Source organism: Porites lutea, chromosome 10, assembly GCF_958299795.1.
Source record: "Porites lutea chromosome 10, jaPorLute2.1, whole genome shotgun sequence".
Lineage (NCBI taxonomy): Eukaryota > Metazoa > Cnidaria > Anthozoa > Scleractinia > Poritidae > Porites > Porites lutea.
The window spans coordinates 32,606,657-32,677,906 of record NC_133210.1 but is presented as its reverse complement, the minus strand read 5'-3'; the positions used below and the strand labels follow the sequence as shown (position 1 = coordinate 32,677,906).

Genomic DNA, 71,250 nt, shown 5'->3' with positions numbered 1-71,250 from the left:
CTTAGTGGTCTTTAATACAGCTTCTCGAGCCCTGAAATATAGAAGTATTTTTGATGCATTTAATTGTTATGCTTACAAAAATGGTCAGACATTTCTCATCCATTATAAATCCGTATCTTATCCACTGATAAATCATAGATTTACCATAAACTAGCTGATCCGTGTTGCATTGAAATTCATCTGAAAAAATTACTTTTCCTAATTGTGAAAGATTCACTGGGGAATTCTATTGTGCCAAGTACATTTGGTGCTGACAAAATTGTGTTCTGGGCGGGTTAATGACGAAAGAAACACACTTAGTAGATCTACTTTTACTTTGATGTAGTTGATTTTCAGCAGAAACAAAGCTTTGTAGAAGGTAGTGCTGGATCCTGACAGGGCTTTGGATAAGGCGGGCGTCCACGGTAAATTGTTCCAGTCGTTCAAGTATGTACACTGAATTAAAACAATTCACTTAACTACTTTAGAGAAACAAGTTTTTCGCAGCCCTGCTATGTAAAGAGACTCCACCAAAAGTGTTATGGAGCTTCCATTCTAATATTTCTAGGTAAAATTAACTTGTCTCAGTACACTGATGTAGCAAACGCACAAAAGACTAACGAAGCAAACGGTCATAATCTCTGTACAAAGCTACACAGGATATGGCTAGGATGACATCGTGCATAATCATCATTTCTAGCTGTATTCTCCAGGTGCTCATGTGGTATCCGAGCAATCGAAGCAAGTTTTTATCCCAGTCATGTATCTAATATTATGGGGTTTGAATTTCCTACGAACCCATATGTCAGTGCTATTGTGACTTCAATACTCTGTGTATTGTTCGTGTTGATGTTGTGTAGTCTTTGTTTAGGCAAGTGCGTCGATCGTTTTATAACCGCCAGTACCTAGATTGGCTTCCTTTTTATCTTACAAGACATAAAACTGTACAATTTATAGTATATTTATATGTACAATTTGCTCAATGCCATTTGCTTTAGTGAGATATTTACTTTGTTTGCCAGTACACGCCGCTGACAATGTCAGATTTGTCACCAGCCGATAGGGGAGAGGCTTCTTTAGGTCACTTGAATCTTGGACAAGACACTTGTGACGATGTAGGGTTGGAACTTCCAGTAATTGAAATAAACAAAGATCACCCGGATTCAGGACATGGAAATGAAGAGCAAAATGCCGATGATTGGTGGAATCATGTTCAGACAGTCGTTATCAATGAAGAGAACGCAAATTGTCTAGATGATATAAATAGAAAAAATTCAACTGGGTATGCTATTTACTTAATATACTCTGGAAAACGACTTGTATGCCAACAGCAGATTGAATGTCTTAGAATTAAAATTAGGAAGGAAATTTGCGGTGCCAATTTCATTCCCTGCAATTTCAACAGTGGCCGATTCATGGAAGAAGCTGCAGATAGGGAGGGTGGGTGTGATCGAGCGTCGGCAAAGAAATACACACTTGACTGTCTGTCGGTTAATTGGTGACTAGTTCCTAGGCTTAATTATTCCGCACGGCTGATACGAGAAATGCATTGACCGAGAAGGCCTGGGACGACACCGTACGGTTCAATCCATGCATGATGAAACCGTCCCCCACCCAACCCCCACCCATCCAAAATAATGACACTGACGTAAGCGTTCATCAGAAGGATGCCTTAAATGTGTGCAATTCCACAGTTTGTTTCGTCTCTATAAAATCCTTTGCAATTAAAGAACCGTTTCACCCACAACATGAGCACAGTTACTGACAGGGTATATTACTGAGGAAAATAACGCAAAATAATGACATCCGTTATATAGGTTAATATATCGGTGAAGGCACGACATAAACTAAAAACACAAATAATAATAGTGGTGATAGTGGTGGTGATTATGATGATAATGATTATCGTTTTATCATTATTAACACTGACTGGGTGAGACTGCTTCTGTTATTAAGACTTATGCACATGGTGGGTGTTATCTGCCTAAGTCGAAGGCTGCATGGATAACATCATTCAAAATATAGGATTCATTCCTAAACCTGAGGAAGCGCACATGCTTTTTTTGTACACAATCTTGAAAACCCAGTCGACATCGCTCGAGCGGCCCTTTTTACATTCTTTTCATCTTTCTAGGATATTTACTCGGATATTTCGTCCTCGCTTAAGACTCAAAACAAAACAGAGCATAGTTACCTTACAGTAATAAATGAGGCACATTTATATAGTCAGTTTTTACTTCTTAAGAAAAACTAACCTAGGGATTAAAGGCAGTATGCGATTTCTAGTTCACAGTTTTTCTTTACTCCATTAGTTGACTGTAGTTAACTGCTTTTTGTGAAAGTTTTAGCATACAAGGATTGCCTAGAAAAAGGAAGGAGTCACCTTACAACAGATTGAAACCAGAAGTAGCCATTAAAAAGGTAAGGTACTTTTTGCAGTGTACGACTTTGCCCGGTTTTTTTTTTCACGGCTTGCTGTCTTTCTGTATTATCCAAGACAGTGCTGTGCGATATTTCAACAACCTCCCCAAATCAGACATCAAAACCGCGTGCATAGAAAGAGCCACCTTTTTACGCAAATGGGAAGAACAATTTCGTAGCTCTTAGCTATCCTTCCCTGTCTTAACTATTATACATTTCATCAATTATTATTTTTTCAATTAGATCTTTTTTCTTTTTATGAGTTTTAGTCATGGTTAATTTTTATACTTAGAGTTTTCCTTAGTTATGTAGAGCCAATTTTAAGGAATGCAAATAAATCGTTATTATCACTCTATATTTTATTCTCACCAGATTCCATGTCCAGCGGAAAAAGCCAATTTTCTTTCTAAGCTTACTTTTTGGTGGTTTACGAGGTATGCCTTTACTTTCCATTATGCTCATTGTTTCATATTTCCAAAATTGTCAAGGACTCTTCGTTAATTGTAGCTCAGGCGCAAAATATACACTCCCTTCAAACTCAAGAGTATTTCTTAAACGAAAAGTGGTCGGCTGGTTTCCGATCCAATTCCTTATCTCGCAGGGCTTAACTTACGTGGCTGTGTTTTCCCGAGATTCGCAAGGTTTTCCAGTGAGACACGTATTTCTAGTCGTAGGCTTGTATTCAAAGACAGTTTTCACTTGGTCCTTTAAAACGATGACGTTAAAACAGACTGGCAAAATCCCAACTAATTCAAGTTACAATAAGTTTCCTATAATTTCGGAACTGAATATTTGCGGAACCCAACCTCTATTTTCCGTTTTGTTTCAGCGATGAATAAAATTCAAGGAAGACAGAGTGTATCAGAGTTGGTAAAATTCTGCTTGTTCCCGAGTTATTCTAACATAAATTACTTTACGATTACTTCTCATTCCTTTAGATTTGTTCTTACTGGCTCCAAGAGGACTCTCTCTGACGCTGATTTATGGGATCTGGGCGATTCATTTCAGGCCTCCAACGTGATCACTCGTGCTAAAGGATCATGGAAGCAAGAACAAACGAAATGCTTCAAGTACGAAAGCCATTGTTTTGGCATATTATCCAAGCTATTTAAGTACTACTACTACCACTACTCGGCATTTTCTATAGCACTTATAACGGTGGGGCCGAAACTGAAACAAATAATTCAAATCATGGCAGGAGGCAAGCCGCCAGCTGGCTATTCAGTGCAAGCGTGGGTGAGGATTTCAACTCGGGATTGTGACCGTGAACAAATCTAGGTGGAGATTAGGACGGAACTTGAACTCGGCGCCTCAGAATAGGTCTGTGCCGATTGTCTGACCAATTTTTGAGCTAAAAGCGAACGATTTCACAGAAAACTTTAAGTTATGCGCATTTCTTGAGCGGTTATCAACCTAAAGATATTTAGCTTGAAAGGAAAAATTTAATGCATACTTCGATCAATTATAGAAAAAAAGAATAATTCTCAGACAGCGTCCTAGATTTTATAATCGTCGCAATATGAATAATTACTTAGCTAAGAAGTATCATAGTGTTCAGGGTGCTCATACGCCACTTCCACATTTCCCATAATGCCCCTTATTTGCCCCCCAAAATTTTGCATAACCTGTTTATTTTTCAGTTCTCCTGGGTGTTACAGCCGTCCCAAGAGGAATTGAAAACAATGCTGCTATGCAAACTTTAGGGGCAAATAAGGTACATTATGGGAAATGTGGAAGTGGCGTATAGTGAACTTGGGCTACCTGTGGCTTCGCCCATATTTGCGAACACGGTAAGGTGCAAGCTATTTTTCTTGCACTATGTTAACAGTTATCGCGAAAAACTGAAAATAGCCCTTTTAATTAAAGTTTATATTTAAAATATCAAGAAATTTATGTAGCAACTTTTTGGTATTCCAATAAGCAACTTTCGGACATTTTAGGAGCACAATCTGGACAGGACTACCTCCGAATTACAAGTGCAGTGCTCTAATCGCTCAGCAACGCTGCCTCCTGTTTAAGTGTAGATTGGATCCAATAATTAGAAAATATTATCCATTTTTCACATGTAGAACAAGTTGCCATTGTACATACTTTGCATCTATTTTAATAAATTTTATTCACAGTACTCTTTGTAACTTGAAATGGGGAAAAACACTTTCTGTTGTGGATAACGAGCTATCTTTTTCTTCTAGGCAAGATGATATATTATCGTCAGGATATCCCACTTTTACACCCGAAGTTATGACGAAAGAGGGCGATCTAACCAAAGTCGAATTTTCCGGAACGCAGAGAAAACCCAATAAGAAAACACCAAGCCTTGTGAGAGCGCTCACCAAAGTATTTTGGCTCAACATTGTCCTTGCAGCCTTGTTCAAAATTGCTAATGACATTGTACAATTTGTACAGCCTCTACTGCTTGAGTAAGTAGGGTTTAACATTAGGTCGAGCCACAGTCTTTTATAGGGAATACATTTCTGGCAGTTTACTTGTTTCATTTTAACAATAAGGCAACATGGCCTCTAAAAGAATCCTCTGGTCAGTTAAAAAAAAACGTTCTAACGGTTCAGCGATGTACGTTTAGTTTCTTAGTGCTGACTGTTTTGTAAACCACAAAAGGGCTTTCTCCCTCATAAGACTTCTCTTCATTTTATTTTTTAGTGTTGTCGAGAGGGCGGTAGATCAGTTGAGAGTCATTGTGCTCATTCTTTCAGTCTGCTAATTGATTACTTTTTTTTTTCTGTTTGCAGTTTGGTAATAGAATACGTTGGAGACAAAAACAACAAAGTTGAAAGCTGGAAGGGTTTCATTTTCGCGGTAGCCATGTTTGTTACAGCTATTGTTCAGTCATTTATGCTGCAGTATTACTTTCATTATTGCTATTTGCTGGGAATGAAAGTCAAGACGGCTTTATTGGGTCTTATATATGAGAAGGTAACACAAAAACACTGCATACATACAGGTATTTCAATCTTTCTGAAATAAACCCCTCAAAGCCTAAACCTAAACCTAAAACTCGCCTTTTGCGCCATCTTAAAATACGTAGAATTAGATGTGATGCTTCTTTTACAAAGTTTAGCCTCTTTTTGTAGCCGGATAAAGAGCTATACTTCAATTTCCTGGAAAGTGAAAAAAGAAACTTCTTCGATGAGTAAATGACATCTAATTTGTACACCGTATCAGAATACAACAACTTCAACGTGCATCGACAAAGTCGCAAAAGGAACACACTATATTGTATCGGATTTAATCTCAGTTCATTATTTTATAGGCTCTTCTTCTTAACAATGCATCTCGACGCCAGTCCAGCGCGGGTGAGATGGTGAACTTAATGTCTGTTGACACGCAGCGCATTATGGACCTCGCCACCTACGTGAACATGCTCTGGTCCTCTCCACTTCAGATTTTAGTCGCCATATATTTGTTGTCCGTTTCCATGGGAATATCGATTCTTGCAGGAGTCGGTGTCTTAGTACTGATGATACCTTTGAACCTGATCGTTACCAGGCAGTCACGTGTACAACAGGTAACATGACAACGAACTTGTTGTAAGGAATAAAAAAGTCTGTCTATCCACTGGGCTTGTTATGGCTGGTTCCCATGTAGTCATCTGGATCGTTCTGATCTTTGGGAGGATTGTTAATGCACTGTACTTTGTGTATTGTCTTCTTAGGTCAATCAATTGGTAGAAAAAGACTCCCGCATCCTTATTATGAACGAGGTCCTGAGTGGTATTAAGGTAACGTGAACTGACGGCAACATAACAAGTGTGTGATTGTTAAAATGTGGACAAATAACGTTAAAAAGATGAATTTTAGAGAAGCGATAATATCACAGGGCTTATAAGAACCCTTCAGACGCTCGAACCCATTAAAACAAAAGCCAAAACGAGTTGGATGCGTGTAGGTCCATCGAACACGGCACAAGCTGCAAGAAACACGAATAGATTGGAAAGCAAAAGTTAGAAATATTTTGGACTTAGCCAGACTGATGATGATGATGACGATGATGATGATGCGACTGTTTGTGGCGCAGTTTACAGTTAGTGACGAGTTGTGGATACCGTTCTTGTAAGAATAGATCTGAATTAAAATAGCTACGTGAGATTTAAGTCACTGCCGGAGTTTTGTTACGCCCCTAATGGTTGTTTTTTTAGGTACTGAAGTTGTACGCTTGGGAAGAATCTTTTCTATCCAGAATAATGCATATAAGGAATAATGAACTACGATGCCTCAGAAATGCATCCTGCTTTAACGCTGTCATTGAATTCACTTTCACCTGCGCTCCATTCTTGGTAAGGGTTTTTTTCCTGTAATTTTTTTCAGCATTAACTCCCTCCGTAGAGTAATAGTACTGATCTATCGTATGGTTTTGATGTAGTGAAGGGGTTGGGGGTTGGGGATTGGAGGCGGTGATGGGCAACGCTTAAGATTCTATGGTTGACCTGTATCTGATCAATAACTTTGAATACCCTACCACTAACATTTATTATACAGTAGAACCCCGTTAGTACGGTCACCAATGGGCCAAAAAAAATTTGGCCGTATTAACGGGTGACTGTATTAACGAGGGTTTTTTTTTTTTACAAAAAAATGTTTGGCCGTTTTGCTCCTCGGGAGGCCAAAAAAAGTGGCCGTGATAACGAGATGACCGTATTACCGCGGTTATTAAAGAGGTAGCCGTGAGGCCGGGTTTCACTGTACGTCTGTAGATTAACTTCACAGTGGGGAAGAGAAACGGTGATGCAATTAACAAATGACATTTACTGCTCTTTACAGGTGTCCTTTGCTACATTTGGGGTTTACATTCTAACTGGAAACGAGCTAACAGCTTCCAAGGCTTTCTTAGCAATGTCGTTGTTTAACATTATTAGATTCCCATTTACCATTCTTCCTTTCGCTGTCATCAGCTTTGTACAGGTGGGTTTCAGTTACTTAATCAGGCTATATGTTAAAACGGGAAACCTTATCAATTCCTGAACGAGTTCTTGAGATGATAAAAAAAAAAATACGGTCTGGAAGATTTAGATGAATTTAAGTTGAAACTTTGTTGGGTCACATCTGGGTCACATCTGCTGGATGAGTTGATATCAAACACGAGGAAGAGTGTTGTACGTGATCTCCCACAATTATTGGAGGGTTAAGACCAGTGATGTATATATAGGATTCAATTTCCTTCCCGTCCGTCTCTTTTTCGCTTGAAAAATAATTAAGTTTTAAACGTCGTAAAATAACTGATGTCTAACTCTTAGTAGCCTGAATTTCATCCGATTACTTCGAATCGTTATTACTCCCTCAGTAATGACGTTGCCGGAGAGGAGAAAACGACTCGAAGCAATCGGATGAAATTCAGGCTAAACTCTTAGTTGCAGAACAGTAAAAACACAAGACTGTTTTAGATTTACGTTTTTTCTATACATAATTAGTACTGAAGTCATCTGCCTGACCCATCGAATGATTTAGTTTGCTTTTTCCAATGAACTAATGTATTTGCAATCTTGTAATATTTTTTTACATTTCAGGCACTTGTATCGATAAAACGTATCACAGAATTTCTGAACCTCGAGGAAGTGAATTCTGGGAGCGTTCAGAAGACTATGCCCTCAGCGAGTTAGTAACCGTTCTCCATTTCTTCTTTGTTTAAGTCTTTTATTAACTTAATCTTTTTCTTACTAAGTAATATTTTTTCCAATAGAAAAAGGATTAGCTATTCACGTGAAAAATGGGCTTTTCAGCTGGGATAAAGATGAGATGCCTATCCTCGAAAAGTAAGAACTCATTTTCTCAAACTAATAACCGTCAAGTCAGACATGAAGTTAAATCACTTTTCCCTTAAATTTAGTTTGATTTCGGCATTTGTTTAGTATTTTTAACGCTTTTTGGTGCACGAGGATGGCATTTACCCATAAAAGTTTTTAGACAGGCTGTAACTATCGATTGTAACAATCTTTCTAGCATCAATCTGGACATTCCTGTGGGGTCTCTTGTAGCAGTTGTTGGTCCTGTAGGAAGTGGAAAATCTTCTTTGTTGTCTGCATTCCTCGGGGAAACAGAAAAACTGGAAGGAGTGGCTGCTATGGAGGTCAGAATATTAAACAGCGTTTAAAAAAATGAAATTTTGTTTTATTTATAAGTAGCTTTATCATCTTTTGAGAGATATTTTCCACTAAATTTTGATTCTCTCTTAAAGTGTGTTTTCGATTGTTCTCTTTTTCATCTAGAGTTGGTGTGGTAACCGCAGTTCAATAACGTTTTTTTAGAGTGATTTTTTGTTGAGATTTATGAGTATTGTTGAAAGTGGCCCAGTCACTTATCCAAATTACCATCCAAGACCTCCAACACAGAAGTTATATAATTTTTATATCATGATATATTATTTACAGGGTTCTGTGGCTTATGTTTCTCAACAAGTGTGGATGCAAAATTCCACCTTAAGAAACAACATAACGTTTGGCAAACCTTTTAACTCACGTATGTACCAGAAAGTGATTGACTCTTGTGCTCTTGAGGCAGATTTAGAGATTGTTCCTGGTGGTGACATGACAGAGATCGGAGAAAGAGTAAGAATAAAATCATTCTTTTAAGTTGTTCTTTGTAGTTGTACGAATAATATTTACTGTCCTGAGAACAATGTTGACTTAACAAACCTTTTTGCTCTTTTTTGGTCTCCAGCTTCATTGTTATTTTATGTATTAAAATACGTACATACATATACTTTATTGAGCATACCTAAAAAAGGCTTTTCAACATGAAAATAAAAATAAATTAAATGGATGAATAAATTAATAATTTAATTAATTAATCTGAAAAACCATGTACAGCAATAACTAAAAAGTAAATATGTACAAACGTCATCATCATCTAACCTAGTCCATGTTAGAAATCGGTTCATTGATTAGACATCTCTAAAAATTCTAGTATTTATGATTTCCGTTGAGTCGTTACTTTTAAGTAACGACTCAACGCGCCTTTTATTACCGTGGTGTGAAAATATGGAATAATTCTACAAGATGGAATATATTGAGGCCATCTCTATATCTTCTCTGTCTATCATTTTAATAGTAACTTTATTGAAACCACCACTAGTTAAGCTGTTAATTCTGAATCTGTAATCATTTATTAATGACTAAGTCTTCTGATTCAGACTAGAATTCCACTCCAGAATAAATGTTATTGAGGCTTAAAGAAAAAATAGCGCATCAATTACTCCAAATGACGGCAATATTGGTCGAGTCAGTAAAGTGTAAAAAAAGGGTTAGCATTAATCGAATCGATAGAAAGACGCTAAAATCTAATTAATGACATAAAAGTTGCTACGTGAAAGATACAACACCTATTTTGGAAGGGAAATTTTTCCATGGAGACATTAGCCGTTGGGAGCAAACATTTATTACACCAAAATATTGCCAGGTGCGTCAAGGTTATACGTATCAATCATCTTTTCAAAATCAAAGTCAAACTTTTGAGTACTACATCAATATATAGTAGAAACCGTATGATGTGTTGCTTATCAATCTCTTCTGTTCAGGGTATTAACCTTAGTGGAGGACAAAGACAGCGTATCAGCCTGGCACGTGCTGTGTATTCTAACGCTGATATCTACTTGTTTGATGATCCCCTCAGTGCTGTGGACTCACAAGTGGGAAAACATATCTTTGATCACGTTATCGGTCCTAGGGGGACTCTACGAAATAAGGTTTGCTTTGCTAATTTTACTCCCTTTTTCTTCTACCTTTTATCTTCATTGCCGGGCAATTTTATGATATCAATGTAGCTCATACAGTACTTTGTTTGCATGCTGGAACGACTTATTTAAAATGGATAAATTTCATCGATGGCTCTACCTATATTCAAAGTATGTCTTAACCTTAAGTCGACTAACCCGTCGGGTCCATTTCAACTGGTCCTTCGAAACAGTAAAAGTACGTTTATTTCTCTTACGACGTCATAATTCATCAAGACGGCCATCTTGATTAGTGTACCATTTTTAAAATTCACCGGTGTGGAAACAAAATCTATAAAAACCAATCAGACTAAATTCTGTAATCAGTTTTTGTTAATTGTACGATTGTAGTTAAAATTTAAACGGTCATTGCTCATGCGGACAATTGGGAATTCAGTGGTACTAGTCGCGCTAAGGACTATAAAGGGATTAGTTGTGGGCCTGTATTAGTTTGACTGTTAGCAATGTTTTTGAAGCTGTAGGAGTTAAAATTCTACCAGTTTACAGTGTGTCCCAAAAGTTCGTTTCTTTCATGCACTATATAACTTTTGATCAAAACTTTATTTTACATGAAATTTCAAGAAGATGTTTATTTCTCAATCGAGTACATGTATTCAGAATTTCAGTAACGGGCATGCAGTATATTTATATTTTTTTTTATCGCATTCTGTAGCCGTTGCGACATGAAGTGGGATACAGCATGTAGACCCACAGATGATCTATTTGTTGAGCTTTTTTATCACCTGGTGCGCAGGAGCTAGTCCAACCTCCAAACATTATTTGTTTAGTTCAGGCAGCTAAAAAAATATATTTGGAACATTCATCCATAAAATATAATCATCCCGGCCCCCTTCCACAGCAAGGCTCTTGTACTTCTATATAAATTTGTGACGAGCTACGAGTTACTTGGCAGACTAAGCAGAGGATTTTTTTTTTGCCATCTCAGGGGCCTCTAATTTTAAACATTTTGAACAGCTTTTCATGACCCTTCCTGGACTTGGCTTGCTAACGATGTGAGAACTTCCGCGTCGAATCTCCTATTTTGTATCTAGCCTTCTTTAAAACTATTTTAGCTGCTTTATTCAGGACTTTTGGTCTTCCCCTTCGTTTCGTGCCTTTAAAACCTTCATTTCTCCATGATCATTTTACCACACAACATTCGGATTTTTCCAGTTTTTAGCAGTTTCTACAACAGATAAGACAATAAATCGAAGCATACATGCTTATAATCTCATGTAGCTGAACGTTTTTGCGTTAAGGGGGTTTAACTTTCCTGATATTCACAAAAATCAAGGAAGGAGTTCGAGCAATTCGGGCTCTAAAATACAAAAAAAATGTGGCTGGTAAATATACTCGCGCATGCGCAGCTTTAGCGCGGAAGTACACAAATCGAATATTCCAGTCAAAGGATGGCACAACAAGTGTGAAAATAGTGAATTAGATTGAAAGACACAACTTTTGTTCAAATAATTGGCTTACCAAACCCAATTGTACTGAAATACAGACTTATAAAGAAGAGGAACTAACTTTTGGGACACACTGTATTTCTGTGCCTCCTGTCTGAATTGTGTCCCATATTTTTGTTTTAATTTTTCACCAGACACGTGTCCTGGTTACTCACAACATCAGCTTCCTTCCTCAAGTTGATCGAATTATTGTCCTTAAAGGAGGAACAATCTCAGAGGTACAAATATTGCCTTTAAACCTTATTTATTATCTAATTAACCATTGAAGGGTGATGTTCGCATTTCGTTAATGACTAAACTCTTTCTTTAGGAAGGTACATACAAAGAGCTCTTATCAAGTGATGGGGAATTTGCTGATTTCGTTAACTTATTCACCGCCAGGCAACAACAGCAAGAGCAAGGTAACTTCGTCTACTAGTGATGTCTTACATGTCTAAAGCGATTACTATTGTTAATGTAAACTTATTTCAAGTCTAATCCGACACTATCGCCCAGCAAACTGATCCAGCATTTACAAACAACAAGTTGGGCAAAAATGTTGGCGCCGTTTCAACACCTAAAAGTTTTCCAAGGTCAAGATTTGACCATTTCGCAGATAACGTACATATATCTCATTTTTCTTTGCAGAGGAGCGTCGAGTGAGAGGTTACACTTTTTTGGAAAAAATCGAAGAATCAGAAAATGAAGAAGAAATAAACACCGAGGACAATATAACAAAGGATCCGGCAGGTAAAAAGCTTAGACCAGCATGTTTCTGCAATAGTGCTCTGATTCAACGCACAACTTTACCAGTTTACAGTACTAATTAAAAGAAAAGTGCACATGTCCGCTTCAGACAGATAAACCATCTTATCGGTATATGTATTTTCAGACGATGGTCGTAAACGATCCGAGGGACCCCAAGAAAGATTGACAAAATTCGAGGAGGGCCTTGAGTTATCCAGAGTGAGACTGAGATCAACAACTTTACCTTCTAAATGGGAGACAAACAAGAACGAAGCCAGCAGGAAAACGTCTGTCCCTGGTACATTATGTCATAGCACTCAGATCACAACTGTTTTCTTTCTTAGAGTTACTTTAATTTGTAGCTTTTCACTTGTAAAACGTATCTGCCTTGTACCCTTTAAATCCGACGTAACTTTTAAACGAAAGGAATAAGACAAAGTGTCTTTACGTATTTTCCATTTGTCTTTATGCAGATAAAGGTTTAGATCGTCATCGATCGCGAACAACGTTAGCACCGACGCCCCAAATGGAATTCACAGACGGGGGATATGGACTGCGACTTTGGTCTTCACAGAATACCACTCAAAACAACCATGTCCAAAGAATGAGGAAAATCAGCGACGTACGAGGCGTATCTCCGCGAATGAGATCAGACACGGTTTTTTCCACTATGAGTTTTCTAGAAACTGAAAGTATGGAATTTATTAAAAGAGCAAGAGCTGAAAGTCTTCTTTCGGTGATAACCTCTGATAGTGGAAACGTCAACTTTTGTGCCTCTTCCCAGCGTTATGATACTTTGGCCGACATGATGACAACAAAGGAAGAAGCAGAAATCGGCGGGGTAAGGATTTGTTAAATTTTTCAAGGTCAAACCTCAGCAATTAATACACAAACCAAAAGGTTTCATTCCTGAAGAAATGACACTGGTGTTGTCGCACTGATCTCCAAAATGTATTTCTGTTAACAGGTAAAACTGACTGTATTTTGGCGTTACTTCAAATCTATGTCAGTTTGTCTCTTTGGAGCCTTTTTTCTTTGCTTACTGTTCGCCGAATGTTGGTCAGTGGCAGCACGCATGTGGCTTGCGCACTGGAGCAGCACATCAACCGAGGCCAACTCGACATCACAACAACCGCATGAGCTTGGAATATACGGTGGGCTTGGCTTGTCTCAGGCAGTATTTGTTCTACTAGCGTGTTTCATGCAAGCTTTTGGCTCAGTCATGGCATCTCGTAGTCTTCACAACGGATTGCTTACTAACATTCTTCACTCCCCCATGACGTTTTTTGAGTCTAATCCTCTTGGAAGGATCATTAATCGTTTTTCTAAAGACATGGAAATGGTAGATGATCTTGTTCCAAGAACATTGATCACATTTCTTCGGAGCATCTTAGAGTTGTCTGCAGTGTTGTTTATTATTAGTTATGTCACTCCACTTTTCTTATCCGTCATTCTTCCACTGGGAATCCTCTACACGCTTATTCAGGTAAGAGTCTTATTACGTATATGGAAACAATGCGTTGCATGCTGGACAACTAAAAGGTAAAGGCGACCTCCAACGTCATAAAGGCATTACTGGGGATCAGATTGCATTATTATTTAAGAACTAACAATAAAAATAATACCATCTACAGACTATGAAGCCCCGCATGAATACGTTAGATAGTCTGATAGCTAACATGGCTTAATTGTTTTAGCGAATATTTATGGCAACTGCTCGTCAGTTGAGAAGAATGGAATCAGTGAAGAGATCACCTATCTACAGTCACTTCTTTGAAACTTTGAATGGCGTTAGTACCATCAGAGCTTACTCACAAGAACAGCGCTTCATACAGGAGAACTTCGCCAAAGTGGATGAAAATCAAATGGCTTATTATCCCTACTGCATTTCTGATAGGTGAGGTTGTCATGTCAGTTTTAAGAGTTTGACCCAATTTAAAATTATGACAATAAAACACCACTATGTATGATGTATTACCTACACTATCACTGGCATCTTTGGTATAATGACCAGCATTTTTTTCATTTTTCATGAACCAATGATTCAGAGAGACACCTTTTGTTACCGAGACAGTTACCGAACAACCGTAGGGTAAAACGAAATAAGATGACTAGAAAATTCTCATATAAGGCGTGGCACTTAGTTTCCATTAGATAAAGTCAAGTTCATATCGTTTCATGAACAAAGAGTGTCATAAATTTGAAAAGTTTCCAGACGTTTCGGCCTTACACCTCCTTAAAGAGACAACGTTGCCTTAATGTATGACTAGTTTCCCGTTGAAGACAACGGCGACAAGAAATCGTTCATCATACGTCATTTTGCGGGAAAACCAGTGTTGGCGTTGCGAAATGTAGGCTGCTGTTTTCTCAGGCGTAGTCTCCATGCTGGTGAATTATGTTTCATTGCATTCTTTGTTTCATTAATATGACATGTAGGTCGTTTTTGAAAATATGACTGATTCACTTATGAGTGTTGTTCACTCTATTACTTGTCTTACTTTATGGAACTAAGTGGAATTATGATGTTTGATTTGTGCTCTGTTGTTGTATTTTTGTTGGTTTTCATCTCATTATTAGGTGGCTTCAGTTACGGTTAGAGTTTATTGGAAGTTGTGTGATTCTTTTTGCTGCACTTTTCGCCGTGATCAGTCGAGATAAGATTGATAGCGGTATGGCTGGATTGTCTATAGTGTACGCTCTACAGGTAAGAAATCCATCTGACTTTGAGATCGTAATATATTTACCTTACTGTGAAATACGTTTTAAAAACAGTTAAGGTAGAAGAGCCACCAAAAGGTTGAGTCACAAAGTTTCACTATAGCTTAGTTACAAAATCCACGGTATTTTGGGTTTAAGTGCTCCGCAGTTTCAGTCTTTCCCTATACGTAAAATCCCACCCTAAACTCCTATCAAATGAAATAAGTGTAGGACTCTTACAGCCGTTTACGGCCATTTGCATAGTAGATCGATGATAAGTTGTGACTGATATTGCACTTTTGACTTCGTGTACTTAAGATGATCAAGAAATATTCATCGCTTTCTTGTGCGTGTTTCAGATTACAGTTAATCTTAACTCCATGGTTCGTAGACGAAGCCAGCTGGAATCTAGCATTGTTTCTGTGGAGCGTGTTAAAGAATATTCTGAGACTCCTACAGAGGTTGGTACACATTTTAAATGAATCAATGAACTGACTAGGTAAAATGCAGTATTACAGCCTGTTAATGTAGATATACACTAAGAAAATGATGACATGCTTTGTCCAATGCTCGTACATGTTGGTCACTTCATTTCTCATTTCTTTACCGAGCTTGAAATTTACAATCTTTCTTTATTTATCACACGCATGACAATTTCGACATTGCCGATCTTAGCAGTACGCAAGACGCATGTCATATATGAACCTTGTATACGGCCCAACTCGCTACGAGTCCTTCGTATAGCAGAGGTCAGAGCGTCTGACCGGTGTACGGAAGGTCACTGCGTCTCAATTCCTGTCGGGGACTCAGAGTTTTTCTTTGTCCAATGCTCCTGACATGTTGATCATATCATTTCTCATTTCTTCACCGAGCTTAAAATTTACCATTTTTCTTTCATTTTTGAGGATGATATTCCTTTAAAGTGAGAGCTACCTTGTAGCAGTGATGCTAGTACAGTACAACACAGTACAGTTAAAATGCTCCAGACGGTAAACCTGTTACCTTGGAGTTGCAGTGGCGACTACACGGTCGACCAGTGCAGCGAAACCACTCTTATCTTGTTTAGACCTCTTTGCCTCCTCAATGGAGAAATTTAATAATTTAGCGATATTTATCCAAGGTTCCGGTTTGTATGGTCGCCTAGACTTCGCAAACAGCTTCTTCCTTATCAGCGTAGTGTTTGGACAGCGGCAAAGACGTCGTATTACTTTTCAGACCAACAGCATTTCTGCTGCTGCCATTTTAGGCGTTTTGTTTTTCTGCTTGTCTTCTTTTGGCGTAAGCTATTTGAGCAACTCATTTATGACTTGCTCAGAGGCGTCTGCCGTAAAGAGGTTTAAAAAATAACGTTTTAAGTGCTAATCCAAACCCTGACTGTAACCACCGGAATTTAACCCAGGATCTCTGCCATGATCTTTATCGGGAGTTTTAGAACCTTTTACTGTGCCTAATGGAAAAAATCAACCTCTTTAAATTTCCGAACGCGGCAGACCATGGATATTCTATAACACATGAGCGTGTTTTAATTTCAGGCCGCGTGGAGTATTCCAGACATTCGTCCACCGAACGACTGGCCTCAAAGTGGAAGCATCGTCTTTCAAGACTTTGATCTAAAATACAGACAGGGATGTCCACTTGTACTAAAAAATGTTAACTGTATCATTCATCCGGGGGAAAAGGTTAGCTTCATCCGCTCGTCCTGTTCGCATAAAATCTTAATCCTATTGTTGAAAGTGCTTGACAGGTTGTTTGGAAACCTTCCTTGAGCTTTGTTTCCTTAGTAATTAATCTTTTCTTGTACTTGTTTTTGTTCAATCATATTCTTTATTGTAACTATTCTTTAAAGCCATTCTAAGATCGAGAATGTACTGTTAGAGAGTGCTCACAGAAACTGATCAGTTTATTTTCTACTGTTTTGCCTCTTTTTAGATCGGTATTGTGGGGCGAACAGGAGCTGGAAAATCAACTTTAACTCAAGCCTTATTTCGTATCTTGGAGCGAGCTGGTGGCAAAATCGTTATTGACCAACTCGACATCGCGACAATTGGGCTGCACGATCTTCGTCAACGACTCACCATTATTCCACAGGTCAGTTTGCTTACGCATGCGTGCGGCTTAGCCTGAGTAGGTAGTGACGCTAACAGCAAGTCATGGCAACTTTTAAAACAAACCAGAAACGACTTTAATTGCATAAAAAGGTTGATATCTTACCAGGATAGATGAACTGAGAGTTTTATGGATGTGAGTCGCTTAGTGACAGCTCTACTTCTTGATGTGGTGTTATACGTCATTACGCACTTGAAATTCAATTCTGTTTTTTCCCTTAATAATCTATTTTTTTTCCCTTGGCCCACAAGAGCTTTATGTCCACATTCCAACTTGACCTCAGAAGAAACGGCGAAAGGGTCATTTAACTTTTAACTATCACGAATTGTTTCCGCACAGGATCCCGTGTTGTTTTCTGGGACTCTTCGGCTTAATCTGGATCCATTCAGCAAACACACAGATGAGGAACTGTGGCAGGCAATTGAAGCAAGTCACCTTAAAGACCTCGCATCAGAAACAGAGAATGGGTTACAGTTCCCCATCATTGAAGGTGGAGACAATCTAAGGTGACAAACAAATCTCAGCATACAATCTCTCCGTTTTTTTAAACAAACTGGTGTTTTTAATGACATTATATTGAATACAAAACCCCACGGAGGATGACCTCAGTTATGTAATGGCATTGCAGACACACTTTATGCATCCCAGTGATAAACAATTGCCTCATGGTACTCGTAAAAGAAGCAGTTACATAGCCGGTCTGTCCCTATCAAATATAAGAATATGTTACACATTCATCTTGTCCAGAAAGATGAATACCATTTGATATTGTTATAAAACTAAATACAAATCACAAAGGAGTGACTCTTAAAAAAGGTATACCTAATTTTCACCTTCACGATTTTGTGTTGAAAGTTGTTCTGAATGCATGAAGACTTTGAAGTTGTTTTCGCAAGTCATCTGCGGCATAATCGTTATTTATCCAAATGTATGACTGACTGATGTTTTTTTAACTTTCAGTGTGGGTCAGCGACAGTTGGTGTGTTTGGCAAGAGCTCTTCTACGTAAAGGAAAAATTCTGGTCCTTGATGAAGCCACATCCGCGGTTGACATGGAAACCGACGATCTCATTCAGCAGACAATTCGGCGGGAGTTCGCTGACCGTACCGTGTTTACAATTGCTCACAGGCTCAACACCATCATGGACTATACCAGGTAAATGCAGTTGTTGTTCATATGTGATTTTTGATGACAGGAGAATGTCGCTGTGCGAGAAATATTTCAGCTACTATAAAACTTCGCGAGCTTATCCGTTATTTTAATCTTGAAAACGTGAATGGATAGTTCCATTGTTTGCTTTTGTTAGTGTGGCGGCTGCCCTGAAATTTATGCCAAGTTGATAGTTTCCTAGCTCTTATTTTATTTGATGACATATTTTGATTTGTATTTCCAGAATTATGGTTCTTGACAAAGGATTTGTGGTAGAATTCGACACACCCATTAATCTGCTGGCTCAAAAAGGAATTTTTTACAGCATGGCACAGGAGGCAGGGATTGCTTGAATCTTTTGACGGCAAAGGAAAGCGTTGAGACTCTTAAGAAATAACGACACCTAACATATAATATTTTCTTTTTTTCCAGAGGCTTTCTAATTCTTCTTTTCATTTTCTGGTGACCCGCCCAACCGACAAACCATTTCGATGACTGGTCTTTGTTAACTTTGCTGAAATAAGTTTAAGCCAAAGCTTAAGAGCAAGTCATATTATTATTAAATTGCTGTAATTTGTGGTTTGTAAGTTAGAAAAAATGTATTGCAGGGTAAAGATAGAACATCTGTTAAAAAACATGTAACACATCTGTAACATCTAAAATAAGCTATAAGCTTGTGCAAAGTGGTTCAATAAAAATTATTTTGTTATTGTCATTATCATTTTTACTGATTTTCAGGCTATTCTTTTTCCATTTTACCTGCCTGACTAACAGGGCATTGATTTTCGTTGGTTTAATAATTTCAACAACACTTCAAAATTCTTGCTATTTGGAGACCAATCCGGTTACCATTGAACTGGTTAATAATTTAATGATTATTAAATTGTTTATCAGCTTACCACTCTTACCAACTACTTTTAAAATTTGAGCAGTACATAAATAACGAACACATGCCAATTGACAAAGTAGATATAAGTGAGCCTGTATTGGGATGCAAGATTGTCTTAACCAGCTAGCGTTGACCAAATATGGAAGACGTTTGTGATCTCCGATAAAATGACGTCAGTAGTAAAGGCTATTGCCACAAAAAGGGGACGACAACCGAGAAGCTATTAGGACGAGGTTACGGATGACAACGCAATAAGAAGAATATCGCTCTATATCCTGAATTTGCTGAGCAACAGGTAAATGTAGACGGGAACCTAACATCAATTGAGGTAAACATGTTTGAAAGGAAGAATTTTTGAAATAATAATAATAATAATGATGATGATAATAGTAATAAAGAAAAGAATCTTTATTACAAAACCTCAATTAAAATCCTATTTACAATCAACCTGCTGTTACAAAAAATCTAATTAATTCATCAAAAACACTATCTACAATTCCATCCGTTACAAAAGAAACCCCTCGTCCTTCATTAGAGAACAAAAACAATCCTATATATTATAAGTGAAGATAGAAAAAACTATTCATTTACAAATTCTAAAAAATAGAAGTAACTTAACCTTACATAAAAGAAGAGGAAATAGATATAATTAATAATAAAAGTTCAAAATTCTATAAAATTAAGAATTCCATCATGCAGAGATATTAAGATCCTGCAATCGAATTATAATAATGACGGCTAAACCAGTGTCCATAAAAAGCCCTAAGTATAAAAGCATATAGACACGTATTTCAGATATCCGCACTAGCGACATTTATTTTACAGTCTAATAATAATAATAATAATAATAATAATAATAATATTGGATTTTCCTTTCGTATGATTTGAAGAATTATACATATCTCTGAGGGTGTTATCCAGTAAGGCCGAATCATACTTAGTCTCATCCAATAATTTCTAATTAATCATTGTTAAGTTAATATATGAATATTCGTCACTCAAGATTTTTATTCAGCCTTCGTGTAATGCGCGCATTGTTTGTAGCCGAAATGATAAACCAGTGTGTTCTGTCAGGGCCACGTGAATCTATTTCACGTGTATTGTAAAGACTAAGTAGCCTGCTTATTGTGCCTACTTAGCGTAATGTACAATGGACATGTGAATCCTTTCCACGCTTTCAGTTCTGATCATGAATATTAATTTAGTCAGTTACAAAAAAATCATTGAGGGAGCTTCCTACTAGTACTTTTCTATTTTTACTTTCCTTTTCATTTTAGGCTAAATTAAGAACGAATCCTTCTTACCATTTTCTTGACTGTATTGTGGACATTTTAGGACGTGAGGTAGTACATACCTAAAGCTGGTAGTGTCTTTTAAAGTAAAAGGTGTGCCTTTTTGTTCTTTGTTAACGTTAATCCTTTAAATTTCCTTTTTCTTTGGTACTTCTAGACAGTTATTTCACATAGATTTACTTAAATGCTAAAATGTTTGGAAATTGCAATGGTTAATTAAAAAGTGTTATAGGATAGGGTTTCTTTACAATGGCAGATAAGGAAAACGTCACACTTTCACTCGAAGATAAAACCAACATAGAATCTCAAGGTAACGTAAACCATGCATGGAAGTGAGGACAGTGCAGCTGAGCTCACAAAACGATGACACGGAGTTGTCAGAGTTTGAAGAAAAAAGCGACCTGCAAGAGACGGAAGATGATAAACAAGAGCAATTAGTCGAGTGGGGGAATTATGTGAATTCATTGATCAAAAATGACGAGGCGGGTGAAGCTGAAAACTATAATAACAATGTCAGAATTGGAACAAAGTAAGATGGTTGTTAATGGTATGCATTATTATTTTACAACAAAAGGGCTCAGTCATAACTTTCCTATGTACTCCCTTCTTACTGAAATAGTGACCAAGACTTCATCAAAGGAGTTAAGTCCCCTGTCCAGAATTCAAAAGAAGAAAACAAGGATAAAAAAGTAAAATTTGTTTCTTCATTTTCATGAGAAAACGTTAACCCTTAACATTTGTTCGTTTGTTAAATTAATCCTTGACCATAATTCTAATCTGGGTACAGTTCCTAATCATTGAAGGTGGAGGCATTCTAAGGTGACTAACAAATGGAGTATTCAATTTGTTGTTGTTGTTGTTTTGATCATATCATATTGATCCCTTCAAGTCCATGATCGACTGACATATTATTTATGTTTTAGCGTGGGTCAGCGGCAGCTTGTATGTTTAGCAAAAGCGCTTCCCTATAAGGGAAAAATCCTGATCCTCAATGAAGCCACCCGGCTCCGCGGTTGACATGGAAACCGATGAGCTAATTCAGCAGACGATTCGGCGGGAGTGCGCTGACCGTACACTTGCTTACAATTGCTCACAGGCTCAACATCATCATGGACTATACCAGGTAAAACTTTTGAACGGTAGTAAATAGAGTACTTGACGGTAGAAATGTTTCCAATTGATTAAACCGCCGTGCTTTTTATAACCGTTGAGTGTATAAAACAGTGTAATGACAACAAGGTAGATCTGCATGTTAAAGCCAGAATTAAAACAGCGCCGAACAGAGGCGGATCCAGGGGGAGGGTTGAGGGGGTTTTCAAACTTGTCTGGCTACCCATGTCTATCCCTTTTTCAAACCAAAAATAATATTATAAGTCATAATCTAAGTTCCAGTTCAATCGATCATTACAAGAAGACTATAGCTTTTGCTCTTCTTGGCTCCTTTATCATCTAAATGCAAGATCGATTTTCTGAAGAAGATCGCCACGCCCGCCATCTGCTTTGTGTCGTGCCATCGATTATAGTAAATAGTGCAATGAAGCTAGATGATGAAGTAGAAGGCATGCTATTCTGGAAGAAAGACAATTTCTCAATAGGCCACTTCCGAGTTCCAAAAACCCTCACTTTCCAAACGAGGCCAAGTGCACAACCTTTCTTGTGAAAATGAGTTATATTTGCACGAGAATGAAAAATTATTTCCATATCAAAGGCTGAGCACTTAACCTCGTTTTGATACAGAGGCCCGTGGGAACTCGGAAATGGCCTATTCCCTCGGAAGTGAGGTACGTAGATGGAAAACACTCTGGCAGTCAACAGATAGGGAGTTTCCAAACAACCTGCACCCTACCGATCACAAGCGCAGTATCTGAGCCGTCGTTCTCACTGATAAAATGAATCAAGACCTGCTCTAGGTCAACAACGCTTGAAGAGCGATTCTCTGATCTCGCAGTAGATCGCCATGTACTACTCCCAGTGATTAGAGGAAGATGAGATATGCTAGCAAGCCTTCATAAAGGCTCATCCAAAAAAGCTCTTTCATGTCAGTCTGTTTGATTGAATAGGCGGGCAAAAAAAAGAGACAAACAACTATCGGTGTTGCACTGTACTCGTAGTCCTTAATAATAGTGTCTCAAATTTGACAAATTTATACCTCTGAAATCAAAATGTCGAAAATCTACGTATTCAAACATTACCCTCCAACTCTCCCCTCCCCCATTCCTTTGGCCCTGGGGTGTTTGCCTTGAACTCTCATACTTACAACCCCCTCTTTGAAAAAATCCTATATCCCCCCCTGCGGAGTAGGTTGTCATTATCTTAAGTGTGAAAACAAATAAAGAGAAACAAAGCCGGAATGTAGTCTGATCTAATTTATTAGACGTTATGTTAAGCCTTTCTTGTAAGAATTGCCAAGGAACCAAGAGTAATGTCTCAGAAGCCATGCGCATAAGTAAATTACTGCAAGAAATACTAACCCAGAGCTCAAAGCAAAAATGGAGTAGTATTGCAGCCGATATCCCGGAAAGACTCGGCCATAGGTTCTAGTCCTTAGTGACGACATGGGAACTCGGAACTCCTTTTTTCTGATCTTCTGATCTTTTTTTATCTCAAACATTATTACTCTAGCTACATTTTGTCTGTTCACACGTGCTTTTCCAATCACAATACAATACAATACAATAGATTAATTTCATAGCTATTTCATATTATAAGTGGAAAATGCGCTTTTTAGGGTACCTCCATACAGGTATTTACTTCAGGAAGCCAATATAAAGTCATTAACGATGGCATATTCTAGTTCTTTCCGCTGAATATTGGTGCAATTATAATTGAGAATTAAAATTAACTTTTGAACTAATGGCCGGTGTGCTTCTTGAATTTTCAAAACGTGTGACATTCTGTGAATTAGACGTACTCGTGACGTTCTTGTACTCCCACAATTCACTGTAGGAGTTGAAAACTGGACAAACACTTTTTCTGGTGAAAAAATGGATTAATAATGACATCTCGTGCACAAATTGAACGATGTTAAGTTTGACATCAGCCGACTTTCACAGTTAATAAACACTTCTGTTTTGTAGTCTGTAAGGAGGTAGATCTGTATTCCGAGTTATTTGAACATAGGCATTAAACCGACTAAGCCATATATGAACTTCCTATTTCTTCAATCGTGCACAGGTATATATACAGTTCATTAAGGTAGCATTCAGAGAGTATACAACACAATATCTTTAACCTCGCCGGAAAACGATGCGAAATAGAAGCACAACTATAAGCATACTTACCAAAACGTTTGCCGTATATTGCCCACCTTGCATGTAGGACACATCACAGATTGTTATTAAAAAGTTCAAGGATTTTTCCGGCCATCTGTATAATAAGACAAGGGCTTTTTAACATGGACGTTCAAACTACCTATATGCAAATTAATCCATCTCAGATTTCCGAAGGTAAGTTTTTATTTATTTAAAATCTGGCTTGTAACAGATTTCGCCGGGAGATTTCGTCTCTGTCCCGCATCCTTCAATGAGACGTATAGCGAGCAATAGCAGCGCAGAAATTGTAAAAGTATCATGACATAAATGTATTGTAACTTTTCAACCTTTGTTAAAGGCGGCTAAATAGTAAATCAACGAAATCGGAATTCAAAAAATAAATAAAAGTTGCTGTCGCTGTTGAGGATCAAGCCGGTAGTCTCTCGGAAGGTATTCTTTGCACGAATCTTCCCTTCAGCTTCATTCATTCCGTAGCGTGACAGAACACCGTGACAGGTAAAGTGTCATGCGCGAAAGTCACACCGGTGCGCATCCACGGACTCTTGCTGTGAGACTTGTCAGAAACGCTTTTGGCACAGGGAGATAAACTAATGGTTGTAAAATACAAGAAAAGCCTTATTTCTCTCGACAAAATATTGTTTTTGTCAACTTTTTAGGAGGAACATATCTGTCGCTATTTTCAAAGGTAGCGCAAGCTCGAAATATAGGCGTCGGCGACCATCGACATTGATGCATAACAATTTGTATGGAAAAAAACCTGTCGTTTCCGTAACCTACGAAAATGGCAGGATTTCAATAAAAAACAGCTTACCTTACATAAAATATGTGTTACGTCTCTCCTGGGTGTTCCATGGGCCGATTTATGGCCGTTCTATGGGTTGTACAGTAAACAGTTTTCTCCCTATATAAGGGTGTTACGTAACAATGCCAATGTTCGCCAATGCTCATATTCGACCTTGGTAGACCTGTGCCATTCGCAGCTTTTTTGTTGTATGAATTAGAGCGTATGTCGCTTTCAAAGCTTGTAAGGAACTCCATTGGCGTGAATATTAGCTGAATAAACTGGTGGTATGAACTATAGAGATCCAGAATGTGGCCACTGTGGACGAGTGAAGCGTACGACTTTGCACGCAGAGGTAACGACGTGTTAACTGTAGATAATAGGAAACGATCGATCATGTTCTTGAACGGTTCTTATAATTTTTACAACAACTGGTTGACTGGAGTAACGCGTCAAGTATTTGAGCATAGTATTAAAGGATTTGGATAAAGCGTTCCAAGCATGAAATTAAGAGAGAGATGTTGTTGTTGCCATTTGAAGGACCTTGAAGGTGTTTGTTGTTCCTGTATTTTTGAAGATTTAAAGTTTTGGTATTTTTCACCAAACTGCCAAGTTTCATAGCTTTTGCGAATAGTACGAATATTAAAGTTTAAGTTTTGCGCCCTGGCCTAAAGTATTATTTTGTAGCCTGATGATCACTGCCGTTATTCAGCTGGTAACGCAACGTGTTCTTGCGTGACGCCTCTTTCAGGAAAAATTGATGAAGAAGAGTGCCTGACAGACAGTGGGGGTAGGACATCATCCTTTCCATCAGACTCAGCACAGGATAAATTTGCTAGGGTAAATATTTTCTCAAAACAGGACAACTGGTAATGTCAGCACAGCTTTATGTCCTTTATTGGCTTTCAATTTTTGTTTTTAGAAAATAATAATAAAACATTTTTTAAAACAAGCTATAGGTAGGTCTACAAAAGTTTATTTGCATCTGGACTAGTAACCAGCAGGTTATAGATTCGACTTCTACTGGGAGAACTCGGGCTTTTTTTTTCAGAGCCGCCTACGTCACTAACTGAAAAATCATCTTTCTTGTGTACTCACCAGGCTAAAAATTTACCATCATATCTCTATCATTTTGCATAAGCATAAATCAACATTCTTGTCCCAGCAGTATGCCAGATGGTCACACAAGTCTCTTGTAGCTTAGCAAATGCCAGGTTCAAATTGACAGCTGTTTTGTTCAGCCATAATTTAACTGTCGAGGCTAAACCTGCATTGAAACAGTTATTTATATGAAGTTATAAACATTCAGTCTACATATTTTGTACTTTTTATAGGAGCCATGCCCGGAAGATAAGGCAATATGCTTATCAAGAATCACTTTTTGGTGGCTAAACTGGTAACATTAACTGCATTGCTTTCTATCAATACAGTTCAATGATATTTAATTCTTTTGTAGTTTTTGTAGTTCTTCTTTTTGACTCCTTAGATCTTCAAATCACCCCCCCTCCCCCCCTCAGAAAGTACATGTACCCTGCAGTGCACTCTATCTTCCGGGAAAGAATTTTTTTATGGCTGTTATCATAAAAAAAATTCAAATGCATCCAAGGGTATATTATGAACTACTTTAACGACCAGCTACCAGTTGGCTTGCTAACTCAGTTGATTAGAGGGCTGTACCAGTATCACACAGGTCAGGGTCTGAGGCTTTCTTTTTGCAATTGCTTAAGGTGCATCTTTCAAGGTGACGACCTTCTTTTCATTTATATGGTATGCAATATATTAGTCAAAAACCACTTCTGAATTAATGAGTAAACTGACCTGCCTTCCATACCGGGAGTTTGTGTGGTTTCCAGGGAGACTTTTGGAAGAGTAGGCTTTTTAGATCAGTTACTGGATAAATAGGAATATTTCTTATAAATATTTCATATACTTCACTTTATTAGGATAATATATACTGGTTACAAAAGACCTTTAGAAGATGAAGACCTGTGGGCTCTAAACAGGAAGAGTAGAGCTGCAACCATTGTTCCCAAACTTAAGTCCCTTTGGAACCACGAGGAGAAAAAATGCATGAGGTACTGAATATAATATATATCATTATCAAATGAAAGTGTGGATACTTCACATTTTCTTAGTTTTGTTGTTCATTTAACTTAACAGTGATTTAGTGCAATGAAGTAGTAATCTCAGATTAGGAAGTGTGTTCCAGCTTTTTTAGGTTTACTGTCAAATAACTTGATGCTGCCAAACGCTTCCTATATGTTTTTTTAAAAAACAAAACAAAACAAAATAAACCGACTATGAAAAAAAGAGAAAAAAGTATCACCTGGCAGGAGTCGAAGTGGAACCCGAGACCTTTGAGGTGTATCCATTGCACCATCCAAACATTGCTGAGAGCATATGTGAAATTAATTGCATTTAACATTTTTGTGCCCGGCGAGGTAAATCATTCAAGATAGCACAGAAAATGAAGACGTACGACGAAATGAGAACCACAGAAGGTCTTCCTTGACTTTCACAGGAATCCCAAGATTATGTGTTGCGTTCTCCTAACGTCGAACGCAATAAAGAAGCGCAAAAATTTGCAAGTGTAGGTTTCAGATGGCTTGGTTTTGTCCCAGATAGCTACTCGAACGTCATGGTTTCTTCTTTCTCCAAAAAAATCATGCTTTTCACTATGGAAAGAAATAATTTGCGTGTACACTTCACTAACTTGGCAAGATCGGGACAAAAAACGCCCGAAGTGGAAAACACTCGAAATAATACTCCCCTAGTGTGAATAGAAAACGACTGAAGTAGGTGTGATGAAATAATCTTATATTAGGAAACGTTCTTTAGAAAATTATAGGCCATTGTTGTATCTTATCGCAGCAGTTCGTAGGGGAAGGAAACTTGGATTTCTTGACCCAGCCGGCCTCCTTCCTTCGCCTTCTCTCGCTATTCTTATTTCGCAGGTAATTTTTAGCGACATAGTCCCCCTCCAAGGTTCTTGAAGTCCACGGGTTTTAATTTTGTAATTGAAGAGATTTAGAGTCACGTTTACGGCAAACGGTAAACGCCAGATTGAAGTTGAGAAATTCTTAAAATGGAAACTGAGCAGATAAATACAGCCCAAAACAATTCTTTTGGATAAAACTGGCGTGAAACTACTAATATTTGTGATGAAATAACGAACAGTAAGCGAGAAGTAAAGGGAAAACTTGGTCACGTGGTACATATTCATGTTTGCCGTTTGCCGTAAACGTGAGTCTCTCTATTGTCTTTACAAGAAATTGTTTGAAATGATCATGGAATTCCTCTTTTTTCAGAGAAAAGGAATTTCGAGTCACTGAAGAACCCTTAGCATGTAACGAAACTGACTGGTTGCTTGGTGATGAAAAAAGAAAACAAAGAATTGAAAAGAACAGGAGAAAACCTTCACTTCTGAAAGTGTTATTCAAGATGTTTTCTTCAAACATTTTCAGAGCAATAATATTTAAACTTTTCCAGGACTTCTTACTATTTGTACAGCCACAGTTGTTAAGGTACGTTACAGTGACATGAAAATTTAGAGTATGCCGCCATTTTTGGGATGGTATAACACCCTTATCATAACTGTATACTGCAAAATATGTTATGACCTCAATCAGGACCTCAATATATTAATTGTCTTATCCGCGGCTGGATGGAAAACAAACACGTTTTTTCGAATTTTGGTTTCATGAACGTAAAAACTTGTGTCTGTGAATCAAACCCCTTTAACTAAACAAACTCTTTGGAGGACGACTTCTAATTTTGCTGCGATTTGGAATCTTAAAAACTTTCTAAGAGAAAAGAGTTAAAAAGTTTATTTTGCATATTTTTTGTAGACTGTTAATTGAATACGTGGAAGACGATCACGATACGGCAGGGAGGTGGAAAGGCTATGTTTACGCCTGCTCCATGCTTGTGGCAGCTATAATTCAGTCCATATTTTTGCACCAATATTTTCATACGATGTTCACAATTGGTATGCGCTTGCGTTCTGCTGTCATCGGACTGGTGTATGAAAAGGTTAGTCGTGAAAAGAAGTTTTGATTTTCTTTCCAGGCAGCACTTGATTAACAGGATTCATCTCGCTATTAGAAAGACTTCCTCACTGTTAGTCTCTACACCTTCTACTTTCAAGTTTGTTGGGGACATAACAGTTTTTCGAAAGGGTTCGAAAGGGTTGCAAGACTATAGAATCCCCCAGTAGTTTGGTTTGGTGTGTTTCTCACTTATTACGTTTGAGCCAGCCAGATGCATTTTATGGGAGCCCGGGGTTTCGTTCGTGTCATTCATCATTGAGCAAGTCCTCGTTTGATAAACCTTAAAATCATCATAAGCGTTTACAGTTTTCTGCTATAAATTAGTCTTCCTAGAGTGAGAGACTAAGCACTGAAATTAACTGAAATTAGCTATTCGCTTGTTGCTTTCCAGGCTCTCGTACTGACCAATGCATCTCGTGTGAAATCGACCGCTGGGGAGATTGTGAACCTGATGTCAGTGGATGCGCAAAGACTAATGGACTCCGTGACGTATATAAACATGTTGTGGTCAGGACCTTTCCAAATTGCAGTTTCTTTGTACTTCCTACATCGCACCATGGGCTGGTCAATCTATGCTGGCTTGGGTGTCATGGTTATTTTCACACCGATTAATTTCTTGATCGCCAGGAAAGCCAATAAATTCCAGGTACTTTTTTGAACAATGCGGTTAACATTATATTTCCATTATTTCGCGCATAAAGTGTCCCGGTTACAAGCAATAAGAAATTACAGGTGATTTTGTAGCGCATTATTTGTGCCGACGACGTTAATTTGGGACGATAAACCTCCAGCTATAAGTAACCTACGTATACGAGAAGCTTAGAACAGTAGTATCTTAAACCTCGTTTACATTAATGCTTTTTCGTTTGAAAATGTAAAGTTTACCGTGAAACGGATGGCTGGACTAGTTTTGAAACTAAACTAAAGCTGATGTCAAAACTACTCTTGTACTAAAACCAGATCAAATCGCTTACACTATGGAAGCTCTCAGAGGAGAGTCTATCTACAGGAACGAAAATGCATTGGCATTTACGTTGTTGCGCTGATGGGTCGGGAACTCAGAAACCGGGTTGGTTTTTGCAAAATCGACACTGGTTCCTGAAACAATAACTGGGTGTTTTCTATTTTCCTACTTGCTTTTATAGTAATGGTATAACCAATCATGATTTTCTTTTTACCATTCCTCTAATTAGGCGCAACAGATGTCAGCAAAAGATGATCGAATCAAAATCATAAATGAAGTCCTTAATGGAATAAAGGTTTCAGAGTATGCCTGGTGTTTTCTGCAGTGTGTTTGATATTGTACTATGAAATAACCAATGCAGTTACAATTTTTTTACCCAGATCTTGAAGCTTTACGCCTGGGAAGAGTCCTTCTTGAGTAACATAAACAGTAAACGCGCTAAAGAACTCAGTTATCTTCTCCTGTCTGGACTCTTGAGAGCCGTACTGACTTTGATATTTAATACGTTGCCTGTTATGGTAGGTATCAGAGAATTCTAGCGCTCAACTTGTCAAGTCAATGCAGCAGCAGGGGGAAGAGTAAAATTAGCTGCAATGGTTCTGGTAACAGGTCAAACTCTCACTCGTCTCCAGTCCTCTTTATTTGGATCGCACGCGGAGGAAGGAACGCGAGAAGAGTAAATGAAGAATCGAAGCGTGATGGGTGATGGGATTAGGGTAAACCCTTAATTAACCGAAACTCTAACCCCTCTTTCCACCTTCACACCATCCATCGCGCTCCCATTGACCGCTCTTTTATCGCTAAAGAGAGATGACTGAGGACGAGTCAGGGTCAATCCCCTTAATCTACGGTTGACAAGTTCAATATAATGTGGTCTGTATAGTGTGTATAGTTTCAGTATCAGGTTGATATCATCAGAGGAATTCAACATTTGAGAGATATTGCAACTCGAACTTGAACTCGGGCATATTCCCTTGGGACGAGGCTCGTTGTGAGCATCAGCACTCGGAAAGGGATCGTTTTTGAACGAGTGGGGCTTATTTTTGGACAAAATAACCAATATCAAAGGTTTGAATTTTTTTTGTGTATATAAAACGTTTTGAGGTTGGGAATTTTTTGTTGTAAGTTTTGATCTGTAAACGATTTTTTGATTTTTCTCTTTCCTTTTGCTATAATGGTTTTTACCAGTTGGCGGTCGTCATTAAGCAACAATGACGGCCACGGCTACAAAAACGTCATTAAAAAGTATATTTACGCTGCTTTAAATCTCATCGCGCTTGTTCCATCTCGTTCAATTTGGCAAATAATGGCGAATTTTTCTGGAGCTGAATTCTAAAGGAGCGTGGTATCGAAGTTCAGAAAAAGAAAAAGAAAATTGTTGTCTTGTGTTCGCGTCCTCCACAAAACGTGAAAATAGGAAGTTTCACGTTGTAGTCTGGCAACGACGGCAAAGAAATGTACAAAACACGTGATACACGTGCAAAGTTCTTTTTTTGCCTTCTACCGTTCTCGTTGCCGTCGCCGTTGTCGTTGCTTAAGCTCCCTAACATTTGTTTTAGGTGGCTGTGACAACATTTGCAGTTTATGTTCTATGTGGTAATGACTTAACAGCCTCCAAGGCTTTTGTGGCTTTGTCGCTGTTTGGAATCATGTCATTTCCTCTAAGAAACTTTCCAACTGTAATTGCAACCTGTGTGCAGGTGAGGCTTTAAATTTGAATTAGTGACCATTGTAAGCTAGTTAATTTGGTGCAGAGGTTTACGTTTTGGTTGGTTTATTACATTAAGGCCATAAACGCAAACATTGTACCTTCAAGTAACTATTAGATAGGAAAAACATCTAAAAAAAGTCTTATCGACGAACGAACCACGAACGGTGGCCTGGAAATGGGCCCAATTATGTCATCTCAGTAGAAACTATTAGCAAACAGCCAAGGCGAATTATATTATCTTTATTTTTCAGAGGTAGAATATTATAAATATATACGTATACCGGCGTATTTTCAACTCAACTATCATTTACTGGTTTTCTTTATTAAGGCTCGAGTATCAGTCAAGCGCTTGGAAGAGTTCCTGGGTTTAAAGGAGCTGGATCCAAACTGTGTCCAGAGGATACCTTGTAAGAGACGACATCGTAGCGTGCACTTCGACTTTGAGATTACTTTACTGATTGTATCCGTCTTTGGTCTGTGACTTTATTTTTAACTTTTTGTAGACTGGGAGCAGTCTCTCTTGTACAAATTTTTTTTATTGCTCATTCAAACTAATGACGTTCTTCATTAAGATTTCATAAAATTAATGAGGTTTTATACTCTCACACTTCATAGGCAATGTGCTTAATACGAGCACGGTTTGTGTCAGAGATGGCGTATTTGGCTGGAATAAGAACGACACTCCAATACTGCGCAGGTTAGAACAGAATAGTATAAAGGTACCCTTTTCTTCTTTTTTTGTTCCTGTTTTTTCGAATGTTCTTGTAGTTTGGTTACTGTTTATTTCGTGTCGATGTTGAGGCTCTTTTTCTTTTTACATGCAACACGTTTGTTTGTTTTGCATTTCAGCGTTTCCTTTTTTTGCTGAAAATTTGATTTTTTTTAATCACAGCATAAATTTAAATATTGCAAGTGGTTCATTGGTAGCAGTGGTTGGTCAAGTTGGTTGTGGCAAATCTACCCTGCTATCTTCACTTCTCGGAGAAACCGAGAAACTACGTGGTAGCGTACATGTGGGGGTGAGTGAGTGCTAGGAATCCGCTTGTTTATTAGTCTCCTACACAGCCGTTTTTAGTGTCGTCACGCAGTGGGGAGGAGCGTTGTGTGACGACTCTAAAAACGGCTGTGTAGCAGACTACTTGTTTATTCAAGTCTGTAATAAGCAGATTTCTTTTGTCAACGAGAAAAGAATCAAAATCAGTTGACTATTTTGGTATCCCTTATAACACACTCTGTTGACCTCCTCCTTCAAATTTCGCTTGATTTGTTGTGTTGAATTGCTCTTAAGAACCTACTGTCATCCCAGGGGCATTTGAAAATGTTGGGAGGGGGGGGTGGGGTTGGCGGGGGCTAGCAAAGCGTGTTATGAGGGATTCGAAAATCGAGAATGAAGTGGTGCGCAGCATACTTCTGTGTGCGTAAGAACAAGTTTACTAGTGAAGTTTTCTGTTTTCTTGTAATTTTCCAGGGTACAGTGGCTTATGTGTCGCAGCAGGCCTGGATCCAGAACGCTACCGTACGAGACAATATCCTCTTTAACAGTGCGTACGACTGTGCACGCTATGAGCACGTGATTGACTCGTGTTCACTCAGGCCAGATCTAGAAATTCTACCCGCGGGTGATTTAACAGAGATTGGTGAAAGGGTAAGAAGGGAACTTATTAAATAGTTTGGCTGCTTTGGCCAGCAAGCAAGATGAAGCCGCAAAACTTGTGTTCTGATTGGCTACCCGAGCGGGCAAGATGAGCCTTTTTCGCCCGCCCTTCCTGCGTTGTTCGCGTAAGGAAAAAGTTCTCTTGATCATTTAATTATTCACCATGCTTGTTCGTGCAAGATGACTAGATATTGGCCTTCTCCTCTCTTTGATAAATAAGAACGAATGAATATTCAGCTACCTTGACTCGTTCTTCGCTGTCAGCAGGCGTCTTAATAATTCCCGCTGGATACACTATCGAGATGACGTAATACTTGCTTACTTAAATGCATACGCAGCAACAGGTTATTTATTTTAGTTTTGAGTCTCATTACATGACGCTGGTTTTTGTTACATCAACAGGGCATCAACCTGAGTGGAGGTCAAAAACAGCGTGTTAGCCTGGCAAGAGCGGTTTATTTTGACGCTGATATTTATTTGCTAGATGATCCGCTCAGTGCTGTTGATGCTCACGTTGGGCGAAAGCTGTTTCGTCACGTGATCGGAGCCAGTGGAATTCTCAAGGAGAAGGTCAGTTTGAAATAATGGCTGGAAACGTCTTAGGGTTGATGAAGTCGGTTCTCATGCCATTTGTAATTAGGGAAATGTTAAAGAAACCGTGCGTAAAAGGCTCTTTTCAACAATTTAACTCTCCATTCGTCTTGTTTATTTGTAGACGCGCATCCTAGTTACGCATGGTATCAGCTTTTTGCCTCAAGTGGATCATATCATCGTTCTTCATGACGGAATTGTTTCCGAGGTAACGGAATCAGTAAAAGACGTATTTTCCATCGTCGCTTTTCTCTCTGTTTTTGAGTTAAAATAACTGTTTACGCATTCCTTTTCAGGAAGGCACCTACGCTGAGCTATTGAAAAACTCGGGCGCCTTTGCGGATTTTCTGCAGACATACAGTTCGGAAGAAAACAGTGGTTTGTGCTGCTTATCTGTGCATATGTTTTGTATAACCTTTCTCTATAAAACGCTTCAGTAGTGGACTCATACTCTTTGTGACGTCACCCAGTTTTCATCTTCCGATAGGTCAAGCAAATAATGCTAATAATGGATAATCCAGAATCAAATTTATGTTTGAGTTCTATCAAATGTTTTGCTACAATCACAGACAAAATTAGTTGGGAAGGTTGTACAACTTAACAGTAGTCCGTTTTAATCCTGAAAAAACAGAGTTTTCTCTTTTGCTAAATATCCCTCGTCCCCCCTATTCAATGTTGGGATATAACAGAACAATTGCGCGCACAAACATTAACGTTTTGATCAACATTGGGCCAGGGGTGGGGGGAGGAAGAAAAAGAAGAGGTAAAAAAGGCAACCTTCCCAACACTTTTGACGATGATTGTAAGAGAATAGGAAATCAACTTTAAACGCTTATAAAACTTGTCGCATTTAACATTTGGTTGAGATATCTCGCCCTGGAACTGTACTGATAATGCACTTTCCAAACTATATAAAAAATATAATAAAGGTTATATTTCGGTAAAATCATAAATACATGTAGGAGAATTTTGCATCTGACGCGCGTGACATTTCATAGCGTGACCACAAAATCCACTGGGTGAAATCGCTTTCTTCTAAGAACGCCAGAAGAAAACATTTAAGGCCTTTAATTTTCCTCATGAAGCAAGAGGACGTTTCCTTGGCGTGGACTATGTAGAAGGAATGGCCACAGGTTGTCTGTTTCACCAGATTTAGCGAAAAGTCATGAGGGTATTTTTAAGTAAAAAAATACTATACGATTGCAGTCGTTGTCATGCATCTTTTTCATCAGCGGTATTATTCCTGGTTAACTTTTGCTGTTTCCTATCAGCCAAATGTTTTGAAAGATGTTACAAATAGAAATGGCATAAAGGCTGCCACAATAAAGTTTTTTTTTTCATTCCGGCGGTGTTAAACTATCCTAGAAAAACATGATGTTTGTAGTTGCGAGGGAGGAGTGAGATAAGTGCTGAATTAAAATCTTCTAGACTTTATTTTCGTAAGGCCTGAAGGTAATACGGAACCTCTATAAAAGAGTTTATTCAGCCATGTTCAGAGTTCATATAGAAATTGCTGTGCTACCGTCGCCTGTCAATCATTCAGATAATTTGAGAACAGAAAACAACATGGGTTTCCACATTCCTCCACCACATTACTCCATAAGAAAATGCGAAATATATGCTCAATGAACCAACTTTCAAACAAGAAAAGGGCAAAAACATGTAAACCATGTAAGAATATGGACAGCTTTTGTCGCATTTATCTACGGGGATAAATTTAACAACTGTTTCCCAACATTACTCCATTTAAACAGTGCCCTATAAAGGTCAATTAGCAAAGTTAGTTTAATTTTAACGCTACCCATGGAGTAATGTCGTATTTTACTTAGAATTAAGCTAAAATGTCTATTAAAATTCGTTTGGTTAAGTCCTTGCAAAGCCCCGAACAAGTCAATTAGGCTATTTTGTCGTTAGCGCTACTATAAAGGAATTATTTTCGGCTACGAAAATGGAGTAATGTGGTGTGTGATGACTTTGCGTGTGTTATCCTTTTTAATTAGGTTAACGAAGACAATAGACGCCTTAATCTAAATCAAGAGCGTACTTTGTTCTCGTTTTCTGAAACCAGTTTCGAAAAGCGGTGCCACAAGGGCTTAACTAGAGTTATTCAGCCAGAGAAAGTAGCCTCTAGAATTCAGCAAATTTCCACTCAGCCTCATAGTTTGCTCGCGTGGCAAATGGACATGTGCTGAATGTTGTAAAGAATGGGGAGCTGCTAAGGAATATGTCAGCTGCAATGTAGCGATCCGAATGATTTTTTGGGGAACTGGTGAACGCACTATATCTTGCTTTAACATTTAAAACATATCAGCCTATGCTATAGTCAATAGCTTTCACCGAAAATAATCTTGCATTTGTATTTTGGCTCTTCCTGTGCCCCGGAAAGAGCAATAGTTGTACTTACCGGGTTGCAAAACATGCCGAATATAAACGGGCGTCTGCGCCAAAAATTGTCTTAACAAGGTACGGCAAATATCTTTTTTCAACAGAGTACTGTTTACGAGTGTTTTTTGAAGACGTTTCTACTGACAAAAAGTCGTCGATTTTTGACCTTTTACTGCCACACCCAGAATTTTCAGACAATCACAGACAAAATTAGTTGGGAAGGTTGTACAACTTAACAGTAGTCCGTTTTAATCCTGAAAAAACAGAGTTTTCTCTTTTGCTAAATATCCCTCGTCCCCCCTATTCAATGTTGGGATATAACAGAACAATTGCGCGCACAAACATTAACGTTTTGATCAACATTGGGCCAGGGGTGGGGGGAGGAAGAAAAAGAAGAGGTAAAAAAGGCAACCTTCCCAACACTTTTGACGATGATTGTAGGTATACAGAACTATTTATCTTGGGTCCAGGAAGTTAAATCGGTTATAGATACATATACCTAAGATAAGTTAAGTCTCCAGTCTAGTGATTCATTCTTAATTTTTCTTAACAGAAACAAATGCTACCGAAGACATTGACGATGAACAGAAATCTTTCGAGAAAGACACCGGCCCACCTCCTGGAATAGAAAAGAGAGACAATACCAACGACGATGTTGGCAAAACAATTACAGTGGAAAGAATGGAGAGAGGACGTGTAAGTTGCCCTGTGCATCCGCTTTGTAATAAATATGTGGGCATATTATCATGTAAAGTTCAGTATTGTAGCTTTTTTAATTCTTAGATATTATAATTTTCTGTCTCTCTAATATCTCTAAAGTAGTCGTAGGAAGAGTTCGGAGCCGAGAATTTAATACAAGGCGAACGTCTTATACAAAAAGAGCTTTACTGATAGAAGTCGTACAAGCTGTGGGTAGGTAGGACTGGGGTTGTATAAGCGGGCTGATAGTGGATTCAATAAGCGTCTTTTATTACATCTCAGCCTGTTTTAAATTCAGTCTTAAAAACTGCATGCGCTGCGCTCGCTGCGCGCTCATAACAAAATCTAATCTGGACTCTTTGTCTTCTGATCAACAGATAAAGCTTTCCTTATTGCTGTCCTACATCAAGTCTACAGGAATACACTGGTTTTTATTTTCTCTGTTGTTCTTTACTGTCATGGAAGCGTGTACAGTTGGCACTGGGATATGGCTGGCATACTGGAGTTCAGCAAAAAACACAACGCGTGCGCAGAGAGACTTTTACCTCACAGTATACGGTGGCATAGGTGCAGGACAAGCGTTATTTAGTCTATTATATTCACTGATGTTGTTACTTGGCGCGATCAGAGCTTCTAGAACACTTCATCGGAAGCTTATTGTGAATATCTTGCGATTGCCTATGACATTCTTTGACGTTACACCGCTTGGAAGAATAATGAATCGGATTTCAAAAGACATATATGGGATTGATGTCACAATCCCTAACTCACTTCGTTCGTTTTTTGCGATGTTCTTCGATGTTTTGGGGATGTTAGTAGCTGTTAGTTATGCCACACCCATTTTCCTGGCTGTTTTACCGCCGCTTGGTGCGTTGTACTTCTATATTCAGGTAGGTCTAGTAAGTGTATGCGTTTCAAATCTCAGTTACACTACTTATATTGCGTGACAAATGGAGTAAAGTAAGTGCCGCGAAATTTATATTAGGGGCTGTTTACATGGAGGTGGGGGACCCCAGGTAGGTGAGGTAAGCCACGATGAGTCACCACCAGGCACCTATCATGTAAACGTGGTTTAATTAAAATGAGACATTATATGGACAGGTGGGTAACCTCACCCAAGCGGGTTACATCACCTACCTGGTGTCCCCAGGGGTCCCCCACTTCCATGTAAACAGGCCCTTAGAGACGAACAGAGTTTCGTCCGCGGTAGATAAATCTGCTAAAGGGTATTATCCTTGTTTAGCTGCAGATTTTTTTTTAGGCCTAATTTGTCTTTTTGCTTAAAGTTGGACGATGCAAGTGTGTGCCGGATAATTTTTTTTATCTAAAATTATTCTATATTACCAGTCAAGTCCAAACAGATATCGGTTATAAGAATTTTTTAATACTAGCTTTGCATGTTTTTTCCTCAGAGAGTTTATGTAGCGACCTCTCGACAACTGCGAAGGATTGAATCAGTCAACAGATCTCCAATCTACAGTCATTTTCTAGAAACAATTAACGGGGCCACCACCATCCGGGCATTTTCACAGCAGCAGCGATTCATCCGGGATAATTATAGAAAAGTGGATGAAAACCAGGTGGCTTACTACTTGGGTGTGTCGGCTAACAGGTAATAATCATCCATTTTGTAGTGAATCTAGTGGCGATGTCTGATGTTTACTGTCTGATTTGTTTCAAGACAGGTTTGACTCGCAGGTGGTAATTAGCCCAACATCGCTTTTTAAATCCTTTTGAGGCAATGTTGCACAACAAATTACACGTGTTTGTTGCCCGTTTCTTGGAAGTGTGATTAAATGAGTCCAGTATTTCTGCATCTTTGCTCTTATTAATAACAGTTCTCGTTATGTTATTAAAATTGTGATTAGAGAGTAAGGAAGGGCTGACAGTTGTAGACCTCTTAGACTAGGTTGATCCTAGCGTGGTTTTTTTTTTCGGTTTCATAATGATTCCGGCTGAAACACTATGGTAACGGGTTTCTTTTGCCGTTTACTCCAAATGCGTGTGTCCGAAATAAAAACGTCCGGGTTTGGTCGGAGCCTAATGTGAACAGTTTGTATCCAAATGAATATTCTTGGATTAAATAACGTGTATGAATGGATGCGAATCAGTATACCGAATCAGTATACCGTAAATATAATATATCCGGAAAAATCTGGTTTTACAGTGCGAGCGCTAAAACCGGGACAGGCCAATAAAATTCCTAAATTTGAGCGTTGTTTCCTAAGAGGTCAGGTACGTTCAACGGTTATTTCAGAGGTTGCACTGTTGAACCTTGAATTTTATTGGTCCGTTAGCAACAAAACATGATAATCTTTTGTTTTCAGAAAGTATTGTGATTGGACAATCTTCTCCCAAGTGTCCTGGTTTTAGTGTCCGCACTTTAAGGTTCCTGTGCCGCTTGCTCGTTTTTCTTTGGCCCCACATTTTCTTTTATAAAATTAATAAATGAAGTGTTATTTTTATTACCCATAGGTGGCTCTCTCTGCGTTTGGAGTTTATTGGGAATTGCTTGATCTTTTTTGCTGCTTTATTTGCTGTAATCAGCAGGGATAGCATCGCAGGTGGCCTAGTAGGACTCTCTATATCATATGCGCTGCAGGTATTCTTTCAGCCAAAGTAACGTATCCAATAACTAACTTCTTGGTTATAGTAAACGATGCGGTGGTGTTCGTTAAAAACCATGGCCATTGGATTTTCTAAGCCATTTCTATTTCAAATGTCTTTTTCTTTTTTGTTCCTCAGTCCTACTTCTGCCAATACTTACATAGAATCAGACAGTCTGTGTTTTCCCTACAGTCTATCGTTCAATGGCTTTTTTTCAATAAAAGTTCATTTCAAATTGAACCATATTTTTTCATGTTTTCCATCCATGTCCTTGCTTCCTGATTTTGCCATATACTTGCCTTTTTTGTAAGTGATAGCCGTTTTGTACAGTTTCTAAGTAGGGTTTATGGTTTCACAAGCAGGAAACCCACAACAAGACGTTTTCTATTCGCAGATCACTAACAAATTGAACTGGATGATTCGCATGACAAGTGAACTAGAAACCAATTTGGTGTCGGTGGAAAGAGTCAGAGAATATTCTGAGACACAAACAGAGGTAATACACCAACGAGGATATCAGTCTTATTTTACATTACATAAGTCGCTTTCAACCAACGTGGCCTTGGTTCCCATTCGAGTCACTGTTTTCACCATATTTTGCACTTTTTCAGGCCGAAAGGATAATTCCCGAAAGTCGGCCTTCACGTGACTGGCCTGAACAGGGCGTGGTAAAGTTTGATAATTTTCAGTTGAGGTACAGAGATGGTCTTCCTTTGGTGTTAAAAGGGATAAGTGTCATCATCAAGCCAGCTGAAAAGGTATATCATCCAATGCTAGAAATACCCACTATATTTTCCTTTTGTTTTCGCACGACAACATGCTGGAGCTTTTTGTTTGATTTCGACACCAAACTGAAGAATAATTTTACAAATAACCGTTAAAAATAGCTACATTTTTTTTCGGCTTTCTCCGTTTGGGATTTTTAACTTTTTATCCTTATTTGTCATGGATGAACGTCTTTGTTTTAGTCGCTTTCTCGGCTGCACTTATGTTCTCCTACAAACACTGCCAACGGAAATTCAAGAGGTCTTACTAGCTGTCTATTTCGACTTACAGATTGGCATTGTGGGTCGCACAGGAGCAGGCAAGTCTTCACTTACTTTGGCTTTGTTCCGTATTCTGGAGAGAGCTGGAGGAAAGATTGTCATAGACGGGATAGATATCTCTACGATTGGACTTCAGGATCTGCGATCACGACTCACGATCATTCCACAGGTAATGACATAGAACAATCATACAATATTCTTAACCCTTCATTAACTGTGAGTGTCAACTGCGCATGATCTACTTGACTGAAAACGAACGCACACGAACGCACGGCTGACTTCATGAAGAACCTTTCTTCTTCGTCCAATCACGTTCCACTCTCTCAATTGTGTGTTATTCACAGGAACCTGTTCTTTTTTCTGGGACACTTCGTGTGAACTTGGATCCGTTTAATAAACACTCAGATGAAGAGCTGTGGAATGTACTTGAAGTTAGTCACCTGAGAAAATTTGTTTGCGGATTAAATGGAGGTTTACAACACACAATAGCCGAAGGAGGAGAAAACCTGAGGTATTAAAGCTACCTTTATCTGTTTAATTTTTTCGAAGCTTTTCAAAGATCCCCATCACGGCTACCAAAGCCACACAAATCACTCAAAAATTCTCACTATCAAAGATGCTTCATTAAGTAGTCTCTCCTAAACAGTCTTAGTAGTTTTCATCAGATGTTTCTTTGATATTTCTAAGTATAATAATCCACGCAATGGACAAAATCGTTTTGTTACCGCTCTTGAACTTAATCAGCAATGAAAAGTTTATCATTTATAACCCCTCAGCAAAAATGCTATCGGGGAGTTTCTGTTGTCATGTGATGAGCCACTTTGGTTGATTTATTCCAGCGTTGGTCAGCGGCAGTTGGTATGTTTAGCACGTGCGTTGCTTCGTAGAAGTAAAATCCTTGTTCTTGATGAAGCCACAGCCGCGGTGGACCTGGAAACTGATGAACTCATTCAACAAACGATTCGGCGGGAGTTTGCTGACCGCACGGTGCTCACTATTGCTCACAGGCTCAACACCATCATGGATTACGATCGGTAAGTCACTGCTTCCAGTCTGGGCCCTGCTGTGGTCCAGATAAAAAGACTGGGGATTTTTAAAGACATCTTGCTTAAAAGTGACCAAAAATTTCCCTTTTTGCTGGAATCAGCTATGCGCTCTCTGGTTCTCTTTCCATGAAGGCGCTTACGAATATCCCGGCATCAAGGCGAAAGTTCACGAGAGAAGTAGCTTTATTTGTTGGCTGTGCGATTTCGGGGCAAGAACCTTTTCTCATTGCAAGAAATAGAACTAGTGAATATATTTTATGTTGATTGGATAGACAGACATTTGCAAAGCCAACAATCTCTGTGGGGATAACAAGATTCAATGCGAAATGGACATTTTTTTTCAATGATGTGCTTTTTCCACAGTTGAATTCATTGCTGAAAAGTAAAAAGATCGCGATAAGTATTCTGACAGCAAGGAACTCGTATTTACGGCTTGTTTTTATATCTTTTTCAGGGTATTGGTGCTAGACAACGGTTTAATTATGGAATTCGGCTCACCCTCTAAACTCCTAGATCTGAAAGGTTATTTTTACTCCATGGCCTGCGACGCAAGAGTTAATGTAACGTCAATCAATTCAGATAGTTGACAAGATATGTTTTTTTGTGGGAGGAAAATTATGTTTCTTCTCCAGCTATTTATTTGTTTATAAAAACTAAGGAATTAAAAGAAAGGCTCCACAAACCAACGACGTGTGAGAGATAGAAAGTAAAACGCTTCGCGCGTGCGCTTTTCACAGAACACTCTCGAAAGCCCCGAAATGAAGTGCGGTAGATCAGCTTCCAAAGTTGTCTATTTATAACCTCTTGTTAGGAAAACTTCGTGTCGTGAAATAAAAAATACAGTCGCTTTTCTCTATCCATGTGTTTGTTTGTTATTTGATTCATTTTATTTATTCATTGATGTAAAAGCCCGGGGGGGGGGGGGGGGTACTTAATCAGGATATCGATTTTATCAATTTTTGTCTTAAACGAGGTATCTTTTCTTGGACGATAAACAGCCTGTGCGTATGTTCTACGAACTAAGCTACGTGTCTGTTGATCAAGATGTAAACAGTTTTGTGATTGCCAATGGATTAAATAAGGAAGAGTTTCGATATTTATTACTGTCTTACACAGGGTATGGTTTCGGGTTAAATGTCTTAAACAGGGTATCAAAAATCGGAATTCTGTCTTAAACAGGGTAGGAAAATCAGCGATTTTTGTCTTAAACAGGGTCAGGGGATGAGGGGCCGGGCCGCACCTCCCCACCCAAGGATATATCGAGTACCCCCCCTCCCCCCGGTGTAAAAGTGACCGGCTCATTGCAGGGGTAAATTCCCCTGCAGTGATTTGGACGTATCTACTCTTGGTTACAAACCTTTCCGCTGGTGATTGGTTGCTTACTACACAGTTTACTCAGTCTCCACCTTTCGCACCATAGGTACCCCAGCCTCGAACGAGGAGCGTCGGCACGCACTTTAGTACTATTTTTTATGTAACCTACGTACATATATATAGCGAAAAAGAAAACCGTTTTCACAAAAACTCACAAAAATGGCCATAAATATAGTCGGCGACCACACAGGAAAGAAGCAATTCTCATCGTAAGGCAGGGTAAGGTAAGCTGCCCTTACGTTGCTTGGATCTCGTCATAGGTGGGGCCAGGCGAGTTACAGGTTTTTTCTCGTTTCAAATTTGTTTCGTCCCTTGAAATGTTTTAGTTAGACATCCTGGCCTTAGTTCTTATGTTACAACGTTCTTACAAGTCTTTCTTGCAATTAAGTGCACTGTTCGTTGACCAGCTTTCGTCGGTGTTGGTGGTCTCTGCAATGATATGTTTTCATTTTTATGAAGATCACTATCTGGACTTTGATCTCAAGCCATGGTTCATTTTTTGCATTTTTTAAAAAGTATTTTACTATTCCACTGCACTCACTTGAGAAATATCTTCAATTGACTGATGATAAGAAATAACTTGAAGGAAAGTAACCAGACTGTTACGTGAAATGGAAGTTTTCTAGGTGACCTTTTCTTCTCTTTGGACCTAGACGCCCTCTTCAGTCACAAGAGGCTTGGCTGCTTGGATGCTTTTACAATAGTCCCAGTACCTCTCGCTTTTAGCTATTCCTATTGTTATCTCTTTTTCTTGACGGTTGCAAATAATATTTTTTGTTTCTGTTTCCTTTTTGCTTTATCAATTTTCATATGTTTTAAGTAATTATTTACACGCGATGAAACATGAGCTTAACAGGAAGGAAGGTGTTTCATTGGTTCGATAACCTTGGGGCTTCTCCGGTCTCAAGTGTCATTACGCTCATGCACCGCCATCCGGTCCCTCCCGGCCTGCCAGCTTAATACCGGTCAGTTGGTAAGTGATACTTTTCATTTCTTATTTTAACATCGAACTACGTAGATGGTGCCAAATGCCGGCCTGGCGAGAAGTGCAGAGATTGTTATATACTTGATTTAACGGTGACTTATTTACATTCTTAGTTGTGATACAGCTTGATTGCGATAGGTGGTCTGAGGCAGGTAACCTTTGGATGTTATTGAGTTATTCGATCTCTTAAAATCACATGACGTGACTTTCCATTCCAAAAAAGCGCTGATATAGCTTGTCACCCCATCGTAATTTTAAAAGCTCAAAAAGGAGAGTAAAATGTCTGCACAACCCTATATCGATGTGCTGTGGTTCAATTCTATCCTTGGTTTTTGTTTTTCCTTTGTTCTAGCCACAGGTCGCCCAAGCTTACTATGAGAGCCCTGAACAACATTATTATCAACATTGGGAAAATGTTGTCATATGAATAATTAATTAGCTAAGTGGGATAATGTTGTTCAGGGCTCTTATAGTGAGCTTGGGCTACCTGTGTTCCAGGGCTTGGTACTACAGTAATGAGTTTGAAACAAGAGGACATAAACTTCAAACCAGCGAAGAAATCGAACCACAACATTGCCAATAAACCAAAATGATAAAGTTGTAAACATAAACCGAATTGTTAGTGTACAGGCCATCTGCCTCAGAGTTGATTCATGTGCTGCGCGTGATTTGGCGGAAGTTAAGGTGTCCTTGAGTTCCTGAGGTTTGACCTTGGTCATGCCAAAGAAAAAGGCAAGAACCTTTGCTAACGTTTTCTCTTTCCTCTCTTGTGCATAAACTGGAACAGGTGCAAGACCCATGGGGGGTACTCCAGACTTCAAGTGATGGGGATGATCAAATAATTTTTTTGGGTTTGTAATTTTTGATTCCAGGATGTTTTTTTTTTGCGCGGGTGGGTAGGAAGATTAGGTAACTATTTTTTTGGTGGCTTGGTTTAAGTAGGGACTTTTTTGGGGATTCAAAACAATCTAAAGATCACAGCTTAATTGACAGATGACCAATAACATTGCAACATAATTGACCAGTCAGATCAATAACCAGAGTATAATACCATCAACTGATGTGATATATACAACTCCTTTGACTCTGAAGATGACTACCACACAGGTTGTCGAAACGTCAGTCACTGTCAACAACAACAGTCCTATTCAGGACTACGTTCACCCGGATGATCAAACTCAACCTACTTTTGAAATGACTCCTGGGTTCAAACCTTTCACAAATCTAAATATGGTTGGTAGTGCCAGCGTATCCCAGCTACAAACACAAATTTCGGGTTTTGATTTTCGCAACCATTTGATCATCCCCATTATGTGAAATCCAGAATACCCCCTTGAGGTGCAAGGCTTTGCTCTTTAAAGTAAAATTGAAGGGTGCCCAGCACTTGATTTGTATTGAATAAACCAAGATTTTCTAGTCATTCAAGAGCAATAACCGGGAGGTTATCAACATACTGCAGTTAGTAGTAAATGTAGTATTTTTTGTTGTTTATTGCAAGGTTCGCTGTATACACATGACCTTACAGCTATACATATAGTCCTAGATAAGGACTACCTGTTAAAGTTTCTTTGATGGCAGCAGCAAAACAGAAAGTAAGGGTGATAGCTGTTGAAGACTTTGATCCATTCCAGCATGAAAACAGCATCTTAACGTACGAGCTTGTAAAAGATGCCCCAAAGCAAGAGGCCCAGTTATCTTTTCACAAGGGACAGTGCTTTGAGATTCTCACCAAGAATGTAAAAAGCTGGTGGTTATATGTGAGATGTACCACAAGTGGCAGTGAAGAAGGGTTTATACCAAGCACTTTTGTTGTTCCATTAAAAGAAGATCTGGGTGGTGATAGGTTTGTGCTTGAAAAGATTTGCTTTTTTACTTTTTTAGTTGGTTGCACATGTTAAAGACACTGTATACTGTTCTTAAATTTTAGGCTCAATCATCTTATGGATTGTGGTGAAGTATTACCAACAATGGTTAATAGACAGCTTGATTTAAAGTTTTTCCCACAAGTAGCAACACTGACAACACCCAATGAAATGACTGAGTCTACCAGGGTAAGAAAAATATGTCATTGGTCTAATGACTTAAAGCATTGACGTATTTTTTAATGGCAATTCCTATTTCTTTTCTCCTGTAGAAACCATGTCCTGAAAAAGGAGCCAATTTCTTTTCAAGATTGACATTTTGGTGGCTAAATAGGTAACATCTATTGCAATATTTTAAACCTGAGAATTTGTATTTCCTTTGTACTCCAGAAAATGCAGAATCATGCTGTGGTCAAGGTGCAAAATAGAATTCTTCTTCTTTCCATTTTGCTTCGTTCATTCCTTTTACTGTGTATTCCATTTATAAGATGGGTCTCTCGAATGTGCATAAATAAGCACTGGTGGCATATTACTAAAGATGACAGTATCAATATTCAGTCCTGTTCATGAGAGGAGTTTATTCTTCCCTTGGAGAAAAACTTAGATTTCTCTTTTACTTTAACCGATCATTTTATCTTCAACAGTTACATCTTCTAACTACAGGTAGGTAAGAAAAAGGAACCTGTATTCCCAATGGCAGCTCACTTACTGTTAGTATGTGTTTGTTGATACTTTACAGACTGATTATAACTGGCTACAGGAGAGCCCTCCAGGATGATGACTTGTGGTTATTGGATGAGAGAAGTCAGTCGCATCACGTTGTACCTAGACTTCACAAAGAGTGGGACCAAGAATTGAGAAAGTCCTGCAGGTATGTATGTACATGTAGATAGGGAAAATAATGACCGAGGGACTGTACTTTGAGATCCTAGTGATGGACTGTGAGATGAAGGTTTCTAGGGTGGGTAATATGTATGGTGTAGTTTCTCTGTTTTTTGCATCAGTAGGAGAGTGAATTAAGAAAGACAATGATTTTGTTTTACCAAATGAGTTGATACCTGGTTAGAATAGACACTGTCTGGGAATTGAGAAGCTGATGTCTCAGGCAGTAGGTGTTGGTGTGATGTTATTGGTGATAACGTTGAAAACAAGAATATATACTGTAAGTTGAGTAATGTTACTGTTATTCATTTTACCGTGTTCTCATCAATAACACAGCTCCAACAACTGATATATAACACACACACACAACCTACAAAGACAAAAACATAACAGTTTTACAAGGAAGGATATATTTCACTCTGAATGCCTGGTGTGATCCATTCAGTTTGAAAATGTCTAGTTAAGTTTGCCACCTGTTAATGTTTACCGTTACTCTTTAGAAAAAGCACACTTCATGGTCATATGGTTGAACAGGACACAGAACGAGTTTGTCTTCAAGGAGACAGTGATGTTAGGTTTCCTGGGAAGCAAGGATATGAGTCATCACTTGTTAAAGCCATGATAAGGGTGTTTGCTCCTTATTTTGTAATTGGAATATTCTTCGTGCTGCTCAAAGATGTCTTGCTTTTCATTCAGCCATACCTCCTCAGGTAAGTTACTGTGATCAATCTAACATAACATTATCTTACAACCAAAACTGACTTAACAGTGGGAGAACACATACAGTAGCACTAGTGATATGTGTTCCCCTAGCTGGGAAACACATATCACTAGTAAAATGTGTTTTCCAGTTAGGGAAACACATATCACTAGGGATGTATGTTCCCTTACCAGGAACACGTGATGTGTGTTTCCCAGGTGGGGGAGCACATATCACTAGGGATACGTGTTTCCCTGGTGGGGGAACACATATCACTAGGGATACGTGTTTCCGAGGTAAGGGAACACATATCACTAGGGATATGTGTTTCCAAGGTAAGGGAACCTGCATTACTACGGATAAGTGTTTCCCAGGTGGGGGAACACATATCACTAGGGATATGTGTTTCCCAGGTGGGGGAACACACATCACTAGGGATATGTGTTTCCGAGGTAAGGGAACCCATATCACTAGGGATAAGTGTTTCCAAGGTAAGGAAAGCCATATCACAAGGGATATGTGTTTCCCAGGTAAGGGAACCGATATCACTAGGGATATGTGTTTCCCAGAAAGGGGAACACATATCACTAGGGATATGTGTTTCCCAGGTGGGGAACACATATCACTAGGGATATGTGTTTCCTAGGTGGGGAAACACATATCACTAGGGATACGTGTTTCCCAGGTGGGAGAACACATATCACTAGGGATATGTGTTTCCAAGGTGGGGGAACACACATCACTAGGGATATGTGTTTCCCAGGTAAGAGAACCCATATCACTAGGGATATGTGTTTCCGAGGTGGGGGAACACACATCACTAGGGATATGTGTTTCCCAGGTAAGGGAACCCATATCACTAGGGATATGTGTTTCCCAGGTGGGGGAACATACATAACTAGGGATATGTGTTTCGCAGGTGGGGGAACTCATATCACAAGGGATACATGTTTTCCAGGTGGGGGAACCCATATCACTAGGGATATGTGTTTCCCATATGGGGGAACTCATATCACTAGGGATATGTGTTTCGCAGGTAAGGGAACCCATATCACTAGGGATATGTGTTTTCCAGGTAAGGGAACCCATATCACTAGGGATATGTGTTTCCCAGGTGGGGGAACACATATCACTAGGGATATGTGTTTTCCATGTGGGGGAACACATATCACTAGGGATATGTGTTTTCCAGGTAAGGGAACCCATATTACTAGGGATATGTGTTTCCCAGGTAGGGGAACCCATATCACTAGGGATATGTGTTTCTCAGGTGGGGGAACACATATCACTAGGGATATATGTTTCCCATGTGGGGGAACACATATCACTAGGGATATGTATTTCCCAGGTAAGGGAACCCATATTACTAGGGATATGTGTTTCCCAGGTAGGGGAACCCATATCACTAGGGATATGTGTTTCCCTGGTCGGGGAACTCATATCACTAGGGATATGTGTTTTTCAGATTGGGGAACACATATCACTAGGGATATGTGTTTCCCAGGTAAGGGAACCCATATCACTACGGATATGTTTTTTCCAGGTGGGGGAACCCATATCACTAGGGATATGTGTTTTGCTGTTGGGGGAACATATATCACTAGGGATATGTGTTTTCCCAGGTAAGGGAACCCATATCACTAGGGATATGTGTTCTGAGAAATGGGAAACACATTTCACTAGGGATATTTGTTTCCTGGCTAGGGTCGCACATATCACTAGAGATGTGTTTCCGAGTAGGGAACGCTTAATACTAGTAAATAATATGTGTTCCCCTACTTAGGAAAACATGTCACTAGAGAGATGTTTTTTGCGGTCATTATACACCTCTCCTCTCAACGGTGAATCTCTCAAGAACAAGACAGTAACCAGAGCGACCAGCTCTGATCTCCAGTTGTCTCTTGACTGATTGTTTACTTTATATTTTTTAATGTTTTACAGACTCCTGATAGAATACACTGAGGATAATGGAAATGATGCTGATGCTTGGAAGGGATATGTTTATGTAGTTTGTTTTTTAGTTGTTCAAGCATTTCAAGTCTCATTAGTACAACATTCACTTCACATATCATTTACATCAGCTATGAGAGTGCATACAAGTATTATTGGTGTGGTGTATAACAAGGTAAAGGCCACGCCCCTCGGTACAGAAATGATGAAAGTAAATGACAGTAACACCCTCTCACATGATGGGAACTGCACCTCTTGCTTTTCAATTCTTGTCTCTTCCTGCAGTAGTCTGTGCTGCATGATTCTCTTAATGCAGGACATCTCTTGTTGAAAGAAAGCCCCCAAAACCATTGATGTTATGCATGCAATCATGCTGTTCCCCTGCCTGGCTTATGGTCTTTTTTATAGATACCCACTTCCTTTTGTAGCAATCTTTTCAAATGAAAGCTTGTGCAGTTAGTTTATTTCTTACAGAAGTCAGAACCTTTCAACCAACCAGTCTGGTTAACCTTTTTCATACAACTCATTTGTGGTCCCATTAATACAATTTTTACAACATTTTCAAAGAAAATATCGAGTGGTAATAAATTATTCTAAGCTGTTTGTAAGATGGTTTAAAGTCTGCAAAGGATTTTTATTGCATTTGGGAGGAAAATTATTGCATAATGTTCAGAGCACACTGTCATCATGCAATAACTAATAAATTTCTAGGGAATGGGTGATAAGTTACCCTTGAAAGCGTCTCCTTCTGCTCTGAAAATGTGCCAGATGTTCCCTTTGCATTCCTCTTTTTTTGCTTCAAGAAATGGGACATACATGGCGTAATAAGATTACAGATATTTTTCAGTGTCAAGGAGGAAATGTTTATTGATATTTTAGGCCCTAGTAAGGGTCTTTTCTATTGATCATTCTTTTTTTTACTGAATGATACCTTTTTTTACTTAGGCAATGTGTCTGAGTCATATCTCAAGAAGACTTTCTACAGCAGGAGAGATGGTTAACCTTATGGCTATAGATGCACAAAAAGTGATGCAACTTGTGCAGTCATTTAATCAGATCTGGTCGGCCCCTTTCCAAATCTGTGTCGCCATTTACTTCCTTTATGTAACAATGGGTGTGGCCACCTTGGCTGGAGTGGGTGTGCTCCTATTGTTAGTACCTCTGAATCTGCTTTTGGCTCGACTGGTTAGGAATATTCAGGTAAACCATTTTAAACATTGCAGGTCACTGCATGTATCCAATCACACCAGAGTCAAACACAACACAATAAGAATTTTGGTTTGAGCATATCCTTACATGAAGGCACTTCCTCAAGTCTTTATTGACCCATTCACAGCTGATCATTTTAAGCATTTAGTTAAACCAATTAGCTTGTTCTCAGAAAAGGTTTTTCAAATATTATTGCTTGTCTCATGAGTAAGTTGTTAGCAAGTCTCCATCAGGCAAGGGCTGACTGGAAATATATCACCAAAGCTTAATGTGTATGATTTCAACGACTGTTCTCCAGATTATTTTTGCTCAATATATTTGCAGGTGAAGCAATTGAAACACTCTGACGAACGTATAAAGTTGATGAATGAAGTGCTGAGTGGTATTAAGGTTTGACAATAACCATTAACATTACTCTGTTAGGAATAGTAATATTCACAAAGGTTTTACGTTTCATTGGCTGAACAGAAGCTGCTACTGAGTATGGTCCCTCTCTTTCTCCACATCAAATGTAAAAGACGTAATGAAGTGAACACCTCTCTGATACATTTTTTGCTCTGCTCCGTTGCAAGTTGCCCAGTGAGTGGGTAGAAATTCTTTTCTGCAACTTGTTATTATCGACCAAACTTTGTGTCTTTTCCAAATGTAATAAATATTATTTATGGCAATCAACCAAACCACAATCCAGGGCTTTGTAGATTAAGGTATTTTCAGTACATACCCAGTTGTTTCTAGCTCGCATGTGTGTTTTGTAACTTTCTTGCTACCTACATCTTCTTTTTCCAGGTACTTAAGTTGTATGCATGGGAGGAATCATTTATTAACAAGATAACAGAAATAAGAAATAAAGAGCTGCATCATCTCCGTCAAAGCTTGTACCTTAATTCAGCTGTTGGCTTTACCTTCATTTGTGCCCCATTTCTGGTAGGAAGTAATTTGATTGTGTTTTGCATTTTGCTTGAGTCTCTTATCTTGTAGCTGATGTGATCCCACTCTACTGAAAAGCCACAGAATGTATGTTTTACATATGTTCCGTATAAATTATAGGCAATCAAATCATTTTTTTTTTGTCTTTGATCTCTGTAGGTTTCTTTGGCCACCTTTGCTGTTTATGTGTTAATGGGAAATGAGCTGACAGCTGCTAAAGCTTTTGTTGCAATTTCCTTGTTCAATATTCTACGTTTTCCTCTTTCCATGCTACCAAGAGTGGTGGTAAACTTTATTCAGGTCAGTTAAGTGCAGAAGTAAGTTAGTTAACTCCATCATTTAGTTATAAGAGAGAATTAGAGGGAATTAACCCAAGATCTTTACGTTGAAAACTTCGTTCCCTGGAGTGAGTTCTGAGTACAGGTTTAATTGACATAGCATTTGCCATGACTTGGTGTAAGCCAAAGTCTGAATGCATAATTAAATGTTATGTGCATATGATGTACAGTGTACTGTTACTTCGGGCACTTTCCAAAAGTCGGAACTGGCCAGCTGGACTATGGACAAACCAGTCATTTTGACAATGAAAATTAATAGGCTTTTTCCAAGAGTTTTTGCGTAAAAACCTTCTCCTTCATGCTTGCTATTTAGGATTTGACTGATCTGGCTGGATAGTTTTGATTAAAATTGAAATTCTCATCATGATGGTTATGGTCTGGCCAGTCAGTTCTGACAAATGGAAAGTGCCTCAAGTATTCAGATTAATGTAGTAAAGCCAAAACAAATACTCAGCCAAATCACAAAAGATGTCACAAACCATGTGCTGGCATTTAGTGTGGAAAAACAAATGCACGCAACATGCAATTTTACTTCTGATTGGTTGAGAAATTGGCATCAGATTTTCTTCGCCATTCGCACTCAATATAAAACCAAAGTAATTACAGCCATTGTAGATTCACGGTTGGGAGAATCGTGCAGTATTTAACAGATTTATATCAAATTATGCAATCACTAGCCCATTAAAACTCACCATTTTACTGCCAGTATTTATTTCCGACATGAAGTTTCATGTGTATTGAACCAGAAAAACTCTCAAAGCTATGCTCTTAAGGTGTTTGTTTTGTTTTGTTGTTTTTTTGGGTGAATTTCCCGCAGGCTCAAGTTTCAGTCCATCGCCTTGAGGAGTTTTTGAAGCTAGGAGAAATACAACCTGATAACGTCATACGGAACATGCCTTCACACCGTAAGTTTCAATGAGGTCATCAATTAATTGGAGAAAATCATCTGTTATTGTCTGCCTTACCTATTAACATCCCGATTCTTCACTTTCCAAGAGTACTGTAATATTCAGCATAATAAACAGTCACAGGAAAGTACTGCTCAGTATCTTTCATTTGATGGTGACACCTTAGGATTTCATCCACAGACTCAAAAGTTAGATTTACTATGTACAGTGTAACAAACAGTACCACGGGAAAGTACTGCTCAGTAGCTTTCATTTAAATGGTCACACTTCAGGATTTCATTCACAGACTCAAAAACTTAGATCCACCTTTTACAGCATAATGAACGGTACCACAGGAAAGTACTTCTCAGTAACTTTCACTTGCGTGTTTACACATCACAATCTCATCCACAGACCCCAAAGAATAACCCAGTCCTTTTACCGGAAATTTGAAAAAACACCACCAAAAGGGTCTTGTTGCAGTATCCAGTATTTGATTGGTCGTAGCCAGGTTAATGGCTGTTATAGACTTTGACGTTAAGGGTGGGGCCACTCTTGAAAAATTAGTTCTCCATCCTGTAGGCCTCGGTTTGGTATATAGCAAGGGAACTGGGCCCCGGGGCTTTTCCTCTAGAGCTGTCTTTGATCCTTACCAACGTGATTCATTCACAAATGTCTGTCACATCATCAATGTGTTTCTTGTATCAGTAGGCACCAACATTGCAATTCTCATTGAAAATGGCACATATTGCTGGGAGAGAAACAAAGACATCCCTGTCTTAAAAGGGTAGGTGAAAAAAACCCTCTCATACTCCTCTTTTTTTCAGTTTCTGAGGCAAGTCTGTACACTTTAATGTTTCTTTTGTCATTTGCTTTGATAGCTACTTTATCGTTAATTTTTGTTATTTTCGACAGCATTAATGTAAACATCCCCAGTGGTTCGCTTGTGGCAGTAGTTGGTCAAGTTGGCTGTGGAAAATCTACTTTGCTCTCCGCAATACTTGGAGAAACCGAGAAAACAGACGGCCTTGTTTGTATTAAGGTTTGTTTATTTAAAGAATTCTGATGAAAACAGTAAAATAGTTTCTTAGAGTCACTTTATGTTTTTCTTGATTAATCTTTGAAATGGTACAAAAGTGTTTGAGTACTGTCTTTCCCCGATTAATTGCCAGGGGCGATTATTTCAAATATTGTTTACTGGAAGTCGCACCCTAAATAGTTTGTTTTATCATCCCGTTAAATGAAAAAAATAATGACCTCAAATAAACTGAACATGGGCCTTTTAAGTGCTCCAAGTCTTGTTTCTTGAGTATTTCAATTCAGTTCAGTTTATTTTCTTTCAATATTTTAACTAATGCTAAGTTACAGCATTTATAGATTGTTGTTTAAAATATAAACGTTTCAATTGAATTCATATTAAAGTTTGAGTATGATGGCCAAGTGAACCATTCAGTGGTTTGGTTTTTCAATACCAATATCCTTGGCGTCAGAGCTTGAATCGTCACTGATCAGACTCCACTTCAGCTTCATGCTCCAGATTCTCTCCTCCAGGAGGTATTAGGGAGCTTAAGCAACGACGACGGCGACGTCAACAAGAACGGCAAAAATGCAATTGGTTTAGACTGGCAAAACAACAACTTTGCACGTGCATCACGCTTTTTTGTACGTTTCTTTGCCGTCACTACACTACTACGACGTGAAAATGCCTATTTTCACGTTTTGTGAAGGACGTGAACGCAAGACCACGACTTTCTCTTTCTTCTCCTGAACTTCGATACAGTCTTTAAGAATTGAACTCCAGAAAAACATTGCCAACATTTGACGAACTGAGCGAGATGGAATAAGCGCGATAAAGTTTGAAGCAGCGCGACTTCACTTTTTAAGTGACGTTTTCGTAGCCGTTGCCGTCGTTTTTGCTTAAGCTCCCTATTGGGGTTGAGGGGGGGTTGGGGGGGGGGGGGGCGTCGGGCAATTATTCGAGGAAGCGATTATTTTAAATATTTACGTCAAAGAGAGGCGATTAATCGAGGGACGGCTATTACTCGAGGAAATACAGTAAGTGGGTTTCATTTCGTGTTGATCAAGGTAAAGAATGTGGTGACCTTTTCTGTTTTCTCTGAGGTACAGTAATCTGCTAATTTGCTCAATCATGTGTCTGTTTTTTGTAACTCTACAGGGAAGCACCGCTTACGTTCCTCAACAGCCATGGATCCAGAATGCAACGCTGCAAGAAAATGTACTGTTCGGACAATCACATGATCCACAACGCTACGATCACGTGATAAGGGCGTGTGCTCTTACTCCTGATATTGATATACTTCCCGCTGGGGATCTAACTGAAATCGGTGAAAAGGTGCGAAATTTGCTGACCTTAGCCGAATGAGAAAGTGACTGTTTCTCGTGCTGCATGTTTGTATGTCGTCTAACTGTGGAATGATACATATGGTGCTTTTGTCTTTAAGGGTATTAACCTTAGTGGAGGACAGAAACAGCGAGTGAGCTTGGCTCGTTCAGTGTATTTTGACGCTGATATCTATCTGTTGGATGATCCACTCAGTGCTGTAGATTCACATGTAGGAAAACACATCTTTGATCACGTGATTGGACCCCAGGGATTACTGAAGGAAAAGGTACCAACGACATCTCCTAAAGAAGACAGAAAATATTTACTGTTAGTACAATGTAACTTGCAGCATATGCTGTATGCACTTGCTTGAAGAATGTATTTTTTCCATTCAATAACTCACTGACAATTATCTTTCAAACCTGTTTTCGTCTCAAACTAACGGTTTAGAGTAATGCTGTGCTACTGATCAGTAACATCTGTCACTGAAAGATGTTGTAATATTTGTTGCTAAGTAATGATGTTATTATTTCATTTCAGACTCGTGTTCTTGTGACACACGCTGTGCAGTATTTACCACATATGGACCAGATCATTGTACTTCAGGATGGTGTAATCTCAGAGGTGTATGCTTGTTATAAGAGTTTTTCTACCCCGCCCCACCTTCTCTTTCCATAAATAAAGACTTCGTTTCACTTTAGAATGTGCCGTATTATCAAGAAAGTTTGCTGTTTTGTACCATGCTTACGGTGTGAACAGGATGTAATTTGAGAAGAGCAGAGTAACATCGTGTGATCTGCAATGGGAAAGAGGTCAATTGATATGAACCGTCCTCTTTTACTATCCAACATGACAAACTTTCTGTAAGGTTGGTTTAGCGTATTGTATTTTATCAGTAACTTGAGCTGTGCTGTACCTGCAGGTTGGGACGTATGAAGAACTTAAGTCATCCCATGGCTGGTTTGCGGAATTTCTTGACTCCTACGCCAGTGAAAATGGTTGCCATAACAGCAGTAAAAGTAAGTAATTTTACTGGTTGAAACCGAGAGCAAAAGAAAGAGAGGTTACTTAGTTAAGGCGAATCAAAGACCCCGTAAAAGCGGGAATAAATACAGAAGAGCTAAATACCTACAAATAACTTATTATATTAAAAACTTAAAACCCAACTCGAAATCAATGCTTGCCGATTTGAACTGGCCTCCATTGCAGTCAAGGCGCAGGATATGCGGTCTCTGCATGATTTATAAAATACATAAAGGTCCAGCTAGTCAACATCTCCCTTCCCTAAGACCTCATCTCCGTACAAAGGCCAGTCATGACTTTAAGATCAGACTCCCATCCTCTTCAGTTGGCGCTTACAAACACTCTTTTGATGCAAGATCAATCCCCGTATGGAACTTGTTGCCAGCTGCCGTTGTTAGTTCTTCATCGTACCCAGAATTCATCAGAAGAGTGTGTCTACTAATTTAACATAATAATGGCATTTACAGCGTTGTTTTTCATTTGTTCTGTTACCGTGTAATTAAGCGACCGCTGGCCGCTCCACTGCCGGATTAGCATTATTTGTAAAGCTAGTGGCAATTACCATGATTAAAGATTAAAAATTGTGCTACATCCTTCCAAGGGCAATCATTTAATCTAATGTTCAAATTCTTCTGTCTTCATAAATGGCAATGCTTATCGCTAACTTCAGTTCTTGTTTGTATGACAGTGAGAGTTCAGACCCGCCGGGAAGTTAGTGGCTCCAGTCCATCGGCAGAAATACCCAATAAGCCCGCATTCCATCGGTCAGTCAGCTGTCATCTCCCTGGCAACGTGCCTCATCCACGTCACCAAGCTGCTACTTCACACAGTGAAGTGAACTTAGAGAGACTTGCAGCTGACAAGCACACTGTAAAACATTCCCCGATTAAACAGTTACAACAGCTAGAAAGACAAGAGAGTTTAGCTAGTTTACTTTCGTTAAACCACCAACTATCGTTATGTGAAGGGATGGACGCAAATGATTTGGTGGAGGAAGAATTCTTGTTTGATGGCCGAGAAATAGATGAAGGTGATGAAAGGCATCTGCAAGTAAAGTCATTACTGCAACAGCGGCATAGTATGGTCAGCGGTATTTCTGTAAATAGTTTATTGTCAATGGTTGAGAAAGTTAATCACGTGACTGATACACAAGTATGCCCTGGTAATCCAGCAATCTGTATAACAGCTTCTGAAGATGGCCAAGTAGAAAGACAGAATGTAGTTAGTAAAGAACAACTACGAAATATGGAATGTCCAACTAAAATCAGAAAGGGAAGAAGCGATACAGCAAGGACAACTTCAGATGAAAGATCTCAGGCTGGAACGGTAACTAGTTTATTTGTATCCTCACAAAGCTACAGCTTTCCATTGTACTTGCCGTCTTAATTACCATATCTAAATTTTCGCGTCCAGAAAGGTTTATGTGGAGAAAACTTGTCCCTCGCCTCTTCAAGCTACCCTGGGCGCCGAGCTATCTATTCTTACATTTTCTTTCAAAACTTGGCGAACGATTTGCATGAGAAACAAATAGTTGCAAGGCTAGAAGGATGATCCGCCTAGCCGGGCAAACTTGGTCAAGGTCTAGGCAATCAGAACATTCACGAGTACTGTAGGAACTTGTAGGGCAGGGGTCAACCTTATTCTCATGTAAACACTCGCCAACGTTAACTCGGATGGGAGGGTAACCCTCTTTCCGGGAAAAATTATTCTCCTTGAAAACGGCATGGGCCTGGGGGAGGTTCTTGCCTTTTCATATATGAACCTCCTTATCAACTGATTTTTAGTTACCATTCCTTTGACAGTAAAATATTCATTTAAAAAGTTTTTACAAATGAAAGTAGTGGTTTCCTGTTTGGGATTGTATTTCTATCTAATCTGGTCAATTAATTGTTTGTTTGTTCCTTTCTTTCTTTTGAGGTTAAAACTTCTGTTATAGTTGCATACATTAGCAGCCTTGGAGTTCTGTGTTTCATTCTTGTTCTCTTCTGTGGCGTTGGTGCAGAATCCTCTCTTATCGCTTCACGTATATGGTTAGCAAAATGGAGTTCCACCAATGTCACAACATCACAGCAGCGTGACACCTTCCTTGGCGTGTATGGTGCTTTTGGAGTGGGCCAGCTTCTTCTTATCACCACCATGAACCTACTTCTAGCCTACAGTTCAGTGAAAGCTGCCACAAATTTACATCAAGGACTTCTTATTAACATAGTGCACCTTCCCATGCAATTTTTTGAGAGCACGCCATTGGGAAGGATCGTAAATCGCTTTTCAAAAGACATTAATTCCGTTGATGATAAGCTTCCACCTATTCTGGGTCGATTTTTAAGAACACTATTGGCTACGCTTGGCACTATATGTGTGATTAGTTATTCCACGCCGTTGTTTCTCACGTGTGTTGCGCCTTTGACTGTTCTATACATTTTTATTCAGGTACGTTACGAGGGGCTTGTGGATTATATGGTATAATTATAACCTATCAGATTGGTGGATTCTACCCTCCTTGTCAAAAACTGCTCCAACAAAGGGTCCTGTTAAAAGATTTACTTTAACATTCTGGGGCAATGATGGTGAATCTTTGTTTACAGGATTGCAAAAGAGGAGAGCTCGTGTTTTTTTTTATAAATAGCCATGAGTAAATTTCGTAACTGAGTTCGTAACGAGCACCTGACCATAGATTGTGTTAACTGCCTGCACATTTTTAAAACAAACCTGTTAAAAATAATTACACCAACTTAAATACTGGAGGGTAAGTATTGCAAAGGTAGCAACAGAGGAGGTATTGCGAATGCAAATGGTAATGCCTCTCAAACCCCCATATATCGCATATACAAATGGCCATTATTGTTTAGTTACGTTGATTTAGCTCGGCGTAGTTTCACTCCACTGGCTAAATAAGACTTAAGACCATTGCCGGATCAGTCAGTTAGCAAATAAAATCGGCTTTTTTCAAAGTGCTTTTGCAGAAAAACCATCTCCTTGGTGTATGATAAATTGTTTAAGATTTGACTGATCTGGCTGGATAGTTTTGATTTAAAGTGAAATTCTCAATACGATAGGAACGGTCTGGCCAGTCAGTTCTGACAAATGGAAAGCGTCCTTTAGTAACCTTACTGCGTAAATTACTATAATGTATATGGTAAATTAATCGAGTGAATTGATTTTTCAGAGATTTTATGTGTCTACATCACGCCAACTCAGGAGAATTGAGTCAGTGAGCCGTTCACCGATATATAGTCATTTTTTTGAAACCATCAGTGGTACCAGCACAATAAGGGCCTATTCACAACAGAAGAGGTTCATCACGGAGATTCATCGGCGAGTAGATAAGGCACATTCGGCGCATTACGCATACATCTGTACAAACAGGTGAGTGACTTACTTATAAGACCCATCAACAGTGTACGCTATATATTAACTTGTTTTCGCTCATTAACTTATGTAAAGTGATGGTAAAGGTGAATTATTTTTATCGGCGTTTTTAGGTGAGCTTGTTCTGAAGGGTAGCTGCTTAGTACACGTTCTGCTTGTCGGTGGACTGCTGTCCTCCCTCCCCCCCATTTCCGCACAGGTCTGCCCCCTTCACACAATTCTCCTCCGATTTAGGTCAAATTTGTTTGCTTGTATCTGTTGCAGGTGGTTAGCTCTACGGCTGGAGTTTATTGGTGCTGCAATCTTGTTCTTTGCTTCATTATTTGCTGTTATTGCAAGGGAAACCATTGCACCTGGTCTTGTTGGGTTGTCTGTGGCATATGCATTACAGGTAGATACTTACTCAGCTCTTTTTATATTCACCTCCGATAATTTGATAACGTTAATATTTCCCACTTTATTGTTTTCCATACTATCCTTCCCGTTTACCTCTTCCATTAATTAGTGTTAGGCACTTCGTGTAGATTACGTGATATGAATGAGATTGATAAACATTGGTTGCTTTCTCATCAACAACCTTAAATACACGGCTTCAGTTAATGTCAAGTTGTAACCCATGGTATAAAGGCGATGGTCCAGGGTGTGGCACATCTAAAAGGCTGCCGCGATTGGACCAATCCCATCATTGCTACAAACGTGTGCACCTGTGAACATGCGTTTTTACTGGCTTATCATGAAAAGAATTTTACTGAGGCAAGCTGCAGTTAAGAATTCTGATGTGACAGCAGCTAACATCCTAAACTTGTAGCTAACGTTCGTGTTTGTTCCCAGATCACTGGCTCATTAAACTGGTTGGTGAGATCGACCAGTGAAATGGAAACGAATATTGTTTCAGTGGAAAGAATCACCGAATATACAGCTATTGACAGAGAGGTACGTAAATACATGGCAAGCACGATTTTACAATATCTTATCATCCTTAAAAACATCATTTTGTAATTTGAGACTTGTGGATCCTGTGAATTTTTGATAGCCACGGAACACAACAGTACTGTATATTACAAAAATCGCTTCTAAACGTCTGCGCATGTCGCGTGCGCAGTTTTGGTTTTCTCGTTTATTATCTTTATCATTATTATAATTATCTTTTACTGTCTTTGTGTGAGATTAATTAATCAAGCCGAGGTGGTGAGTTTACTTGCTCTTTGCAAGACGAAGCAGCTATGGTCATATTTTCTAATTGTTTTTTGACAGGCGGATTGGGTAATTCCAACTATGCGTCCCGCCGACGAATGGCCCCATCAAGGAAGGATAGTTGTGGAAAATGTTGATGTGCGCTACAGAGAAAATCTGCCTTTAGTGCTGAAAGGCATCAACTGTGCCATAGCAACAAGAGAGAAGGTAAAAAGCGGTACACATCAAAGAAAGTTTATCTTTACAACTATAGAAGTGACACACGAAAAACCAAGATTTAGTTAGTATGAAAGACACTTTTTTCTTAGGTTTTGCCTTGATCTGAATGGCTAATGCTCAAAGGTTTAAAATTGCTCATTAATTGGATGTGGTCATGGAGCTTTTGGCAACTAAACCACGTTACTTCTTTGCTGTCTGTTTGGTGTGTGCTGTCACATTTAAAGTTTTTATTTTGTTTTTATAGATCGGTATTGTGGGTCGCACTGGGGCTGGCAAGTCTTCACTGACTTTGGCTTTGTTCCGTATTCTGGAGAGAGCTGGAGGAAGGATTATTATTGATGACATTGACATTGCTAAAATTGGACTCCATCATCTGCGCTCAAGACTCACCATAATTCCCCAGGTAGTAACATGTAGGCACGTGTAGCGTGCAGAGGTTTTTTGAATTATTTTAGCGGAGCTCCACGCGTGCGCGAAGCCCCATAGCTAAAAAAAATGGGTTACCTGTCTATCCAAGAAATTTTGGTAGTCACGTGACCGTACGACCACTCGCCCGTCCCATACAATGGGAAATGGTACACTTTCTAGCTAGTGTGTCTGCAACCTGATATTGCACATCCATATTGTAGTCAACCGGAAGTCAATTGACAGCTATTAAAACAGGGTATCCGCTGACAAGTATCACATGACCGTTTCGCGGGCTCAGGTGTCGACCCATCGAGGTTACCTGTTTTTTTAAAGTTTACCGCTGACAAGTTTCTAGGTTTTTCTTTAGTGCAATGTTTTTTCATTAACAGGTGCTTCGCCTTAAGCGTCGGCTAAATCTATATATTAGCTAATGAGGTAGAATCTGAAGGCTCGGCCGTGTTCTGCTCTGTTTCACCGGGTTCGTACAGGTCATGGAAAACCTGGAAAGTCGTGGAATTTAAGAATTTCATTTTCAAGTCCTGGAAAGTCATGGAATTTAATTTTCGGTCGTTAAAAGTCATGGAAAATTATAGTTTCACCTTTGTGTGGTAGATTAGTAATACTGCAGATGACAAAGCAAGGATAACGTAAGATAAAGAGGAGTAATTAAACAGCGCGAACGGCACGCATTTTGATGGATACCAGAGTTTGTTTCTGTTCTGTTTCTGTTGAACTGTTTAAGGGCCAAAAATATGCTAAAACAGGTAAAGTTTTCAAATGTTTCGAAAGTGACAGCTAAACCTAAGGTTATGGAAAAGTAGAAAAGGTCATGGAAAAAGTCATGGAATTTGAAGAACTCAAAAAAGTACGATCCCTGTTTCATGAGACGCTGATTAGACATTCTTTTGATTACTGATGAGTATTTGAATTGAGTATGAGAACTTTCGTATATCACTAACACTAAGAAAATAGTGATGTTATTAAAGAGATTATCTTTGAGGAAGCGAACGATCGCTGTTTATGCTACAGTCTGCGGATATCTTTATTATCTATTTACTTACGTCAGAGATCTCATCTATTTACTTTGTCATTTAATTATCCGAACCGTACCTTCTTCATTCGATCTTAGAAGCTTGTTCACTCAGTATGTATTTTGTGTGAATTGTTGTTCTCCCAGGACCCTGTGCTATTTTCTGGAACTTTTCGTTTCAACCTGGATCCATTCAATAATTACTCAGACGAGGAATTGTGGAACGTTGTGGAGGTTACCCAGCTAAAGACCTTTATAACGACTCATGATAAAGGCCTTCACTTGCCTATCCTTGAGGGTGGCGAAAATATGAGGTAAGTCCTCACTAACTTTTTGATTAATTTTTGTGAAGGGGGCTAGTTGCCATCGCCAAAAAATCTGTATATGGGGATAGTTACTTTATTATTGTCCCATGGTCATACTAAGAGTGTCGATGATGTCAATATATTGAGCAAAACCAATTTCAACTGCTGTAAACATCACCAAGAGCGGAATAGCGTAGACAACGCGTAGGTAGTGTTACTGAACAATATTCGCTCCTTGTTTACAGCATTGGTCAGCGACAGTTGGTATGTTTAGCACGTGCGTTGCTTCGTAGAAGTAAAATCCTTGTTCTTGATGAAGCCACAGCCGCGGTGGACCTGGAAACTGATGAACTCATTCAACAAACGATTCGGCGGGAGTTTGCTGACCGCACGGTTCTCACTATTGCTCACAGGCTCAACACCATCATGGATTACGATCGGTAAGAGAAGTTACCTTTAGTGCTGGTTATGTAGTTCTTTGTCTTATGCTCTTTACACCTCTCACTTATAGTCTTTTTCGACTTTTGCAACTTTCCCTACTGAGTTGGAACGCTTCCCTTTTAAATTTTCACACAAAGTCTTTCTGTCCTCCTCCCCCGTCCGTCCCAAACATTTTATCATGTCTCTGCTGCGGTTTTTTGTTCTTCAGGGTGATGGTCCTTAAGGAGGGATCAGTAGCAGAATTTGATTCACCATCAAAGTTGCTATCAAGTAAAGGATTATTTTACTTGATGGCCAAAGATGCTGGTCTAGTGTAACAAACAGGTTCTCAAAAGTCCTTGGAAGGAAGTAAGAGCAGTGGTGTGAAGCCGGCACACCAGTAAAGAAATGACTCGACAATCAGTCAATAAAAGTGTCGAAAGCGATCCATAGCCATTTGATATGTGCACTATGGGTTATAATGCATATGTCGCGATGTCCTGTCGACCGTCGTGGCACCGTTTCTACGTATAAGTTACAAACTAAACGTCGCTTTAAAACGATCCTTTATGTTGGTCCATCCTCATTTAACATTACACATCAAGCATTGTTGAAAGTAGCAACAACAACACAAACAAAGAACAAAAACAAATACATAAATAAATAATTTTAATATAGAAAATAATAGTCGTAATATTACTAATAACAATTTATATCGCACGAATTTCATAAGCATGCAAGATGAATTACATTGTACAAAGATAAGGGTAAGAAAGTAGATAAAAGGCACCAATCTTTTTCTTAGCGTGGTGGTTGCGTTTTTTAACTGCGTTTATCAGTAGCAAAGATTGAACCAAGGTAGTCCATAGTTTTGCTCAAAAAATAGCAATTTCTCCATCTTTTTATTTTAGGCAAAATAGGCCAGGAAAATGTTTCACTATTTTCTACAAAGAAAAAACGAATTTCTCGCCAATAAAAACAAGAATTTTAACAGACGAAAATTCTGCTTTTTCCAAAGGGGTTAGTCCATGGTTTTGGTAAAAAATAGGTCACTTTAACATTTTTTTATTTTAGGCAAAATAGGCCAAGAAAATGTCTTTCACGATATTCTAGAAAGAAAAAAAACACCTTTCTAGGCTATAAAAACAAAAAGTTAAAAAAGTCGACAAATTTCGACTTTTCCAAACCCGGGTTAGTTCATGGTTTTCGTAAAAACTTGCGAATTTTCCCATCTTTTTACTTTAGGCAAAATAGGCCAGAAAAAATTAGTTTCACGATATTCTAGAACGAAAAGACGCCTTTCTAGGCTATAAAAACAAGAAGTAGAAAAAGTCGAAAAATTGAGATTTTTCCCAAGGAGTTAGTCCATGGTTTTGGTCAAAAATTGGCCATTTTTCCATTTTTTTTATTTTAGGCAATATAGGCCAGGAGAATGTGTTTTACCATATTCTCAAACGAAAAAACGCCTTTCTAAACTATAAAACGGTCCCAAAATTGATATTTTTTCTAAGGGGTTAGTCCATAGTCTTGGTCAAAAATTGGTCACATTTTAATGTTTTTATTTTCGTCAATATTCACAAGGATATTGTGTTTCACAATATTTTAGAACGAAAAAACGCCTTTCTATGCTATAAAAACAAAAAATTGAAACAATCGAAACATTGAGATTTTTTCAAAGGGGTTAGTCCATGGTTTTAGCCAAAAGTAGGCCATATTTATCGTTTCCTTTATTTGAGACAATATAGGTCAGGAAAACTTGTTTTATCATATTCTAGAAGGAAAAAACGCCTTTCTAGACATTAAAAACAAGACGTTTGTAAAGTCGAAAAATTGAGCTTTTTCAAAAGGGGTTAGTCCATAGTTCAATAACAACGAAAAAACACCTTTCTAGCTAGGCAGTAAAAACAACAAGTTCACAAAGGCGAAAAATTGAGATTTTTCCAAAGCGGTTAGTTCATGTTCTTCTTTTCAAAAATTGGACTTTTGTCCATGTTTTTATTTCCGGCAATATAGGCCAGGAAAATGTCTTTGACGATAGTCTAGAACGAAAAAACGCCTTTCTAGACTATCAAAACAAGAAGTTCAAACAGTCGAAAAATTGCCATTTTTCCAAAGGGTTTAGTCCATGGATTTGGTCAAAAATTGGCCACTTTTCCAATTTTTTTTAGGCAATGTAGGCCAGGAAAATGTCTTTTACGATATTCTAGAACAAAAAAACGCCTTTCTAGGATATAAAAGCCAGAAGTTTAATTAGTCGAAAAAATGAGATTTTTACATGGTTTTGGTCAAAAATTGACCATTTTTCAATCTTTTTCTTTCCGGCAATATACGCCAGAAAAAACGTGTTTTATGATAGTATAGAATGAAAAAACGCCTTTTTAGGCTATAAAAACAAGAAGTTCAAAAACTCGAAAAATTAAGATTTTTCAAAAGGGGTTAGTCCATGGTTTTGGTCAAAAATTAGCCATATTTCCTTGTTTTTATTTTTGGTAATCTAGGCCAGAAAAATGTCTTTTAAGATATTCTAGAACAAAAAAACGCCTTTCTAGGATATAAAAGCCAGAAGTTTAATTAGTCGAAAAAATGAGATTTTTCCATGGTTTTGGTCAAAAATTGACCATTTTTCAATCTTTTTCTTTCCGGCAATATACGCCAGAAAAACGTGTTTAATGATAGTATAGAATGAAAAAACGCCTTTTTAGGCTATAAAAACAAGAAGTTCAAAAACTCAAGATTTTTCCAAGGGGGTTAGTCCATGCTTTTGGTCAAAAATTAGCCATTTTTCTATGTTTTTTTGGTAATATAGGCCAGAAAAATGTCTTTTACGATAAATTAGAACGAAAAAACGCCTTTCTAGGCTATAAAAACAAGAAGTTCAAAAAGTCAAAAAACTGAGATTTTTCTAAAGAGGTTAGTCCATGATTTTTGTCAAAAATTGGCCATTTTTCCATCCTTTTATTTCCGGCAATATACGCCAGAAAAACGTGTTTTATGATGGTATAGAATGAAAAAAACCCCTTTTTAGGCTATAAAAACAAGATGTTCAAAAAGTCGAAAAATTGAGATTTTTCCAAAGGGGTTAGTCCATGGTTTTGGTAAAAAATTAGCCATTTTTCTATGTTTTTTTGGTAATATAGGCCAGAAAAACGTCTTTTACGATAAATTAGAACAAAAAAACGCCTTTCTAGGCTATATAAACAAGAAGTTCAAAAAGTCAAAAAACTGAGATTTTTCTAAAGGGGTTAGTCCAAGGTTTTAGTCAAAAATTGGCCATTTTTCCATCTTTTTATTTCCGGCAATATAGACCAGAAAAACATGTTTTACGATAGTATAGAATGAAAAAACGCCTTCTTAGGCTATAAAAACAAGAAGTTCAAACCGACGAAAAATTAAGATTTTTCAAAAGGGGTTAGTCCATGGTTCTGATCAAAAATTAGCCATTTTTCCATGTTTTTATTTTAGGCAATATAGACCAGGAAAATGTCATTTACGATATTCTAAAAGGAAAAAAAACCTTTCTAGGATATAAAAAAAGGAAGTTCAAAACGTCAAAACATTGACATTTTTCCAAAGGGGGTTAACCCATGGTTTTGGTCCAAATATTGCCATTTGTCTAACTTTTTTTTTTTTTGAGGCAATATAGGCCAGGAAAATGTCTTTTACGATATTCTACAACGGAAAAACGCCTTTCTAAGCTATAAAAACAAGAAGTTCAAAAAGTCGAGAAACTGACATTTTTCCAAAGGGTTTAACCCATGGTTTTGGTCCAAAAATGGCCATTTTTCCAACTTTTTTTTTTTAGGCAATATAGACCATGAAAATGTCTTTTACGATATTCTACAGCGAAAAAACTCTTTTCTAGGCTTTAAAAACAAGAAGTTCAAAAAGTTGAAAAATTGACATTTTTCCAAAGGGGTTAACCCATGGTTTTGGTCCAAAAATGGCCATTTTTCCACCTTTTTTTTTTTAGGCAATATAGGCCAGGAAAATGTCTTTTACGATATTCTAGAACGAAAAAACGCCTTTCTAGGCTATAAAAACAACAAGTTCAAAAAGTCCAAAAATTGAAATTTTTCCAAAGGGGTTAACCCATGGTTTTGGTCCAAAAATGGCCATTTTTTCCAACTTTTGTTTTTTAGGCAATATAGACCAGGAAAATGTCTTTTACGATATTCTACAACGAAAAAACGCCTTTCTAGAATATAAAAACAGCAAGTTTAAAAAGTCGAAAAATTGACATTTTTCCAAAGGGGTTAACCCATGGTTTTGGTCCAAAAATGGCCATTTTTTCCAACTTTCTTTTTTTTAGGCAATATACACCATGAAAATGTCTTTTACGATATTCTAGAACGAAAAAACTCTTTTCTAGGCTATAAAAACAAGAAGTTCAAAAAGTTGAAAAATTAACGTTTTTCCAAAGGGGTTAACCCATGGTTTTGGTCCAAATTTGGCCATTTTTTCCACCTTCTTTTTTAGGCAATATAGGCCAGGAAAATATCTTTTACGATATTCTAGAACGAAAAAACGCCTTTCTTGGCTATAAAAACAAGAAGTTCAAAAAGTCGAAAAACTGACATTTTTCCAAAGAGGTTAATCCCTGGTTTTAATCCAAAAATGGCCATTTTTTCAACTTTTTTTTTTTTAAGGCAATATAGGAGAGGAAAATGTCTTTTACGATATTCTAGAACGAAAAAACGCCTTTCTAGGCTATAAAAACAAGAAGTTCAAAAAGTCGAAAAACTGACATTTTTCCAAAGGGGTTAATCCATGGTTTTAATCCAAAAATGGCCATTTTTTCAACTTTTTTTTTTTTAAGGCAATATAGGCAAGGAAAATGTCTTTTACGATATTCTAGAACGAAAAAAAAGAAAGTCCAGAAGTCGAAAAATTGACATTTTTCCAAAGGGGTTAACCCAAGGTTTTGGTCCAAAAATGGCCATTTTTCCAAATCTTTTGTTTTAGGCAATATAGAGCAATAAAATGTCTTTTACGATATTCTACAATGAAAAAACGCCTTTCTAGAATATAAAAACAAAAAGTTTAAAAAGTCGAAAAATTGACATTTTTCCAACAGGGTTAACCCATGGTTTTGGTCCAAAAATGGCCATTTTTTCAACTCTTTTTTTTTAGGCAATATAGGTCAGGAAAATGTCTTTTACGATATTCTAGAACGAAAAAACGCCTTACTAGGCTATAAAAACAATAATTTCAAAAAGTCGATAAACTGACATTTTTCCAAAGGGGTTAACCCATAGTTTTGGTCCAAAAATAGACATTTTTCCAACATTTTTTTTGTTAGGCAATATAGGCGAGGAAAATGTCTTGTAGGATATTCTACAATAAAATAACGCCTTTCTAGTCTTTAACAATAAAACGTTCAAAAAGTCGAAAAATTGACATTTTTCCAAAGGGGTTAACCCATGATTTGGTTCAAAAATGGCCATTTTTCCAAGTTTTTTTTTTTAGGCAATATAGACCATGAAAATGTCTTTTACGATATTCTTCAACGAAAAAACGCCTTTCTAGGCTTTAAAAACAAGAACTCCAAAACGTCGAAAAACTGACATTTTTCCAAAGGGGTTAACCCATGGTTTTGGTCCAAAAATGGTTATTTTTCCAACTTTTTTTTTTTAGGGCAATATAGGTCGGTAAAGAGTCTTTTACGATATTCTTCAACGAAAAAACGCCTTTCTAGGCTTTAAAAACAAGAACTCCAAAAGTCGAAAAACTGACATTTTTCCAAAGAGAGTAACGAATGGTTTTGGTCCAAAAATGGTCATTTTTCCAACTTTTTTTGTTTAGGCAATATAGACCAGGAAAATGTCTTTTACAATATTCTACAATGCAAAAAACAGGAAAATGTCTTTTACGATATTCTAGAACGAAAAAACGCCTTTCTAGGCTATAAAAACAAAAACTTCAAAAAGTCGAAAAACTGCCATTTTCCCAAAGGGGTTAACCCATGGTTTTGGTCCAAAAATGGCCATTTTTCCAACCTTTTTTTTGTTAGGCAATGTAGGCCAGGAAAATGTCTAGTAGGATATTCTACAATAAAAAAAAGCCTTTCTAGGCTATAAAAACAAAGAAGTTAAAAGAGTCGAAAAATTGACATTTTCCCAAAGGAGTTAACCCAAGGTTTTGGACCAAAAATGGCCATTTTTCAACTTTTTTTTTTTTAGGCAATATAGGTCAGGAAAATGTCTTTTACGATATTCTAGAACGAAAAAACGCCTTTCTAGGCTATAAAAACAAGAAGTTCAAAAAGTCCAAAAAATTGACATTTTTCCGAAGGGGTTAACCCATGGTTTTGGTCCAAAAATTGCCATTTTTCCAACTTTTTTTTTAGACAATATAGACCATGAAAATGTCTTTTACCATATTCTAGAACGAGAAAACGCCTTTCTAGGCTATAAAAACAAGAAATTGAAAAAGTCGAAAAACTGAAATTTTTTCAAAAGGGGTTTAAACCATGGTTTAGATCCAAAAATGGCCATTTTTCCAACATGTTTTTTTTTAGGCAATATAGGCCAGGAAAATGTCCTCTGCGATATTCTACAATGAAAAAACGCCTTTTTAGGCTATAAAAACAAGAAGTTCAAAAAGTCGAAAAACTGACATTTTTCCAAAGGGGTTAACCCATGGTTTCGGTCCAAAAATGGCCATTTTTCCAACTTGTTTTTTTAGGCAATATAAGCCAGCAAAATGTCTTTTACGATATTCTACAATTGAAATACGCCTTTCTAGGCTATAAAAACAAGAAGTTAAAAAAGTCGAAAAATTGACATTTTCCCAAAGGAGTTAACCCAAGGTTTTGGTCCAAAAATGGCCATTTTTTACCTTTTTTTTTTTAGGCAATATAGGTCAGGAAAATGTCTTTTACGATATTCTAGAACGAAAAAACGCCCTTCTAGGATATAAAAACAAGAAGTTCAAAAAGTCCAAAAAATTGACATTTTTCCGAAGGGGTTAACCCATGGTTTTGGTCCAAAAATTGCCATTTTTCCAACTTTTTTTTTTAGGCAATATAAGCCAGCAAAATGTCTTTTACGATATGCTAGAACGAAAAAACGCCTTTCTGGGCTATAAAAACAACAAGTTCAAAAAGTCGAAAAATTGACATTTTTCCAAAGGGGTTAACCCATGGTTTTGGTCCAAAAATGGCCATTTTTCCAACTTTTCTTTTTAGGCAATATAAGCCAGGAAAATGTCTTTTACGATATTCTAGAACGAAAAAACGCCTTTCTAGGCTATAAAAACAACAAGTTCAAAAAGTCGAAAAATTGACATTTTTCCAAAGGGGTTAACCCATGGTTTTGGTCCAAAAATGGCCATTTTTCCAACTTTTTTTTTAGGCAATATAAGCCAGGAAAATGTCTTTTACGATATTCTAGAACGAAAAAACGCCTTTCTAGGCTATAAAAACAACAAGTTCAAAAAGTCGAAAAATTGACATTTTTCCAAAGGGGTTAACCCATGGTTTGGGTCCAAAAATGGCCATTTTTGCAACTTTTCTTTTTAGGCAATTTAAGCAAGGAAAATGTCTTTTACGATATTCTAGAACGAAAAAACGCCTTTCTAGGCTATAAAAACAACAAGTTTAAAAAGTCGAAAAATTGACATTTTTCCAAAGGGGTTAACCCATGGTTTGGGTCCAAAAATGGCCATTTTTCCAACTTTTTTTTTTAGCCAATATAAGCCAGCAAAATGTCTTTTACGATATGCTAGAACGAGAAAACGCCTTCTTACGCTATAAAAACAACAAGTTCAAAAAGTGGAAAAATTGACATTTTTCCAAAGGGTTAACCCATGGTTTGGGTCCAAAAATGGCCATTTTTCCAACTTTTTTTTAGGCAATATAAGCCAGGAAAATGTCTTTCACGATATGCTAGAACGAGAAAACGCCTTCTTACGCTATAAAAGCAACAAGTTCAAAAAGTCGAAAATTGACATTTTTCCAAAGGGGTTAACCCATGGTTTGGGTCCAAAAATGGCCATTTTTCCAACTTTTTTTTTTAGGCAATATAAGCCAGCAAAATGTCTTTTACGATATGCTAGAACGAAAAAACGCCTTTCTAGGCTATAAAAACAACAAGTTCAAAAAGTCGAAAAGTTGACATTTTACCAAAGGGGTTAACCCATGGTTTTGGTCCAAAAATGGCCATTTTTCCAACTTTTTTTTTATGCAATATAAGCCTGCAAAATGTTTTTACGTTATTCTAGAACGAAAAAACGCCTTTCTAGGCTATAAAAACAACAAGTTCAAAAAGTCGAAAAATTGACATTTTTCCAAAGGGGTTAACCCATGGTTTTGGTCCAAAAATGGCCATTTTTCCAACTTTTTTTTTTAGGCAATATAAGTCTGCCAATGTCTTTTACGATATTCTAGAACGAAAAAACGCCTTTCTAGGCTATAAAAACAACAAGTTCATAAAGTCGAAAAATTGACATTTTTCCAAAGGGGTTAACCCATGGTTTTGGTCCAAAAATGGCCATTTTTCCAACTTTTTTTTTTAGGCAATATAAGCCAGCAAAATGTCTTTTACGATATGCTAGAACGAGAAAACGCCTTCTTACG

At 38.2% G+C, this 71,250-nt stretch overlaps 3 protein-coding genes across 5 annotated transcripts; all 3 read left to right on the top strand.

Annotated features, from left to right (window-relative positions):
* Positions 1 to 4,641: 4,641 nt before the first annotated feature.
* On the top strand, positions 4,642 to 18,719 carry LOC140949768 (ATP-binding cassette sub-family C member 3-like). Its single transcript, XM_073398906.1, has 24 exons — positions 4,642 to 4,820; positions 5,148 to 5,331; positions 5,669 to 5,923; positions 6,071 to 6,136; positions 6,554 to 6,691; positions 7,176 to 7,316; positions 7,919 to 8,006; positions 8,092 to 8,164; positions 8,352 to 8,478; positions 8,780 to 8,956; positions 9,925 to 10,092; positions 11,720 to 11,803; positions 11,896 to 11,986; positions 12,213 to 12,314; positions 12,785 to 13,152; positions 13,279 to 13,797; positions 14,009 to 14,208; positions 14,889 to 15,015; positions 15,368 to 15,469; positions 16,541 to 16,687; positions 16,938 to 17,096; positions 17,454 to 17,620; positions 18,075 to 18,269; positions 18,508 to 18,719. Exons 1-24 carry the CDS (start codon positions 4,642 to 4,644, stop codon positions 18,614 to 18,616), a joined length of 3,966 nt encoding a protein of 1,321 aa, XP_073255007.1. The 3' UTR covers positions 18,617 to 18,719.
* A 7,726-nt stretch (positions 18,720 to 26,445) lies between these two features.
* On the top strand, positions 26,446 to 42,105 carry LOC140950261 (multidrug resistance-associated protein 1-like). 2 transcript variants are annotated; one of them, XM_073399471.1, is made up of 24 exons: positions 26,446 to 26,572; positions 27,806 to 28,021; positions 28,346 to 28,529; positions 28,938 to 29,192; positions 29,740 to 29,805; positions 29,891 to 30,028; positions 31,070 to 31,210; positions 31,550 to 31,628; positions 31,837 to 31,918; positions 32,114 to 32,240; positions 32,690 to 32,866; positions 33,278 to 33,445; positions 33,591 to 33,674; positions 33,763 to 33,844; positions 36,405 to 36,547; positions 36,928 to 37,440; positions 37,963 to 38,162; positions 39,026 to 39,152; positions 39,552 to 39,653; positions 39,769 to 39,915; positions 40,214 to 40,372; positions 40,548 to 40,714; positions 41,043 to 41,237; positions 41,704 to 42,105. In XM_073399471.1, the coding sequence occupies exons 1-24, from the start codon at positions 26,568 to 26,570 to the stop codon at positions 41,834 to 41,836; spliced, it is 3,690 nt and encodes a 1,229-aa protein (XP_073255572.1). In that variant the 5' UTR covers positions 26,446 to 26,567; the 3' UTR covers positions 41,837 to 42,105. The 2 variants fall into 2 exon arrangements, with proteins under 2 accessions (XP_073255572.1, XP_073255573.1); XM_073399472.1 differs by lacking the exon at positions 31,070 to 31,210.
* Positions 42,106 to 45,110: 3,005 nt separating this feature from the next.
* LOC140950260 (multidrug resistance-associated protein 1-like) lies at positions 45,111 to 63,479 on the top strand. 2 transcript variants are annotated; one of them, XM_073399470.1, is made up of 27 exons: positions 45,111 to 45,451; positions 45,536 to 45,659; positions 45,743 to 45,804; positions 46,210 to 46,341; positions 46,853 to 47,062; positions 48,994 to 49,177; positions 49,948 to 50,202; positions 50,536 to 50,601; positions 50,998 to 51,135; positions 51,298 to 51,438; positions 52,294 to 52,381; positions 53,075 to 53,150; positions 53,279 to 53,405; positions 54,540 to 54,716; positions 54,826 to 54,993; positions 55,248 to 55,331; positions 55,630 to 55,726; positions 56,419 to 57,056; positions 57,648 to 58,160; positions 58,897 to 59,096; positions 59,364 to 59,490; positions 59,931 to 60,032; positions 60,354 to 60,500; positions 60,757 to 60,915; positions 62,098 to 62,264; positions 62,501 to 62,695; positions 62,905 to 63,479. In XM_073399470.1, exons 1-27 carry the CDS (start codon positions 45,180 to 45,182, stop codon positions 63,011 to 63,013), a joined length of 4,758 nt encoding a protein of 1,585 aa, XP_073255571.1. In that variant the 5' UTR covers positions 45,111 to 45,179; the 3' UTR covers positions 63,014 to 63,479. The 2 variants fall into 2 exon arrangements, with proteins under 2 accessions (XP_073255571.1, XP_073255570.1); XM_073399469.1 differs by having other exon boundaries at positions 53,072 to 53,150.
* The last annotated feature ends 7,771 nt before the right edge of the window (positions 63,480 to 71,250 follow it).

Coding starts and splice junctions, on each gene's coding strand:
- LOC140950260 (XM_073399469.1), top strand. CDS start 45,180: ATGGCAGCAGCAAAACAGAAAGTAAGGGTGATAGCTGTTGAAGACTTT. Junction 45,660..45,742: donor AAATGACTGAGTCTACCAGG/GTAAGAAAAATA, acceptor TTTCTCCTGTAG/AAACCATGTCCTGAAAAAGG. Junction 54,717..54,825: donor TAACTGAAATCGGTGAAAAG/GTGCGAAATTTG, acceptor TTTGTCTTTAAG/GGTATTAACCTTAGTGGAGG.
- LOC140950261 (XM_073399471.1), top strand. Junction 29,806..29,890: donor AAGTCCTTAATGGAATAAAG/GTTTCAGAGTAT, acceptor TTTTTTACCCAG/ATCTTGAAGCTTTACGCCTG. Junction 30,029..31,069: donor TTAATACGTTGCCTGTTATG/GTAGGTATCAGA, acceptor CATTTGTTTTAG/GTGGCTGTGACAACATTTGC.
- LOC140949768 (XM_073398906.1), top strand. CDS start 4,642: ATGACGAAAGAGGGCGATCTAACCAAAGTCGAATTTTCCGGAACGCAG. Junction 11,804..11,895: donor AAGGAGGAACAATCTCAGAG/GTACAAATATTG, acceptor CTCTTTCTTTAG/GAAGGTACATACAAAGAGCT. Junction 11,987..12,212: donor GCAACAACAGCAAGAGCAAG/GTAACTTCGTCT, acceptor TTTTCTTTGCAG/AGGAGCGTCGAGTGAGAGGT.